Here is a 72,089-nt window from a genome sequence, read left to right as displayed (position 1 = left end):
TAACACATTTTGATGTTTTGTTCTTTTGCTAAATTTTGGAATCTTGATTATTATATGTCTTGGTATAGTCCTATTTTGGTCATGGCTGATTGGAGTTCTGTATGCTTCATTTACTTGTTATGCATTCTTCAGAAGTTTTGTGCTATTATTTCTGAGTTTTTTAAAAATAGAATTTGTGCTGTCTCCAGATTTCTCAGAAACCCCAGTCAGTCTGTTTTTCCTCTTTTCTTCATCTTGTGGCTGTTGAATTGATTTTTCATGGTCTCTTGCTATATTTAAGATATCTTTCTTTTCATGATCACTAGCTGCAATTATGTCTTCAAGCTTTGATTCATTCAATCTGTTGTATTTTCAATAAAGTTTTAATTTCTTGGATCTGCTTCATTTGATTTGTTTCCTATGTTGGCATTTTTGTTTCTATCATTTTTCTAAGCTCATTTATTCTTTAAACTGTGTCTTCTTTAGTATCGTTGATTTTAATCATTATTTATTTTTTGAACTGAAGGACCTATTTTCACTACACACTTTTCCACTCATTTTTTCACTTCTGTCGCTATTATTTCAGCAATTTACAATATTTGACTTCCAATTTCATCTATCTTATTGTGCTCTAGACTTGTCTTGTTTTGCTGGAGACCTGAAGTTGCATTTTGCTCCAGCATCTTGTCACTTTCTATTTTCATTATTTTATATTATTTTGTTTTATATGTTGATGCTTTCCAACTTCTTATGATAGATAGTTTTATCACTAGCATTAATTTTACCCTAGGAGATATCTGTTTTTCAGGGATTTTCGCTAGATATAGGTGGTTCTTTATAGCTATCCCAAGAACCTATAGTCCCAATTTTTAAAGGATCTAAAGTTACTATTTTACCCAGTACCCAGTCCTTTCGTACTGGGTTGTAGTCATGATTATGAACCCATACAAACACAGTATTATTGTACAAAAGAGAAAAACTAATAACTCATGTAAAATCCTGGTTGAAGTAGTATAGTTAGTAGTTGTAATAGTTTCAAGCACAGTTTCACTACTGAAAACTATGGTAGTCATTAACTTGATACCTCCAACCACAGAATAAAATTTTAAAGTTGTATAACAAAATCAAACATATACCATGTACTTGCATGAAGTGAGTTTCCCCCAAGTGCAGTGATTTTACCCTCCTGCAGGGGTGGGTGGAGATTAAATGGATAGAGGACAGGAGATGAATGAGGTCAAATATAGTAGACTCAAGGCTGGAAATCAAAGGATGATCACTTAAGTTTTGGGAAACTAGGGGACACAAGAGGGAAAGAATGAAATAGAAGAAGAAAGAATAATCAGAAAAGGAAGAAACAATGTTTGCTCACTTGAAAGTTTAAATTCAAGAAGTAGTTGGGAAAATAAAGACCATTAAAGTAAAACAAAAAAAGAAAGGTAAGAAATCTAAACAGTAAAGAAAGAAATAAAGAAAAAGGAGAAAAAAGATGAGAAGAAAGAAAAAAAGGAGACCAGAAAAAAGTGAGAGAGAGAGAGAGAAAGAAAGAGAGAGAGAGAGAGAGAGAAGAAAAAAAAAACACAAAATGAAAAACAAAATATAACAAAACAAAACAAGATTACATTCAACCAGATAGGAAGATGATAGCCAATCAGACAAACAAGGGAGAATAAAAGTAGCAAAATACCTCTGGTGTTTACAGTTACAGCTCTGTGATCATGTCCATGTCAGATCCCAGAAAGGTATGGTGTACTCCATCAAAGTTTGCCGTGGGAATTGTGCTGGATATGGAGCTGATCACGGCCTCTGGATGTGGGGACTTAGACTGGCCTTCTCTTGGTGGAGTTCTCCAGAGCCTAACTGCAGACTCCTTGTTGCTGCTTCAGACATTTCCATGTTTCTGGCATCACTCAATACTCCGCCCTCCAAAGGCATCTGCTTCCCCATGTGCCCGGGGCTGGCTGTCTTGAGTCTTGATGGGCCATACTCTGCCCATACAGGTATGGATGGGTTCACTGCATTATTTTTAAAAATCTTGCCATCCTGGAACTACTTTTTACTCTATCACATTTTTTTCACAGAGAAAAAGTATGTTTCAGATAAAGTAACTAGTCTGCTGAGGATAAGTGAAAATAAATGCTGAACCTCAGCCTTCTTATTCTGGAGGTGCTGTTTCTTCCACCAAGTTATGCTGATGATGCTGATGTATAGGTTTTCACTGTTAGAAAGGACATAGTAAAGTCATTCTGAAATGTGTAAACATGCATTTTAAAAAATGAATTGCACAAAAAATCTAGTCTGTTAAAATTTTGAAGTGAACTTTGTTATGCCCCCTATGTTTTATTATACTCGTGTTCCCTCTAGAAAACATTAATAGATTTTTATTATTCAGAATACTATCTTTTCAAATTTGCATAGAATGCTCTTTCCCACCCTCAGTCTCTCTATTTCTTCAGTGCAAATAAAAACAGAGCACTCTAGACTACAGGAAAACCATCAATTTGCAAAGTACTTCAAATCAAAATCATTTTCTCAATAATAGCAGAAGGTCATTTTATAAAAATGTCATTTTCAATAGAAGAATGGCAGAAAATCTATTCCTTTTTGTTAACTTCCAGCAACAAACATTAAATAGCAAAGAAATGAATATGTTTAGTTGCTTGGATGGTGCTTCCTAGTGACAGGAAGATAAAAAAGAAGACAACAATTTGATAAACTTGATTTGATAAATGCTCAGAACACCATTCTAGGAATGTTACTAGGTGAGCTTTGAAAAATAGTTACAATAATAGAGTTAAAGAGGTCTGGGTTGGGAATATGGCTCAGTGATGCACCACCTGCTTGGCAAACATAAGGCCCTGAGTTCAACCCCCAGTACTCATCTCAAAAAAAAAAAAAAAAAAAAAGAAAGAAAGAAAGAAAAGAAGAGAAAATAGGTTTATGACAGTGGTACTTGGAACAATTAGGGAGTTCTAAAATTATTCTATCATCACCCATTTTCCTTCAGGGCAACTTTTAATAGCTTCTTGCACAAAACACCATAAAGGAGCTGGTCAGTGCTATATCAGAACCATAGATAAACTTTACTGATAAAAATATAAACCATGATAAAAGATTATTGCATTTCTTTTGTTCACTTTTTATATTTTCTCATAGTTCTTAAACTTTTAATTTTGACCAATAATGTTGAATATTATATACTTTGTATATGAGAAAAATACTGGACCATCTAAATACATCATGATATATAGTCAGTGATAAAATGAAAGGTTTTGAAAATCAGGAGGAAATCACATTCCTGTTTCTTGTTATATGTATCCCAGTGTCTTACAGAAAAAAAAATGTACTTAGTCAACTCTACTTCTATTTTCCCTGGTCTTCTTGACTATTCCAGAGACATTGTACTATCTTTTTAAAATACCATTTAGAAAATATTCTACAATATTTCAATTAAAAAGAAAAGATTCATCAGGTATGCAGTTGAGAACCTAGGAACTTGGAGAGTTCTACAGAGCATACAATTTTTTTCACCAACTAAAGTGGTATGCACATTATCTGGGTAACTATAAATTTTCTGTATAAAAGACTGAATAAAAGACTAATCATTGTTGCATTTTTAGACATGAAGAAACTGAGAGATTAAATCCCACAATGAAAGCAGAGACAGAATTTAAAGTCTGGGAAGACTGCTGACATATTCATATGTGACAGTTAAACTTGATTGGTTTGATAGTCTTCTAAAAGGGTAGTAAAGCATATGCTTAGGTGTGCCTGGGTGGATCATGCAGACATAATCTTGGGTCTGACTCATGGCTTCTTTTATTTGTGGGGCTCTTCCCCTATTCTCCACTTTGGTTGCCCGGAAGATAGCTGTGCCCTTCCAGCCTGCCTAACATGGTCTGAAACTTCTGAAACCATGTAATATAATATATAGCATAAACCTCTCCCACTTTGATAACTGATACCCAGCGCAAAGCTGACCCGTACATTCAGAATGGCTTTTTTTCTTCATTTCGTCTCACAATTCTAGCTCTGATATTTCTAGTCTTATTTCAGAAAAACATGATTGGCACTCAAAAAATTTTAATTATCTCCAGGTTCTTGTTTTCACGTGTCGGAACCACAAATGGAAATGCATTCTTTTAGGAAAAAGCTGCATTGTGTAACTTAATGAGTGAACAGTGACAATGAAAGATAGCACCCATCATACTCTTTCCATCAAGAAGAACATATTTACCTGTCTCTGCTGAAACAAGCAGTGACCAAAGAGTCAGCAATCAAAAAGATAAGGATTTGACCCCCACTTTCCGTGATGGTTGGCAGATGGCATAGCGTGCAGGTGTATGATTTGTCTTATTTTAAAACAATAGTGGTCATTTAGTAAAAGGTTGGAGAGAATTTTCATTCCAATCCTAAATATTAGCTTGTATAGTATAACTTGCAGGCACCTATTTTTCAGACTTCAGATATCTTATGTCCTTATTTTCTGTATTTTTCTTGGATGACCACGTGGGAAGAAGGAATGACTTTGAAAGCCACAATACTGTGGTGGAGGCAGGGAGCAAGATTCATTGCTATTCTTAAAGTCACAGAAGCCCATGCCACATGGAGGAAACAGGATTCTTAACATGGAAACAAGGATGCTTAATTGCCTCTTCCCTGGCCCAGTTCTTATTCCTAATCATGAAATGGGGCATTTCATACCTAATAATTGGGTTGTTCTCCCATTATGTCATTTGGTGTGGAAATACTGTACACTGAGCAGAGCTTTGGCACTTACTATGCATTTCTCTTGACAAAGGTTTCTCTGTGGAAGGAGGGTAGCTATGGAGTTATAATTAATGCTGTTCTATCATTACACAGAGATGGAGCAGGGAAAAATGACACAAAATTTATAGTCAAGAGATAGGATATGATGTCATTGCATCTTTTCTAATTGTATGATCTCACAATTTCAGTTTTCTTATAGGTAAGGAAAAATAGAACTTACCATAACAATGAGATAATACATGCTTTAGTTGAGTGAGACTTTAAGCCTTACATCAATGACTTCTAATATAATTATTCCTGTAACTTAAGGGCTGCTCTTTACCCTACCAGCAAAGGAACTTTGTTAAGAACAGAATGCAACTAAGGGTTTGTTTCAGTTACTTTGTACTCTCATTGCTGAGACTAAATACCCGATGGATTCCCACCATAAAGAAAGGAAAGGTTTATTTCTTATGGTGTTGGAGGTTTCAGTCCATACTCAGGTGGCTCCAATGCAGCCTGGCATGGCAGGACAGCCAATCAGGGCAGCTACAAACAACAAGGCATGGACCAGCAAGAAAGAGAAAGACACATCTTCTTCCCGCCATTACATCCTATCCTGGCTCCACTCCTAGGTGGGTGTAACACTCACAACCAATCCAATCGCTAGAAAATGAACCAGTCACAAAGGCATAATGGCATGAGCTCGGGGGCCACTGATATAAATCATGAGAGGATTCTACAAAACTTTTCCTGAATTCTTACTTTATTAGAAATGCAAATTTATTGCAATAAGGATAAGAATGTCCTATGATGGCACAGAAGAATTTTCTTTGCAATGTCATTTTGTGTTCAGTTCTATCCATGTGTAAGCATTCAAATTTATCATAATAAAATAACTTAAATTTATAGTTGATTTGATTGAACCACTATCTCTGAAACAGTTGTGCACACCTTTAGAAATGGCTCTGCTCTCTATAGCATACCGACTGTCACACCATTTTGCAAACTGTTTGATGTGAGAAAGGTGAAATAACAATGTTACAATGAAAAGAACCATGCTGGGAAGCAATATGAATAAGGTTTTCTTGAGATACTGATGGATAGATGGTGGGGGATGTTAGGATCAGCTATGAGTATTAATCATTTGACAATATGACTGATTGTTATTACTTTGTACACTAGATGGCTAGGACTTCAGCCAGTTCAATAAAATCATTTTAACTTCCTTTCCCTGGTGGTCATTTTTCTTGTGTCTCCTCTCCTGCTTTGGTGTTCTTTAATTAAGACAGAGAAGGCCTTCCTTTCATTTCATTGCATGTGACTCATGATTGAACCTATGAATATATATATATATATATATATATATATATATAGAGAGAGAGAGAGAGAGAGAGAGAGAGAGAGAGAGAGGAGAGAGAGATAGACATAGATATAGATAGATAGATAGATAGATAGATAGATAGATAGATAGATAGTTAGATAGATATAGATAGCTGTACTATTCACTGAGTGTTTGTTTCTTCCCCTGTGTGAGAGGACTCCGCTAGCCTGGTTGTAGACCTTAAAGAGATTGGATACCTCAGTCCACCTCCTGACTCTGCACCTATATGCCAAAGCTTTACTGCTTAGGAGGGGTGGACAATTCAAAATTGTCTAGAGAAATGACATATTGAGAGAAATATACAGTAAATATATTCAAATATTGCCATGCATTTTTGATACAGAGAAACTCTGCTAGCAATGAAAAAAGAGAATTCTGAATGTGGATCAGACCATCTGGTTTGCTATTTGAGTTATCCCCATTTGAATTCTGCAGGAAATGTAACACAACTAATAAATGTGGCTTGAAGTGTGGAATGTTCTGGACTAAAGCTATATTAAAGACAATGCATGGCTTTGAAGAATCCCAGGAGTTTTAGGTTGCAAGGGTTATTATTTTGTCTTTGTTGAACTTGGTTTTGCCTTTTATAGTTATTAAAAATAATTCAGATGAAAATGGCTATTGCTTAGTCGAAGTGGAGAAACAAATGAAACCATTTCATCTATGGGTGAAATACCATGTATGGATGGCTGACTGTTTTTGGTTAGTGTTAGGCTAAGGCATATTCAAAAAGCTACACTTTAAATCTTAGAATTTTTTACATATATGCATAAATATAAAACAACTGAAAGCACTTCTACACTGTGATAGAAAAAAGGGAACGTGAATATAATGCTATAATATATTTGATCATAAATAGATGTTCTGGTAAATAAAATTAAGTTTGAATGGCCTTTTTCTCCCATTTACTGTTGTTGTAAATCTGGAATTTGAAATATTTTAAAAGGTTCTGTCAAATACTGTTGTCCATTTTCATGTGTGAGTAAAGAATAATCACCTTATAGATGCAATTTTCTGGGCACTGACAGTGAGAGATTAACTAACATAATATTTTATTTTCTAGTGTAATGGTGAGTACACGGCATTAAATATATTATTAATCCAACAAAATATTCTCATTCTAAGCCATTTGGATACATCAGTAGCCCCTTTGTAATTGATGGATTACAGTATTACCATTTAATTTAGTTTTGTTTTAAAGGCATAACACTCACTACCATTTTAGATAATTGTGTAACCAAATAAGGACAAAGATTGCTCCAGGAAAATGAATAATGTAGAAAAGAATTCTTATTGTTAAAAGAATGGTTATAAATTATTTCTTAGAGGATCAACACTCAAGACTGCTTACACCCTACTCATTTACTTTCAAAGTAACCAAGGAGAAGAATGGTACAATAAGGAAAAGTCAATGATTTGTGATTTGATGGTTGCATCTCCACTGTAAAATATTAATGGCAGCACTTGGCTTTAATTGTGGGGATATAGGTTTTTTTTTTAGAACAATTTTTATGTATAAAGCCAAGTCTGTTCTCAAGGAGACTTCCTGAAAATCAATTGCAATTTCATTTGTGATATTTAAAATTGCACCCTCTCATTTCTGTTCAATTATCCCATATTCAGATAATTTATTAAATATCTTGTATCATGGAATCAATATATTAAAGTGAATGGTACGTGTGTATTTGTGTGATTTTAGATAGCAGAAAATTCTTCCAAAAGCTCTAGCTGCCATAGTACTTAAACCTCACAATGTTTTCAAGAGGAAATTTCATAAAATTTGCTTGAATATGGAGCTCATGAAATTTATAGTTACTTGCTGAAATAAAACTATAATGTATCTTTGAAAAATATTCATTTAAAATTTATAGAATTATTGGGGCAGTAGTTCAGAATTCTTATATGCCTAAGACTAAATTTTCTCTATTACTATGTCTTATATTAGTATGATATGTTTGGAAAACTCACTAAATGAATATAAATACACAATTAAATTCTATATATTTTTCAGATTGCCTCAGTTTATCTATACAGTCCTTTTTTCTATTAATCCCAATTAGAATACTACATTGCAATTAGGAGTCATGTTTCTTTAGGTTCCTGTTGCCTATGACAGTTTTTCAGATTGATAACCTTGACAATTTCAAAGATTATTAATCAGATATTTTCTGGAATGTCCCTCAATTAGAATTTGTCTGATGTTTTGGTTATTATTTGCTTTGGGGAGGAATATCACTAGAATTATGATGACTGTTATGCTCTCAATACGTTTTCCAAAATTCACATGTTGGAAAATTGATTCCTACTATGGATTGGAAATGGGTCTTCAGGGAGATGTGCAAATCATTGAGGGCCCAACTCTTTATGAATGGATTAATGACATTATATGAGATTTGACTGAAACATATGATGAATGCTTATATTAAAATAATTATCACAATGAGAGACATATTACCATTAATCCCCCTCAAAATTAATCCCTCCCCATACACACAAACTTTGAACATACTTATCGAATTATTGTCACTTTGTGAAGCAGTTCTGGAGGTCCTCTTTCATGAGTGCTTTTCGTGACACTATCCTAGCTACCTTAATGCTGTGAATCCATTCAAAACATTTATGTTTCCTGGTCACCTTTGAAGAAGAGTCAGAAGTTGCATTGTGTCAGGTCCAGGGAACAAGATTGATGAGGACACAAGAGAGCGTTCTTACAATCTTGCCTTTGCAGTGAGTGGCTCGGAACACCAGCAGGCACTGTTTTATTTTTCACACCTTGTAAAGATGCTCATGAAAGAGAGCTCCTAGCATGTTTCAGAAAGTGGCAAGAATAATAGAATAAGTATGCTTAATGAAGTCTTAAACAGACATGAACATTTTTGTGGAGAATTAATAGAGGTGTGTCTTTCACTGTAATAAATTTTCAAAATTTAGCATATGATTTGATCACACCGTGTCCAATGAGCTGTGGAAGTGGGTTCATTCTCTTTAACCCTTCTCCCATGTGAGGGAAGTCAGTTTATGGCCTTTTTCCTTCCATGTTTTGGCATCTGTGGCGAGGGCAGGAAGCTCTTGCTAGGGGCAAGATAACAGCAACATGCCTTTGGATTTCCTAGTATCCAGAATGTGAGAAAATAAAATATTATTCATTATGTATTACTTGGCCTGTTAGCCTGTTAGATCAGAAAAAAAAAGAAAAAGAAAGACTAACACTGTTCCATTTTCATCCCATTTGCACTGCTTTAATGTTGTCACTTACTAGATACTTCAGTTCCTCCCTGTGAAGTTTCTTCTCATTTCTAGAAATGGGTCTTGTTAAAGCTCCTTGGTGCTTTCTTTCGGAGCATGATATTAGAAACTAAAACCTATGTGCTAATTAGGCACTTTTGAAATATTTTTTACCCCTTCACGGATGTCTTTGGCAAAATAACATAAAAGTTTTTGTATTTACTCTGAAGCCACTCATGCACTTCAAGTATAGATGCAGACATATTAGGACATGAATATCACTGAAATGAGTTTTTGAGAGTTGCCTGGACATAGTCTGCCAATTTTCACGATTTACCATTGGTATTTGAAAGATAAGCAATTCATGCTTTCTTGTATAAAAAGAGAAGGATTTCAAATTTATAAACAATTATATACTTTTGTCTAAGACCTTGAAATACTCTAAAAAGTGAGTCAAGGGGCTGGGGATTTAGCTCAGTGGCATAAGTGCCTGCCTTGCAAGCAGGCAGTCGTGAGTTCGATCCCTGGTACCGATAAAAAGGAAAAAGACCAAAAAAAAAAAAAAGTGAGTCAAAATACAGACATAATTTTTTTACTGAGGTTTAAATAAATTACTTCATTAAAGAATGTCTCATCTCTGCATTCAAATGTATCTTCCAGTAAACAAGTTTCCTGAAAGAAAAATTCTGACCTTATATTGGTATCATTGGTATATTAAAAAAATTTTTACTTCTGCTGGGCATGGTAGTGCAAACCTGTAATCCAAGGTATTCAATAGGCTAAAGTAAGAAAGCAATATGTTCAAGACTAGCTTGGACAACTTGGTATGTGACCTTGTGTCAAAATAAAACAAAATAGAACAGAACAAAAGGTAGTGTACAATTCAGTAATGGATTTACACAGCACGTATGAGTCCTGGGTTCAAGTCCCAGTAATTAAAAACCAAAAAGCTTACTTCACCTATTGTGATATGACAATTATGCACAAAAGTATGATCTTTCACATGTATGGTAGGTTGATGCTGATCTTGACTTTTATTATTCAGCAGATTTGTAATGAGCACTCATGGGTCAGTCCTTATGACTTTCATCAACTCTTGAAGATTTCACATTGATTTGTGATGAAGTTCATGGACAAAAAACTACTGAATGTTATCAAGGACAAGGAAATGAGGGTTGTCTTTCACACTGGCTTCTATAGGAATTGATAATAACTGAGTTACCCAGACTTGGATATTCTGTGTTTAGCAAAGCTTTTTAAAATCTGAGAGAGCAGAGATATTTGATTCTATCTCATATGGTATCTATGAATTATAACATGGAGCTGTTCCTTAAGAAAAATAAAATGAAAAATTTCCAGCATCCCATTTAGACCAATGGGGAGGATGTCTAATATACTAAGATCATATTATTATATTTATTCTAAAGCTCAATAATTGCTACTTATTTTACTACTAATAACTCACCAATATTAAATACTGACAATGTATCAGGCATTAAACTGTAATTTGAATTTAATACCTAATATAATATCATACTATCTAATTCAAAGTCAGGGAAATGGGGGTTGCAAAAGGATAGTTTCCCTTAAAAATATAATAGAACCAGAAAGGAAAACAATTGGCTTCTAATACAAGGTCTTCTGATTTATGTTCTTAATAGCCAGACTGTGTTGTTGAATTAAAAATGACTTAATTTTGGGACAGCCAAGAATGAGAATCTGACTGGATATATTATGAAAAGCTTTATCAGTCCATATTCAGATGTAGAGGATATTACTATGATATAGTTAATGTGTATTTGCATATATTTATATGGATACATACATAAATATGAAGAGATGAGAAAAGGAGCAAACTTAAATCTAAGTTTTTATTAAATAAGTAAATGAGACATACCGTTTGGTGATTTTACTAATTGCTGTTTTGGATTTTATAAGAGTAGATTTTCAGTATATTTGTTCTTGTTTTCCTTTATCACTGTTAAGAACTGAGAGAGATAAAAGGAGAAAAAAATAAAGGCAGACTAATATAGATGAGAAATCACCCTCGTTACAGAAACATTGTTCACTTGCTTCTGGCATAAACTGAGGGAGAGACCATATATTCATGTCACAACATAATGGCATAGTGTAGACCATTTCTATATGCATTCTCATTCCAGACTAATTTGTCAATTGTCAGTAAATTCAGCATCTTCCACATCCGGATAAATATAGATTTGTTTCTCAGCTGACGGTAAATACATTGCAGCTGTTCTAAGGCAGGCAGCAGATAGATGGAGGTGGTAAGGTGACTTTCTGGCTGAGTGTGACGTTATAAAAATACTCCAGAGAGGAAGTATTCAGAATGTGTTAAAAATAAAAAAGACCAGAGTCGGGTCCTCTCACCATCGTCCTGATGATTCTTTTCTTGGCCACTGTGGGTTTTTGAGTTGTGGTAAGGTAATTAGGACCAGATGAGTCAATCCAGAAGGGTCTAAGGAAGTTACATTCTAGTCTCCATGACTCTGTGGTTTAGTTAGTTTTGCTTTGATCCTCAAAACTCCCTCCTTATCTGAGATTCTGATTTCTGCTGTATCAGATTCTTGTGGTCAACCTCAGTCTGAAAATATTAAACGGAAAATTCCAGGAACAAACAATTGATAAGTTATAGATCGTGTGCTATTTTAAGTAATGTGATGAAATCTTGTGATGTTTTACTTTGTCCTTCTCAGGACATGAATCCTGGCTTTGTTCAGCATATTTACTCTTTGTATGACTTGCTACCATTTGTTACTTAGTAGCTGTTTCACTTAGCTGATTCACTGCCTGGATGTTGTAGTGCTTGTCTCCAAGTAACATTTACTTCACTTAATAAAGACTTCAAAAGTCCCATCAAGTTAGGATTTGGCACTTTTTGAGATTTTAGGCATCCACTGGGAGACTTGGAACATAACTCTTGCAGATAAGAAAGGATTATTGTATCGCTCACATATTATTTTGAAAACAAGAGGAACAACTAGATAAACTAATAAATGTGTGTAATGGTTTGTGTCTAGATTCCCCTCCCACACAAGCCTCATGTACTCATAAGTGTGGTTTTGAAAGGTGATTGGATCATGAGGGTGTGATACTCATCAGTGATTAAACCACTGAGGATTTTATAGTTAAATTTGATGTTGGCAGAGATGGTCACTAGAGGAGTGGTTTGGAAAGTCTATCTCCCTTTTTCCTCCCCTGATCTCTCTCTCTACTTCTTGCTTGCTGTACTATGAGCAGTGCTCTGCCATGGAGCCAGCTGATTATCTAAGATACTAAAGGTGCTAAAATCAACCTTTTTTCCTTTAAATTGTGGATGTCAGACACTGTGCCTCAGTGATGGGAAAGTAACTAAGACAATGCATTATGTAAATTTTGACCCACTATTCTTTGTGATTCACTGTATAGTGAACACTAAAAAAAAAAAAAATTTCAAAGAAGTTGTACAAGGAAATTATGAAAAATAGGTGAATATAGAGTACTAGATGATATAGTAAAATAAAAAAATAATACATTATAAGAAGTTTAATGTGGGCTTATATGTGTTGAAAACAAAAAGTGTTATGCCTGGTAGTCCAGTGATTTTCCAAATGTGTCACAAGGATCAATAGAATCAGCAATGTAGGATGTCTATTAAGGAAATACATTCTTTATCTCCAACACAATCTTATTAAATCTGAAACGATGATGGAGTGCAGCAAAATCTATATATCAACATGCCCTCCAAATGAGACTACGTGGGAATTACTGGTAAAGTTATATGAAATTAGAATTCACCTGAAAAGGAGAACAAAAACTTGAAATGAATAACTTACTTGGAATTTTTGTTAGACAAAAATTTTGTCAAACATATATAAGATATTAAAGAAAAATATGTTTCAACCCTTCAGAAGTTATTTCAGGACATTATTCCTGATACGTTTGATATGCCACACATTAATGAAAACTATTGAGATAATTTGGATGCATATGGTGATATTTTTAATTCAAAACTACTGACGTGAGGGGCTCAAGTATCTTGGCTATATCGGCTGTGTTTGGTGGGCAGATTTTAACAGAATTTAATTCAATCAATATAGTGAACTTTTACTGGTAATGTCAATAGTGTTGGTGATATGGCAAGATATATTTATAAACCATAACTTTTAATTTGTTTACCACTTGTATTTATTTGGGAAAACTCTTTTTTTTTTTTTTTTTTTTTTTTTTTTGGTCTTTTTCATTTTTATCGGTACCAGGGATCGAACTCACGACTGCCTGCTTGCAACGCAGGCGCTTATGCCGCTGAGCTAAATCCCCACCCCTTATTTGGGAAAACTCTTGAAAAAGATGTATTTTACACCAGGTATTTGTACACATATAAATCATCCCAGTTCTAATTTTATGCTTTTTCCAAAATCAGAACTCAATTTATTTCACATACGTAGCCTAGTAAATAAATACAGTATTGACTAATCGCCGATGAAGATAAAATTATAATTTTATCTCAGAAATTTGTCAGAATTTGAGGCACATAATCTAGTGGTAAGTGATAAATATAAAGGAAAATTAATCTCCTACCATAAAAAAGAAAGGAATGAATTCTCAAACTCAATACATTTAACTACAAAGTTTTTCAAATGACAATTAAAGTCATCAAATACAGAAGTTAAAAAGAAAAAAGTGTTTACTGTCCAGTAATACAACATTTCATTGCCTTATGTAAAAGACATGAAAGGTTATAAGATTCTAGATTGACACTCCTATAAGAAACGTAGTAACAGAAAGGAATGAGAACAAATTTAAATAAATTTTAGTGGGACATAAAAAGTGACAGAAATGAAGATCCGAAGATGAACAGTGAATTGTCTATTACCATGCATCAGTGAGGTGAAGAGCTGACAGTCATACAGAAGTATGATTGGACAAAAGTATCTTGGCGTAGAAGAGTTACAATTTCTAAGATTTGCCTTGATAAGGAGAAATTCTTATTTTTGACATGCTTGGGACAAGGGGAAGAGGAGAGAATAAAGGAAGTCTGAGGTCAAAGGGAGCTTCTGGCTTTAGGGACCCTTCCAGCCCCCCAGTCCCCATCAGATCACAATACTAAACACACCGAAACAGAATATTTTTAATAATTGCATCCTGAGCTCTTCCAGCACTTATATTAAAAACAGAAGATGAACAATCTAGAAGAGGAAATAAAGTGTCAGAATAGCTAAAGTAGTAATAAACATCTCTGTATAAAAAAGAAATAAAAGTTCAAAACTGTACACCATTAACTAGAAAAATTTGTAAGAACAACACAGCTTAGGTGAAAAAATAATCATTTTTATTTGGGATGAAATTAGAATAAAAAGGCTGTTGAGCATATATACAAACGAAAACAATTAATTCTCCTTATACAGATATGAAAAGATGATGCAGGAACAATGACAAAAAATTTCATAATGAAATCATTAAATCTGTACTAAGGATTAGACAAAATTAGAATTTTGGTAGGCTAAATTTGACATTTTCCAGAGTAAATTAGAAGTGAAAAGTTTGCCTGAAATATATGTTCATATAGTCAGAACTGACCATGGGTGTTCTATCAAATTCATGGAAAAATTCAAAATTCTAGTAAAATTCACTAGTTACCACTCTGGAGGACCAGGAAGACTAAGAAAGCATACTAGTGGAGAGCAAACAATAGGGTTGCTAGTTAACAGGGTCGACAGCAAATTTGTCAGAAAAACCAATGGCAATATGTGATTTTTATAATTTCCAAAATAATGCTATGGGGTTTTTATGTGTGGCCAAATTGGAAAAAAACAATAAAAACAAATGCAAAATTACTTTGGAAGACTTGTTCTCATCACTGTTAAAACAAAACAAAACAAAACAAAAAACTTAGTTAATTCCTGTTGAAGATGAAATCACAATCCATATTTACAGAGCACATATTGTGATTAAATGTCACTTCAAAAAAACTAATGGGAGAATTTATGAGCAAAAATTCAAATCCTGTTATAAAATACATACATTTGTTTAAAGAAATAATATATTAAGAGGTGGTGGTATTTAAACTGAAATTTAAATATAGAAATTTAAAAGGTATAAAAACATGATAAAAACTATTCATGTGAAAAACTCTAGTAAGTTTATATGATTTGTAATATGCAAGAGGCATTTCATTATGAGCATCTCATTAAATAAATGTCTAGAGAAAGGAACAAGCATCTAAATAAAAAGGTAACTTCTACTAGACACTGAATAATGTGGTGCCACAGCGATGAATATGGCAAACTTTCCAATTTCTCTTTACTCTTCCTCCATAATTCATAGAATTTTTTGTAAGAAAAAATACTACAATGTTAAAAATTGTGATTAAATTGTCAGGTAAACAAACCTCAGCTTAATTTATAATGTAACCAACTGTTATATGTTTAAAAAACATACAATTTTCTACTACTATTTTTTAGTTAAAGGCACTTTAAATTAAAAAGAATATGTAAAAACTTCATATATCTTTTTTGTTTATTGTATCTGCTTACTATGAGGAAATAGATCTTTAAAAGAACTCAGTAGTATTTCTAGAAAAAAATACAGTTAATAAAGTTAACAAATGCCATGGAGATGTTCTACAGATGATCGGACTTCAGTGAAGAGATAATTCAAGGACTCAGATACGGAGCGGAGAGAATGTTCCAGTATGCAATGAAAAGACAGTAGCTGGTCAGCATGGCAGAAAAGTTATGAGAAATAGAAAATGGAATGAGAAATGCAAAATATGACAAATATACACTTCAGAATGGAAGGAAACTACTGTATTTTATCTAATACTTTTCCTGTACCCATTGAAATGATTCGATCATATTTGTTCTTGGTGTGATTATTTTATTATGTGTCTAGTTTTTTCTTAATCTCCTGTGGCTCCCTCTGATGATCCCACTGGCTTCCTGGGTCATGGCAAGGATCAGTAGAATAGATTATAAGATGCAGACACAACTACAAACAGATTCACCCAATTTATCTTTGACAAAGGGGCCAAACATGTTCAGTGGAAGAAAGATAGGCTTTTTAATAAGTGGTCTTGAAAAAACTGGGTCTCTACATGCTGAGACTAAAACTATACCCTTGTCCATCATCATGCTCTAAAGTAAAAAATGTATCAAAGATCTAAATATTAAAAGAGAAATAATCTTCTGGAAGAGAAAGTAAGTGGAAATCTTGAAGTCAGAGGTGTATACAGAGAGTTCATGAACAAAACTCAAATTGTTGGTGGGGAGTGTAGACTGGTACACTGGAAATACTTCAAAGAGTCAACAATATTGTTTTGTACATCAAAAGAAATCACCAAAAGAGTAGAAAGACAATCTGAAAGTGGGAAAAAATTTAGCTAATTGTCCCGCAGACAAAGGTCTTCTATCTAGAACATTTAAAGAATTGAAAACAGTTCAGGCCCCCTAAATTCAAAGACTAAGTCCAAAATGGGCATCTGAGATGAATACACAATTCTCAGATAAAGAAATGCAAATGACAAGTAGATATATGAAAAAATGTTCAATATCATTGGTCGTTTGAGAGATGCAAATTAAAACAACTCTGATATTTCATCTCCCTACAGAAAGAATGGCTAGCATCAACAAATCAATAACAAATTCTGGAGAGGTTGTGGGGAAAATGGTATCCTGCACTTTTGGTGGCAGTATAAGCTGGTGTAACCACTGAGGAAATCAGTGTTGAGGTTCCTCAAAAAACTAAGATTAGAGGTCCCATCTTCTCAGAACAATTAAAAACATCATACCACAGTGATATGTGTGCACATGTGTGTATAACAGCACAATTTATAATAGCTAAATCTTGGAAACAACACAAATGCTCATCAACTGAGGAGCGAATAAGAAAGATGTGATATTTTTATACAATAGAGAACTTCTCAGTCATAAATAAGGATAAAATTGAGACTTTTATAGGTAAGTAGATGCAACTTGATGCCATAATCATAAGTGAAATAAAACAGACTCATGCATCTCATATTGTCTCCCTGATATAAGGGGCTGAAAGAGTAAATGAGGTAAAAAATATACAATAGATATTGTGAAATGGGAAGAAATCATTCAAAAGTAAAAAAGAACTAGGATGGAGGAAAAGGGAAAGAAAGAAAGGAAATACAAACAAGAATACAATATATTTATATTACCGTCTTTCTTTTAAAAGGTTTGTGCTAAATTGTTTGGAGAATTTTTTTAGCAATATCTTGTATCCAGAGTAGCTGCTTTAAAGATAACAATACTTGATTATTAAATATTGTTATTCTCCCATAATATTATAATGAAATTTTGTTTTACTTTTTCCCTAAGATAAAATTAAATTTAAAAGTTAAAGTAGTGATTCCATTTATACTAACTTCAAAAATAAAACTAAACACTAGAAGTAACATCAGTCAAGTTACTAGTGAATGAACTCTATGATGAAAATTCCAAAATACTGATGAAAGAAGTGGAAAAAATACAATTTTCAGTAAATGGAATGTTTTGGTAGAATTAATAGTGAAATGTTCATATTTATAGCAAAATACAGGTTTAATGAAACTACAATATCAATGAATGGTTTGCACAAATAGAAATATCAATCCTAAAATTGATATGACGCTACAAAATACCCTAAATAACTGTAGAAATCTTGAGTCAAAAAAAAGACATCAAAATAACGTCTCAATTTGCACCATAGAGTTACAGCAACCAAAAAAGTATGAATCTAGCATATTAAACATATGCACACACATACATACACACAATGCACACCATAATAGAAGAGCAGAAGATCTAGAAATAAGAAATAAATCCATAAATTTATAGACAACCAATTTTAGACAAAACCTTCAAAAACATATCTCAAAAGTAAGATAGTTTTTTTTTTAATGGTGCTGAGAAAACTGGATGTCTACATCAGATGATGAATCAGACACTTCTTTCTCACCAAATGTAGAAAGCAACTCAAACTAAGATCTGTAAGACATGAATCTAATATAAGAAAGTATAGGAAAAATAATTTTCAGGCAAGTTGTATAAGTAATTTTTAACAGAATCCGAAGGCACAGCTATCAACAGCAAATATACACAAATTGAATTATATAAAAGAAAGAAATTTCTACACAGTCAGAAAATTAAAAAAAAAAGAAAACAAAAAACAAAAACACACCAAAGAGACAATTTACAGAACAGGATGGAATGTATTCAGAATATTCATCTCACAAGTCATGTCCAGAATATGTAAGAAGCCAAAAAATCTGACAAAAAATGGGCAAATGATTTAGCCAGACATTTTTCAAAAGAAAGTATTTTCACAAATGATCAAAAAATATACCAAAAGCACTGAATGCTGAAAAATGATGAAGTATCTCACCTCATTCATAATGTTTATTACTAAAAGAAAAAAAAATTCACTATACTGATAAGGATGCAAAACAAGACTTTTACACTATTCTTGGGAATGTAATTTAGTTCACCCATTATAGGGAATGGTACGCAGCTCTTAAAAAAACTAGTTATTTAGATGAATAAATGAGCTATATGTGATCCAGTAACCTCATTTCATACCCAAATGGAATCTGAATATCAAATAGATAACCTGTACTCTAATGCTGACTGTGAAACATCACAATGTGTAAGATAAAGAAGCAATGAAGATGTGTATTGGCAAATCAACGAAACTACTGCGGAAAATTATTCAGTCATATAAAATAATAAAATCATTACAAGCAAGATGGGTATTACCAGAGGTCACACTGTGTTAAAAGAAATAAGCCAGACGCTGAGAATAAATGTCACATATTTTCATTCATATGTCGAAGCTAAAAAGAATTGATTTCATAGTAAAAGAGTGGAAGAGTGATTATTAGAGGATAGAAAGGGGAGCAGAGGATGGATAACAACTACCAACCTATAAGAGGAATCAGTTTTATAGTTCTATAGTTCAATTGCATGACTGTAATTTACAATTAGCCTATGATGTGTTTTATGAAAAACTAAAATGAAATTCTGAATTTCCAAACACAAATCAATGATAAAGGTGAGTAAATGTTCCCTGTCTTTATTGAGTACTCATACATTGTAAACATGTACTACATTATAACACTGTACCCAATAACTATGTGCAATTACTATGTTTCATTAAAAAATAGAATAAAGGAAATAATACTATGCTGTTATGGTTTGAGTCTAGATATCCCGCAAAAGCCTTATACAGTTTCAGATGGGTTGAATTTAGTATGTGTTTGATTGGTGGTGCAATGCTGGGTTAAGGGTGCTGAGAGTAAGGGTGGGTGATGTTGGATCAGTCCACTGATTGGACTGGCACTGCCCTACTCATGGTAGACTGGTTATGATACCGGGGAGAGAAAAAGGCTTGTCCTTCTGTCTTTTGTTGCTTTTGCTGTCTTCTGTTGCTGTGAATGGGTTGCCCCTGTCTTATGTGCCATCCTTTCTCAGAGTCAGTTGATTATGGACTGAAACCTCTACAAACTGTGAGCTAAGCAACCTTTTCCCCTTATAACTTTGGGTGTTAGCCCTTTTGTCTCAGAAAAGGACAATATGCAAATATAATAGGGCATATGCAAATACAAGCTATCTATTTTCCAAGAGGAAAAATAAAGGTATATGACACTTATGTTGCACTATACTTTATTTAAAACATACAATATGGATTTTGAAGTGTATATACTACTTTCAAAAGCAATTCCTAACCTTTCCCAGACACTGGTGAAAGTGTTGCCTGTGGACAGATGGTCTATGAATCAAGAGTTGAAAGAATTTTTTACTTCTGTATGTATTTTCTATTTTATTTATCTGTACAAATTATTTTTCACACGAACTATGTTTTTTCTACTTAAAATTCAATGAATAAAAATGAAGACAAAAGTAAAATGAAGACAAAACTGAAACAAAACCAGAAATATAATTACCTGTTACATAATTTCAAGTGATGAACAATGTGAGTCTAACCTTATTGTTAATTCTTACTAACAGGAAAATGTAAACACTGATTCACATTTTTCAAAAACAGAAGAACACTAGTAGCTATAAAGTAGATTAAGCCTTAATAAATCTTAACATGGGAGAGAATATATCCTGCATGTCCTCAAATTAGGACTCCAAAAATTTTAATTATTAAATTTACTCATAACTCTCCGTGAAATAGAATCAGAAAAAATATGCCAATGTTAGAATTCTATATATGCAGCCCTCATGTCTTTACATAGTAACTGATTGAATTCTTATTTAGCAGCTACTATAACCTGGTTATTAAAGATACATTGACCAGAACTTCTCATACATCATAGAATAGAGGACAAACGAACATAGAAATCAACAGTTGCAGTACACTATAATAACTAAAGTGACTGAGATATTCACACAATGCAAAATAGATCATAGAGAAGGATGGCTGAAGTACCATAACTTGAAAGAAACTTTTGCAAAATATATAGAACTTCACAGGATGATATTAGTAGTCAGACTAGAAGGGGATAGTAGAGTTTCAAGATCAGGAAATTCATTTTTTATCTTTAATCTCTTTTGTTTATTGGTTTATTTTTGTTATCTCTGGGTAAGTTTTAGGTACTTGGTATGAAATATTGATAAAACTGGTAACTTTCTAAAAGACAATATCATCAAATCATTTTTATATTTTAAAAGGCACAATATTCTCTCAATAGACACACTGTATAAACTGATATGCTTACAGCTTGTCTGCAAACTGTCCCTAGGTCAGCCAATTGCAGATCTTCAATTTCCACGTGAATTTTCTCATAAGTAAAACACTCTGAGAAGAATGTTTCCTACAGGCCCTGCTTGCTCCAGACTGCTTCATCACTAACTTTGCCCCTTTTGATCATCTATTCCAGATTGTAGTTTAGTATATTCTGGAGGCACAATATTTTCCCAGTTCATAAACAGAGGAAAATTTAATTCCAAGGATGATTTCCCTAAAGCTAAAAGATCCACCATAAAGAAAATTTGAAGGGGCAGTAAATTTTTTAGCAAGGTAATACATTTGCAGCACATTCACCACGGAGAATTTGTACATGCACGCAACACATCTTAAGTTTTTTTTTTTTTTTTTTTTTTTCCTTTTTGTCTCCTTGGTCTTTCTTCCCTCCAAACTTTTCTCCCCTTCACATTAGCCAAAAGCTCTTCTTTTACTTTTTCCTTCAATTAATTTTTTCTTTAAATTTTTCCTTTCTTTCCTCTATTTTTGTTCCCTTTTGTATCTGAAATGTTCTTCCTACTTCCTAATATCCATCCTTTATTTTGCTCCTTATAAGCTTGTATGTCTGATTTCTTTTACTAGATAAATGCTGACAAGGCTGTGGGAGAGAAGGGAGAAGCCCTTCTCTATCATTGGCGGGAGTATAAACTGGTACAACCAATATGGAAATATCTAAAATTAGACATTCTTTTTGATTCAGCTATTTTGCTTGTAGGGGTCTTCTTGAAAGAGTTAAAATTTTCATAGCACAGCACAAAGTTTTTTACACACACTCATGCTGATAATTGCCATTTTATTTCCTCCTTTGCATAATGAATACATTTTTTTCTTTTCTTTTCTTCTTTTCATTTCTTTTCTTTTCAGGAGTGACAGGGTGTTACTATATAATTCATGCTGACCTGAACTCACTATGTAACCCAGGTTGGGCTCAAATTGGTGGTGATCTTCCTGCCTCAGCCTTCTGAGTGTAGGCATTACAGGTGTACACCACCATGCTTGGCCATCTTTGTTTTCTTTTTTTTTTTTTTTCTTTTTATAAAACTTGTAATCTCTTGATGAAAAGTAGTACAATATAGAGGGAGACTTGTTTCTGACTGAATAAAAACTCTAGTGATTTACTCTTTTAAAATAGTCTCTACATATATTCCTAATTTTTTCTTTTTGTCTTAAGAATATTTTTTTCTATATCTTAATAGCTCAGATAACAGAAATAGTGGATATTGTGAAAAGACTTTCATTGATTGCTTCTAGGATTATATGATTTTATTTACTTCCAATCAAAAATGGAGTGAACTAAATAGTTTTTATTAGTGGCTAAATTTGCATTTATATGATATTTCCATGTTGCACTATTATTTTAGTGTATGACATTATTTGCTATCACGTGTAACATTTGGTTTCATAAGTAAAGAATCAATTATAAGTTTCTTTACATTTTTGATATATTGCAAGAGATGTCTGAAGAGGATAAATAGATGTTAATATTTGGTATTTTTGTTTAGCTCTGTAATATATAATTTGCTATGTTTATTTAGTATTCTCTTATCCATGTATACGTTCATTTGTTTATCCTTTTATTCATTTGTTAGAAATATTTGCTAGTGCAGGGCCCTCTGCTAGGAAGTTCTAATGCTGTAGCAACAAAAATCAGCCTCTGTGTTTTTTTAACTTTAGTATGTTACACATATTAAAGGTCTTAGCATCCTCAAGAAGTCTGTTATTTCTTTAGTGCAAGTTTTCATGCCAGAAACTATGTTTATTTCAATGGAAACTAACAAATCTTAGAGAATACCAAATATATGCCTAAAATGGTTCACTACAATTCTAAATAAACATATAGCAACTTCAGTGTCATCCTCTCGCTGTACTAAGTGTTTTATTGTTATTAGAGGACAGTGCCCGGTTTGAGGCTCCTTACAGAGTTTAATGAACTTTGTGTGAGTAACATGATGAAATGAAAGAGCTGGGAAGTTACATAATGAAAGAGATGTTAAGTTATACTCAAGAAGACAAATTAAAGGTATTCAAAAGATTGTTCTGCAAAAATGGGATAATAAGTCCAGTTTTAAAATAATCATTCAAGGAGCATTTGAAAATCTAATCTAGCCCTTTTAAATATCTACTGAAACCCAATACTCTGGAAGGCTGAGGCAGGAGGATCACAAGTATTGGCACAACCTTAGAAATTTACTGACTTGACAAGATACTACCTCAAAAAATGGGAGTGGAGTGGGAGGTAGGAGTACAGATGTAGGTCAGTACGAAAGCCCTGATTGAATCACTAGTACAGAAAACAGTTACTGAGAATGGGACTTTTGTTTCCTTTAGAAGGTATTTTAGAGCTATGGATTTAGTTCAGTGACACAGCCCCTGCCTGGCAAGGGCACGGTCTGAAGTTCAATCCCCGGTAGATATTTTATTTCTTCATTTTAAATTAATTTTATTAGTACACTTTTGATGTACATAATGATCACACTCCTCATAGGGAATTTGCACGTGTACATGATCAATCTTGATTCTTCATTTTTCCTCTTCCCCTTCCTTTGCTTGGACCCTTCTTCCCTTCCTTAATTATGAAAGCTTTGTTTCCATTTTTTTCCTTCTAGTACTTTTTATTTTCCCTTTTCCTCTTCCTTATTTCTTTTCATCTGAACATTTTCTTCTTACTCTAATAAATAAGTTTTCAATTCATAAAAAGATACCATTTACTGCATATAGGTTACAGAAATGATCAACTCTTGACATTGGATTATGCTCTCAAGACAAAATGTGGGAGTCAGTTGTAAATGAAATATACGTATTTTTATATATAAAAAAAGGAGAGAAAATGTAAAAGAAGCAAGAGGGGGATAATATTTATTCTGCAACACCAAGCAGAAACACCAAAATAGTAGCCAGGATTTGGAAGCAGATTTATTTATGTGGACAGGCACTGATTGGGCTCATTCCCAAAATATCAGGCCCCGATCTTTGAGGATCTAGGGCTGGTGACCTAGGGCTGATCTCTGATATCTCTGATGATCTCTGATGGTCAGCAGAAACTACAACAGAAACTACCGCAGAAACTAGAGACAGACTGACTTATCAACTGGGGATTGATTTATATAATGTGTATCATACTGACCAGCTACGCACAGTGACCAGCTGTTTCTAAGAGAGAAAAACCAGAATCGGAACAACAATGACGTTGAAGTATAAGGCTGGGGAGTGAGGAGTGCGTATTTTCTGTTACTACTATGAGGAAACACCCAATTATTTCAGTAGGGTGACACTTAATATAGACCAAATGTGGCCCAAGAGTTATCCTAGTCCAATAATAAATACAATAGTAGCAGCAATTATCTAACATCTATTGAGTATCTACAGTTCTAACCATTTCTTCTGAATTTTCTCATTTAATAATGTCAAATTTTATTAGCCAATTTTATACGTACTAGATTCGCTTGGATGCTCTGGGTTTGTGCTTGTTTTGCTACAGTAATTATTACTATTAATTATTATTAGTTTATTAGCATTTTCTACCTCTCACAAAAATACTTTTTCAAAAAAATAAATTTTTAAATTCCCCTAATAAATATCTATTTTTCAGCATAGAATCTAAATTGTATAAAAGTTAATTAATTTGCCTGGGTCACATAGATAGTAATTAGAAAGCTGAGAATTTATAATTAAAAGACTGTATGTACGTGTTTCGCATTGAGGATTGTGAAAATAAGAAAAACATAATTCTTACCTTCCTGAAATTTCTTAAATAAATCATGTTACATCTATGGCTGGATTTAGTACATAGAGTTGTAGGGATAAAAAGTGAGGAAACTGATTAACTCAGAAGAGAGATGAAGTAACCCTTATTCTCGGGTTACAGTTGGGTTTACGTTGGGGATGTCGCTCAGTGGTAGAATACATGCTTAGCTTATATACAGCTCAGAATTCAACCCCCAATACAGCGGGGGGGGGGGGGGATGATAGACCTGCACATGAATTCGTGCTCAGTGTTTTAGTATCTTAATATTTGCATGAAGGCTTCAATTATCTTAGTCCTCAGAGTTCTTTGACACACTCAGTAAATCTTAGAAGTGAGCAATTGAAGATGATTAAAATGCAAGCAGAACAAGAACCTCGTCTCACCCTTTTTTCTCTTTCTCTAAGCATCTAGTTTCTCCAGGTATCAGACTGAAAATAGGATAAAATGTAAAATGAGGTATGTTGTACCTGAATGAATGAAACATGTATTTCAACCTATCAGTGAGTTTTGTGATTCTTGTTAATTGTTGTAGTTGATAAAGTCACTGTTACTGACAAATTAACATGCAGGGCTTTTGTTTCTCAGAGAAATACAGGGTTAATGTTTGATAAGCCTGTAGTCACAGTAGTCTTCCAACTGATTAATCCACAACCTTGTTTTCTTTGTGTTTCCATTCAGAGATACCTTATTTCATGCATATTTTTATGTATGACAAATATTGAACTCATGGCCAGCAGTATTTAAAACTCATGCTTAAATAAAGCTTCTTCAACATGCATTTTTTTCGTGAAACACATCACAGACATTTTGAACTTAGAAACAGTACAGAGCACTTAAAAAACTACACTTGACAATCACTTTAAACAGAAAAATCAACATCAAAAAGTATAAAATGCAAGATAAAATAAATGCAAACAGTGTAAAATGCATTGTGTTCTTTCTCCCTCAATGATAAAGAATCTCATGAACTAGATGATGAGGAGAGGTTGACAGTGTGGGAAACTGAGACTAAAAGGCAGAAGATGATCCTGTTTGACTATCAGCAGGACACGTGGACTTCAGATGACTCAAATCTTTTGCCCTGGTGCCCATTTGTGAGCGTTTGTGAGTGTGCTGTGTGTTGATTTGGTGCTAACATCAGGTGAGTTGTTAAGTACCATACCACCCGGCGGCTGGCGAGACTGGGTGTTTCTTTGTCAGAACAGAAAGGCTGCCTCACTCAGCCTCTGCAGCTCTCGATTTGAACGGTCTTTGCAAAAAAAAAAAAAAAAAAAAAATATTGAATTTCTAAAAACGAATTTCTTCATTTTCATAATAGGAGAAAGTTTTCTCTGGCCTACTTACCTGATTACATGATTTTAAAAACACATGTAAAAATATGAAAAAAAAAAACCACTAAGGAAATGTAACATAAGTACAAATGTAAAATATTTATCTATCAGAAATATTAAGAAATGAGGAAATAAAATCAAGTTGATGTCATTTGAAATTAAATCCATTAGCTGACAAGACACTCACTACTTTTTTAAAAATGTACTTTCTGTTTGATTCCAGCACAAAATCCTTTCTGCCTTTTCACCTTTTTTCTGGTGTCTTTTAGGGTTTCCTCAGATAGCTCTTCCTTTTTCCCCCTTCTTTTATCCCTTAATATTGTATCCTATAATGTTCATTTGTGCATTTTGTGCTTATACTCTATTTCTCAACTAATCAATTGACCTTCTTGCTCCCATCCCTGGAAACAATTTCTTCTCTTCTTTCTATGACTCTGCATTCTCTAATTCTCTTCCTTCTCTGGCTTTCATTTCTACTTCATTTCTTATATTTTTTTGATGGTTTGTTTTTCTTTCTGGATCCCTTAAATGTGACTTTCACCCAAGCCTCCATCCCCAGCCCTTTGCTACTCTTTTTTATTTTCACTCTGCATGTAGTCATTTATTTTTCAAGGCTGTAAATAACACTCTGACTTGGTATGTCCTAAATCTACAATTCTAATTGTAGTCTTTCTCCCGTGTTATTATTTACTTCCACTTTTCTTTACTATTTTACTATTCCATCTTCAATGAAAAAGATCTGTGCTTTCAAGGGCATATTTTAATGATAGAAAATAAATATTAATAAATACTACATTCATAAATTTGTTATATATATTTTGTTAAGTACTATGAAGTGACAACTAGGGGATCTATCATAGTCAGGTCAGGCACTGAAGGTTTCTTTCCAAAACTAACATAGCTGAAATAATTCTAAAAGAGATAACACATGACAGTATATTTAATCATAATTTTTTATTTTAAAGAGAATAAAACCAAACCAAACCAAACAAAAAAAGAATAAAGCTAATCAGAACAGAACAGCAAGATAAAAATTGAAGCAAGATAATAGGAAATTAACAATGGCCACCATATTGTCTCCTCTTCTTTTCTTCAAAATAGCTGTCCATACCATCAGACATGACAAAATCAAATAGAATGAAACAAAATAAAAGCAATCAAAACAGAAGAATGAAAGCACATTTTAAAGAGAATAAAACCAAACACATAAAACATAATGAAGCCAGTCGAAACAAAATAGTGATATGGAATTTCAAAACAGGGTAATAGGAAATCAACCATTGCTACCATAATGCCTCTTTTTAATCTGCAAAGTTGCTGTCCATATCATAAGATATAACAAAATCAAACAAAACAGAACAGAATAAAACCAATCATAACAAAGCACTGAATAAAACAAAACATCAAATGGAGCAACACAGTGAAGGCATTATTGGATTTCGAAAACAAAACAGAAGACTATCTCCCATGGTTGCTATGTTGCATATTGTTAATCTCTAAATAGGTTATCAGACTACCAGCCTTAGGCCTGCAAAATCAACCAAACAACACAAACATTAAGTTGTTTTTGTATTACAGTTGGTGTCAACTTAGCCTGTCCCCTAGATCAGCCAGTTGCTTCCTGGGGTGGGGGCAGGGGGCAGGAGTGTGGCATTCATGTCTCCCAGGCTGCATGCTTGTTGGCTCACAGAAAGGGTAAACTGGCTTGTTCCTGCTCTCAGGTCCTGTATGTTTTGTGCCAACTCAAGGGAAGAGCAGGTTAGCGAGTTAGCTTCTTGTTCAACAACCTCACTTTCTACATCCTGAAAGTGAGGCATGGTAAGATTCAGCAATCTGTCTACACTGGTAGAGCTGTACTACAATCCAAGGAGCTTCAATTTTATTTAGGTCTTTGCCAGACTACTGGTTGCCATGTTTCCCTTCTTTGTCACTGCCAACTTTCAGCTATTGCAAAAAGTACATGGCCTACCCTTCCTGAAGTTAGGTGTCTTAATCTTATATTTAAGAAAGATTTATGATTGACAAATTTAAGTTACAAAACTACCGAGAGATTAGGAGTGTGAGTGGCTGAGCACTTGCCAGCCACCTGAGACCCTAGTTTAAATCCTCAGCCCTGGAAAAACAATCCGAAAGTTTAGAACTAAGAAACATGACTAAGACAAAACTCTTTAACATGAGATGCTATTATCAAATATAAGAGATACATTTAAATAAATTAACATATCAGTGAAAATAAAAGGTTAGGTAAGAAATGTAACTATTCCTGAGAAGCATTTAATAGGAGGGCTCATTTAAAAACTTAAGTGAATTACCTATGAGACGCATGAAGTAACTGAGAATTTAAAAGCAAACTCTGGTGAAATATTTGAAAACTTCTTTAAAAATGCCTTGGGGGCTTAGAATGTATTTCAATGGTAGAATTCATGTGTGGCATATACAAGACCTAGGTTTGATCCCTAGCACCACAAAAAGTAAACACACAAAAATTAATAAGTAAATCATGTCTTTCTTATGAATAATATCATAGCGAGGATACAGAGATATAAATGGAAATTTTGCAAATCTGAGTCTGTCGTTGCACAAAAGGAAATTCTATCATTATCATCAAGAGGAAATTGAGATATGGCATGTTAGTCATGATGGATCAACTCTTAGCATAACTGACAACTGTAGCTGGTCAAAGTATTGCAAACTGTTACACTGTCTAGTCAGCTAAATTTTCCAAATGGTCTACTAGTGTTGCTGAACAGATTGAATTGTATTAAAATCCCCTTTGTATGTCTGCCTGATTCCTTCAGCAGACTGTGAACTTCTGAAAGTGCATTTCTGTGTAACTCACCACTGTGGTCCTTACTCCATGAGGTTATTTGGCATGTTTGCTTTGCAAATCCTAAAAATATGTGAGATGCAGGAAGAAAGAACCAAAATAATTTGTCTCTAGGAAACAAACACATGACTACGTTTTTAAAAATTTTCCAAATTTATTTGTATTTTAGTTGCTATTCTTTTCATCTTTAATGCATTGGACATATTAAGTGATATGTGTGAAACAAATTTTCTTCCTACAGACTGAGATCATCTGAATGGATATTCTTATCTTTATAGCCATTACTTTTAGGGCTGGTTTAATTTAAGTGTCTATGGGACTTAACACCTGAAAGGATATGAAAATTGACCTACATACATTTGCATGTAACAGATTTAGAAGTATTTTTCTAAATAAGGCATTATGTGTTACATGGCAATTTTGTAAAACAGACATTTTATATTTTTAAGCTACTGTAAGCTGCTAATGAATCAGGAAAAAACTTGTGATCAGATAAGCTAAATATTTCTATCAAAAAACACTTTCATCTTGTATCATTGCAGAAAAAACCATTTTACAGCAATATATGACATTACATAGAAATTTAACGTAATTCAATTCATATAGTCATGAATATTTTCATTAAGGAAAATGTGCGTTTAGCATTTGATAACCTATTTTGCTTCTCACCATGAAGCTTCCAAGCTCCCTTGAGAGTTAGCCATTTCGTCACATATTTCGTACATATTACAGTAAGAGAAATCTCTGGAGTACTGTATGCTGTAGATATTCATGTTATCAAATAGAATGTCCCTAGTTATAGAAATAACGTGGCTGTACGGCCACTGCAACATACAGCTACTGAACATGTGAAGTGTGGTTTCTGAAACTGAGGAATTTAATTTTTAAGTTTATTTAATTTTGATTACTTTATATATTAGTTTAAATAGCCACACATGGCTGTTGGTTACTGTAATGAATAGCAGCATAATTCAGATCATAACTCAGATTATTGACCTTTTAACCCTGATAAAATTAAGTCCATTAAAAAAGTAATTTTATAGAAATCAGAAAAATTCAAATACAACTAAGCAGAGAAGCTCTAGCCATTCACAAATTATGTAATGAGAAAAAAAAAATCTCAGTTCCCAAAATACCCACTAGAGTAAACAAATCAACAGACTGTTTTTAAATTGCTATGAATTTTCTGTAAACAACACATTACCCCACATGTCCTCAGTGAAGTTTGCTGTACCAGCACTGTGCATTAGAGAACAGTCATGCTGACATTCAGAGGATGGGTAGTCAATTTGTTTTTGTGTACCCTATAACCTCTAGATTTTGTTCATGTGCATCATAAGATCTCCAACTCAGAAAAAAAGTACTAATGTGTGCCATGGTCCTTTAGTTTGTTTACAGTTAGTACAAACTGAGAATGCTGAATTTATTCTAAGTAAAACTTCCATATTAAATAAGTGAGAAAATTGATCTTTCTTTGACAGTAAAGTAAGGAGATATTACCTTCTGCTGCAGATTCTGCTTGGTGAGTTGTCTAATTACAGTTTCACTGAGTTGCTACCTGATCTCTTTTTCATAGCAAGGCCACGAAAAGCAGTGTTCAAAGTTATAGTCTCACCTATGTGTCAGAATTTCTCCGTGTGAGTAATCATGGTGAGTTTTTCTACCATACAGGAGTTCCACATCTGGGCTGTTAGGTGTTGGTAGCATGTAAGATGACCAGAGCATCAAAGTGAAGGCACTGAGCGATACACTCAACTTGGCTGAGCTCCCTGTGTAGTCATGGCTAAACTGCTGGCTGGTAAAAGGCAGGAGCTGGGAAGACAGATGCAGTGGCAGAAAACCTATGAAGGAAAGTATCCATCGATTCTGCAGGATAGAGCGTAAATAACAGAATTCAGATGAGGAACTTGTTCAATGTGAAACAGTAGTGATGCCAGAGGGATTGAGACTGCCTATACATGCTGGGAAATACTTAGCATCTCCAGTCTGTCATTAAGAAACAGATGACAGTGCAAGAAGGAGGCAGGTATTTGGTGCTAAAAGGTTGAAGAACTAAGTTGGTCACCTGGATAAGTTTTACGGAATAAAGTAAATACCATCTCATGGGAGCCAAGGTGCACAGTCAGGACCAGAGGTATTATGGATGTGTTGCTAAAACTTCCTGTACTGATTAAGAATTCCAACTTGTTCCTGGTCTAAAGAAAAGGTGTTGTTCAAAAGATGTGTCTTGGAGGAAGTTTCAGAGTATTATTGGGCCTCAGATATATAGAGAGAAATTGAGCAAAGACAAGAAATAGGCAGGGGCTGACGTGCTCCAGGAGAATCTGAGTGTCCTTTCCTAAAATTCCATCAAAGTCTTTTCTCACAAAATGTACACTGACTTTCTTTACCTAAAATGGGAAGCCTTTTTTCAATTTTCAATCAACTAACCAAATGCTGCAGAAAGAGTATCCAGAATTTCTGTTATTCTCCACTCATTTTCATTAGATGTTAACATTTTATGTGGTCATTAAAAGCCAAAAATTGATATTTGCAATACAATTTGCTATCCTACAGACTGGAAAATTTAGGCACTTTTTCAAGAAATGTCCGATTTCTTATTGAGCACCAAATCTAGTCCACATTTTGCATTTATCTGTCTACACCTTCCTTAACTCCCGTCTGTGACATTTCTTCAGTCATCTTTCTCTTTATGACCTTTTTTCATTTAAAAAGTACCAGAACTTTTGTACCAGAACCCACGCAAAACCAAAGCAGACATTCTGCTCCGAGAAAGCAGCTTTATTGGGTGGGAGGGTAGAGTGCTTGCGGACCAAGACAGCTGCCATTTGGCGTGGAGAAAGGGTTTTCAAGGGTTGTTCTGCAGGGTGGCAGGCTCTGCAGGTGAGCCAGGTGCTAGCAGCGGAGTGTAGCAGGTTGTCATCCTTACCTCCTGGGCAGGGTTGACTTTTGCAGTAGGAATAGTTCTGGGAAGTTTCCTTTTTTTGCAGCCCAAGTGTGAACAGAATCTGAGGGGCAGGCTGGTGCTTTAATCATATTTCTTATTTTCTGGCAATGATGTTACAGCAGTGATGGTTACTGATTTTCATTGTTTCCAAACTCAGTACTTCATGATATCAAAATACTCAATACTGGTCATACTAACCTTACTCTTTCAGAAAAAGTAGTTTTTGACAAATTTCTCTGCAGTAGTTTTCTTTACTAAAAGTAATAAGTATCTCAAAGATACTTTGAGATTATACAAAATTTCGTTTTGTTTTTAACTCACTGACTTAATATGCATTTATGATTTAAATTATACATTTTAAATCATCCCTGTATGGAGATCATCCATACTTGCAAATGGTGATTTTCTGTTTTTTGTCATTTTTTATACATTTCTTAATGAAATACTCATGCAAAATACAAAAATCCTTTCCTTCTTTCCTTCCTTCCATCTTTCTTTCCTTGTTTCCTTCCTTCTTTCTCTCCTTCCTTCCTTCCTTTCTTCCTTCCTGTATTTCTGCTTGGTTCAGAGTTTTTTTTTTTTAATTCAAAGTATTATAATATGTTCTTTTCAGCATCTATTTCCAGTGTTTGTAATGTTCAAATTGCTCCTGATTTGACTATTAAAACTCTTTCAATCTAGCTCCTATGTCTGGGTATATTTTAATTATTGTTTGAGTATTCCTTATTTTCTAGCAATATGAAAACTAAAAAAAAATGTGCTTTTTACTTTGCATTTAAAGCCACTAACATTACAAATACTATGGACATAATTGTGTCTGTAGGAATTTTTAAAATCTGGCGGAGGACAATACTTGATTGATGATATCCGCTTTTATTTCATTGTTTAGATATCCTCTACATAGATTGAATTAATGTCGCTATTTGATTTACATAACTGAAAAAGTTCTATTAAACTAGAAAATATATTTATCATATTTAATATTTAGTTTGCCATTATTTTAAAATTATTTATAAAGGAAAAGACAATATGTGATTCAGAAATAGTATTTATGAAAAGAAGATGTTCAAAATAACTATAAATTCATGTCAAAAATAGAATACAGAGAAGTTACTGCTTAACAGCTGGGCTTACTAGAGATAGATCACTTTTTCATTGACTTTTTGTATATCATTTTTTCAATGAGTTATTGATGAGCATGTAACTCAAGAGTGGTAGAGCAAAACAAAGTTAGAAAATCATGATGAAAGGTCATCAATAACTTCATGAATATATTCACAGTCTGCCAATTGAATATATTGTTTATGCAACAGTGACTTCAATACATATTATGTCATCATATGGGAACTGGTGGAGATTTATTTCTTGATTTGGAAGAATGTATTTCAAACAACTGTTTCTTACCCTGTAGATGCCTGACAATTGTAGTATTGTCATTATGTGAAAGAACCTTCACATAAAATTTGAAACTGCTTTTTTACATGATATCATTGAGTTCTCCCTTATATGTGGATTTTGATTTGCATGTTTATTGTTGTTTGTGTATATATAAGTTATAATTACTACAGAGTTTTTGGTGTTTATTTTGCAGAGTAGGGAATACTTTGCCACAATTATTCTACAAAATAAAGGACATTTTAACACTGAAATGTAGAAAGAACATAACTTCAGAATTATAGCCTCAGTTTTTAATTAAGTACACTTATGTTTGTGGTAATCTCCTCTGTTGCTATTAATTTCCTCATGGTGCCACGCATTGCTGAACAGGTGACACAAATGAAATATTCTTGATAGCAGTCATATTAACAAATGAGCATTATAGCAGGACTAGGAATGCTACTATTAAAATATTAACCCTTTATTCAGTAACTGAATGGCTCATTTTGCAGGAGGAATAGTTTCTTAAATGTTTCTACTTTTGTGGATATCTGTGGATATGCTCATATAAAAATATGGAAACATTATATATAATTTGTATTTAACATTATTACTTAACTATATACACATATATGAAAGGTTAAGTTAAGTACTTCTTTGACTCTAACTCTAATAAAAAAAGGAAACAAAATCTAGAGCTCAAGGAAGTTGTATTATCTTGCTGGCTACTCATAGAGCAGGAGAGTTGTTTCAAATCTCTGTAAAATTTTCTCTGCAGTCATAGTTAAGAGCTTTAAAGGTCTGCCTTCCAGTAGCTCTACCTAACCAACTTTCCACACGCTGGTGATTTTCCTTGTTAGCCCATAATTTCGTGTATGGCTTTGGTATTGCTACCTAGCCTTTGAAAAAATGTTTATTTTAGGTGGTCTTGTTTTTCATATTGATTTTTACCAAATTCTGTCTTGTAGTAATATATGGCACTAACTTTTAAAACCCATAGAATATTTCCTGTCTCTTCATTCATATTCAAGTCAATAATCACAACCAACCAAAAGAATTAGTTTTAAAAATGCACTTGATGTCTCAAAGTTTCTATCTGTGGCTAATTTTATTGCTTTTAGCCTCAAAGAAGGTGTATTTCTAAGGAAAATTCTTTGTGAGATGGATCCAATTTTAGGTTGCAAAATTTACAAACCTTTGGATTTTTAGAAGCTATAAGCATTAACTTTTAATTTGACATGCTTTTTTATTCTCAGGTTATTTTGAAAGGAATATTAATGATGCCTTCCTTTGGGACTACACATGATCCATGTTCATGGCCATTGTGTTGAAAAGTGATATTAATCATTACTTTCTTAATTCCTTTACTATTGGGTTCAGTTTTCTCTGACCGAATGCTCAATAAGTTTTCTCTTTTGGAAAGCTTACAATTTTCAGTCTTCTTAGCACGATTGTCTGAGACCAACACCAATAATTACTTATTTATCCATATGCCAAATGTAATAGACAAATTGACACCCATTGAGGAGTACTGTTAAAATTGAAGCACAGAAGCTGTTCCTTGGATAGATCTAGTTTGTGGCAAGCATCTCAAAGTACATGCAACTTCTTTTTTTACATATTCTGTTCACAAGGGACATGGCACATTGAATTTGACTGAGAACTTTCACTTAGAAAATCATGACCATCTCGCCATGATCACTGCTGACATGAGCTACTATTGGATAGAAGTGAACTACTGTATGCCATGTTCTCTTTGACCAAGACAATGTCAAGGCACTTTCAGTTGCCAACTGACCAACTCATTTGAGCAACTGAAATTAGATCTAAAATATAAGAGGATGTTTATAGCTCATGCACTTAGAAAGATTATATTCAATTGACATTCAGGTATAGCTGGAGTTAAGATTCAAATGTATAATCAGAGCTTGAGTCTTCTTGGTTATGAGTTGTGTCACGTCAGCTGTATTGGTTCATTGTTGGATCCGCCTGTTATTTCCCTAAAACTGTGTTCCAGTGGCCTGGATTTAATTATATAAGTAACATAAGAATTGAGGACAATGACACATGATGGCTGACTGGTCGGGCCTGATTCACGTTCTCTACCTTTGGAGCTAAAATTGAAGTCTCATCTAAAGTATGTGTTAAAATGGGAAGTATATCAGCTTTCAAAGAAAATATCAATTGTTAACTCAAAGAGCAATGGGTGGTTTCTAGTGACATAAATAGGAGAAGTCCAGAAGTAAGGGGATAACCTGATAAGTGAGTGTGACTGGACAGTAGTGAAATGGAATGTGAAGAAATGGAATTCTGTGCCAAGATTTTCCTCCCTGGGAATTATCTAATTCTCAGAAATAGAATAAATTTTTTACAAGTACTTTTTTTGACTTTTTGTTGTTTCAGAATATGCATTATTTTTAGGGAAAGTTAAGTTGAATGACATATACTTGTTTGGATGGAAGAGTACAATATTATACAGCTTTAGGTTAAGGAATACATGAAAAATAAGCCTGTCCTTCATATAGATAAAACACTTTGTCGTAACACTATTCAACATTTTCTATTCAACATAACACTATTCAACATGTTCCAAGTTTCTTTTATATCCTTTTCTAAGGATTCTATGACTTTTCCAGTTATTTATTATATGTATATAAATATATGTATATATAAAGCAGTTATTTATGAAACTCAAAGCTAGATACTATTTGATATACAATATATAAATGTGATCTTTCCTGGCAGGTGTTTACAATTTAATTAAATTCTCAGTGCTGTCAAAGGACCAACCAAGAAGCAAGTCAACCTCTGCGTGGAAGTGCTCCTTGTCATTTTGGGAAGGCTATTTCATGAACTAATATGGTGCCTATAAAGAACTGACATAAAATTAAATAACTTGAATGTTCCATGTAGATCTTTCACGCTATGCCAAGGATTTAGCTCAGCGGCACCAGTGCCTGCTTGTCAAGTGCGAGGTCCTCAGTTTGATTCCCGGTACCCCCCCAAATTCACGCATGTGAATAATCATTCATACAACTTCGGTACTACAGAAAATTACACAGACCACGAGACTATACAAAATGCTTATGCTTGAAAGAGAATAGAATTTTAGGGATGTGAATAATTTGCCTTCCAAATCACAAATGCTTTTAAATACAGGTTTGCCTTTAGGCTCCAAAATAATGAGACCAATGATTAAATTATATTCTATTTCAAACTTACTTTTCAGATCTTTATTCTATTTCAAAATTTCCATAATGAGAACATTGTGTCTATCAAAAGTTAACTTCATCACTAAAACTTTCATGTTCAGATCATTCACTTTCATCCGAAAGTCTTGAATTTCCAGTCACTCCCTGTAATTACCTCTCTCAGTCACACCTGTCATTAATCATCTCAGAAAAGTCAGTGCAGTGTCACAACACTTAAAGAGCACAGGGGAAGAAAAGCTAAGCCTCAGATGACATTGGTATTCTTAGCTTACTTGTCTTCAATTGGAAAAATATTAAGCTTCTCCCAAAAGGATCATTACTGACCCAGGTGGGAACTCAAGTATCAACAAAACCTCAGGTAGTCTTCTATTTTCTGTGCAGTGTTCTGTTTATATGTTGGTATTGGTTTTTTAAAAGAACTTGAATAAATCTTGAGAAAAGAAAAATGGTCTTATAATATTCCATTGTTAACTTTACTCTAACCAAGTAAAGTTTTAAAGAATGCAAGGTGCTACATATTATTTTCTAGGCCCTGGCCATTTTTTGAAAAATGTAATTGAACTTGAGGTATATTTATAAAACTAAAAAAACTCAACAAGTATTGCATTTAGAGTTCCCTGAGAAAATATTTTATTGTGTTTTATACCTATGACAAGAAATGAGTAAACAACATAAAGAATCCAGAAATGTCTGCTGGGGGTGTTAGACAAATGCTCATAAAGCATTTGTCTAACATTTGCAAGTCTATTTGATCTCCAGTATAAAAAAAAAAAAAAGGAAAAGGAAAAGAAACCTGCCAGAAATAAATCTGACAGTATTACTTGAGCAGTTGTGTCCAGGTTAGGTATACTTAATATTGATACTCTGCCCTTGTGAAATTATAATGCTAGAAGAAAAGTAATTTTGATGTGACAATTGATTTTTAAACATTTACCCAATCTACAAGACTACTCTACTGGATAATACTCTACTCTCAGTAAATATACAGGCTTTTAAATCCACTCTGGCACTTAAATATGGAAGTTAACTAGATGGAAAATTTGTAAGAAATGCTAGCAATCAGTTAAAATGTACTATTAATAGATTTAAGTTTTGAAAGTTAATTTACTGCTGAATTTTTTCTTTGCACATAATTTTTAATCACTCACCTGTAATATGGTCTTACCTCTTTTTGTATACCTAGAAACTCTCACATTTCACCAAGAAGCACTAAATACAGAACTGAGGAAATTTAGGATTGTTTTGGATAATAATGTGCAAAAAACAAATATGGTACAATTGTTTTAAGAAAGATTGAACCAGACAAACAAGTAGGAATGTTTAGCTACGTAAGCAGTAACAGATATATACCATTTTCCATTAGGTTTCTTATTAAATTTTGTAATATTTTATACTGACAAATTTTAATGCATATTATTCTGTCCCTTCAGAATTAAAGCAATAATTCCAAGGGGTTCTTGGACTCTCCTGAATGTGTTAAGTATTACCACATATCTTAGCTAAAGATAATAAGACACTGCATCTGCTTATTATTATTTTGGAGATAATAAGGGATTCATTAGATTCTTGTTGTACTGAATTTCTTCTCAGTAGTGATTCATGTGTTCCTATCAACTCTATAATTGGCAAATCATATGTTAGAAATATGTCTTTTTAAACTTTATAGATTGAAATCTAAATTTGTTTAGTGTTCTCTTTTGGCACATTAAATTCTCAATGCTTGGGCCTTCCAATCCTGTCAGAACCATGAGAATTTAATGCGAACTATAACTGGTGTAGTACTCAGAAAAGCGTCATGTTTCTTCTAAAACTTAGTATAAATCTTGGTACTGTGTTACTTCCCTGTCAAGGACCTCAGTTTATACCAGTATTCATTTAACATATACTTGTATGCATATCGCCTTTTAGATGGTTCATTGGTTTCATTATTGAATTGTTTATTCTCCAACCAATGATACTGCATAAAATCCAACTCTATGCATGCAGTTGTTGAATTTCAAAATGTAAGAGTGGACTTTTACTCTTTTATTCAAGTCTTCACACTTAGGACCACAACAAGTATGACTGTTCTCTTATTCAGAGTCCTCAGAGAAAATGCAATGCTTCCCCAAAGTTGCAAGTCTTCAATAGTAAAACTACTCATAATGATGTGAGTAGAAGAAAAGTAATAGTGAGCCTACTAGCCACTGGCAGAAGCCATTAATGTCCCAGAAGATAAAGGGATAAAAGGTCTCTTGATTATTTAGGGTTGGGCTATTATATCATATTATAGGCTGACTTTATTTGTCATAGTTCTGGTGGCTGAAGGTTTGAAATGAAGGTACTACCACAGTGGGTACCTTTTTTTCCTAAATTGTAGAATAATGTCTTGCAAGTAGTTAAATATGAAAAGAAATCTATACCATTTAGGATAGTAATGTGCAAACAACTATTTTCCTGCTATATATGCACAAAGCAAAAAAAGGGCAAAAAGTTCTTTGGTTGCTTTTAGAAAGGCATTCATCCCATTCATAAGAGCTCTACCCTCAAGCACAATCACCTCCGAAGAGTACCATATCATAGTGCTATCACACTGGTATTTTGGCTTTAACATAAAAATTTTAAGGGGCTCTAGCATTTAGTGTACCATAAGTGGAACAAGGAATGTTGTCAGTTATAAAGATATCTGATAATGTGAATTATGTGAGAGGAATTCTAGTCATGCAGAAGTGCAGGGACTGTCAGAGGTTCAGGCCTGCAGAGGGCCTCCTTTGTCACCTCCCAGTTTCTTCCAAAATTTCTTGCTGGCCAAGTCCAACTCTTAATCACCCGGAAAAGCAGCATGGGTGATCCTGTCTGGATAATAACCTTCCTAATTGCAGGATAGAACAAGAAAGTATCAAAACAGTTTAGGGAATGCAGGACAAAATGAAAATAAATATCTATGTTGTACCTTAAAAACATACAAGATATTAATCATTCTGATTTCATCTCACTGAAGCTTCCTACTCTAATCCACTATAACTTCCCCTCTGGCCCAAAGCCATAGCATGCTAACTATTTATTTGTTTTGTAATGATGCATGCATATCACCCCACATGAAAAAAATCCTTTGAACTAATGAAATTATATACCTTTCTACAAAATCTCTTAGGAGTTCCCCATCACACTTAGGAAAAAAACAAAAACAAAAACAAAAACAAAAAAACAGCTTCTTACCATGTGAAGGTGACCAGCAATGGGGTGAAGTAGAACAATATGAAGTTGCATGAAATGGATTTTCTTGAAGCCATGTATTTGCTGACTGAAGCAACACAAGTTTACTCTGTCAAGCTTAGCATGCATAGTCTCAGCTACAATTGCCTAATCTATGCACTCATCGTGCTGGAAGGAAATACTGCAGATTAGATCTTCCCATGGCCTAATGGGAGGATTAAAAAGACATATAACAATTTTCAGGCTTTATTCAGTGGTTCTAGTGGGATTGCATTTTCATCTTGTTTTTAATCTCTGTACCTATTGTCCTTATTTATCTGTTACTCTCATGTAGAGAAAAGACATGGAGCCAGGAGAAAACAGAGGAGGCAATGATTTTTGAAATTCATGAAATGTAAGATTTGAAATATGATTGAGGAATGTATTGGACCAGTCTCTCATGTATGGGGAAAAAATAAGGTGAGATTCAGAAATATAAATGGATTTGTTTCACATCAGTAGAGCTAAATGATTGTAGACTATGTTTTAGAATTCAGTTTTTCTAATGCCCAAATCAGTTTGTTAATCATCTCTCAGGCTTTTTTTCCTAGTTAGTACACTGTTTCTGCTGTCTAATGATGCTGAAAGCATATAATGTGGTACCTTTCAGCACAAGGTTCCTACATCTTTGCAGTATTCAAGTCCTTAGAGCTTGCCCAAGAAGCAATATACAAATAAATCTTGTTTCTTTTATTAAATAGATCCTAAATTAAAATAACTTGCCTGCTCATCAGAAAAACTGTCCCTACAACCACTAGCTACTGTTTGGAAAAGTCAGAAATGATACTTAGTACATTGCTATTATGTTTGTCAGTGCTGTGGCAGCTAATAACACACCTCTTGGTTTCAGAATCTTTGCAGCTGTGTGCACTGAAGCTTCCCATAGCAATCAACTTGTAAGACTCTATTGTTCCTACAATGAGTTTTTATCAAGGTCAGTAAAATTTTTTATTTAAGTTTATTGTTGTCTGTCATGTTGGATGCATATGTGTTGAAGAGATTTGATTTAGAAGTAGCCGAAACTGCCTGGGGTTTTGTACAGAAAATCAAATGCATAGTTGGTGTTGACCTATCTCATAGTGGCCACCTAAAAGAAAAGTTTTATAATTCATTTTTGTTTTGAGTGAAGATATCCTTGTCCTCTCTTCAGTAAAATTAGAAAAGGTATCTTTAGAATATAAGAAGATAATATCTTCTACTATCTAATTTCCTAGGGTAGAATTCTTTATTTTATCAATTTTTAAAAGTTTATTTCTTATATGTTTTAAATTCATAGAAAAGTTGAACACACAGAAGAGTGATATCCCATATATGTTTGCCTTCACATACGCATAGCTGCTCCACTAGAAAAACCTGCCTCATCTTATAGAGCAATTGTTATCATTAAGAACTGATTTCAGTTTTTCCTCTTTTTTTCAGAATAACTCAAATTTTCTGTCCTATATCTTCTGGTTACCAATGGATTCAAATTCATGAATTTCACGAGTGGTTTTTTTTTGCAGCTATTAATAAACCTTATGTTAAGAAATAGAAATGCAAAGATAAGTAAGTCACAGTTAATGTGCTCAAAAGACTGAGAACAGAATTAAGATATAAGGCTTGATTGAAAATTATAGTGAAAGCTTAAATTTAAAGTAATTATACACCAGGAATTTAGCTCAGCAGCACAAACACCTGCCTGGCAAACATGAGGTTATGAGTTCAATTCCCAGTACAAATAAATAAATAAATATTACAACAAAATTATTATGCTGATGTTAATCTAACTCAAAACTCTCCATATTGCTTCCAATATATTTATGCCATTACACTTGCAAGACACCACACTGTTTTTTATGAGACTGCCTTTCTGTCGCATGAATTGGACAACAGCGTTCTTCAGTCTTGATCATACTGCATAAAGATACAAAAGATAACTCCCAGAACTCTTCAGAAATTGGCAGGTTTAATGGTATAAGGGTGTGAAAAAGTGAAGAAGAGTATTTTGAGGGAGATTGACAGCAATATATATTTACTGTAATATTGTTTTAGTTTAAATGTTCACTGTATATCTTGATAAGTCCCTATACATGAGCATCAAAAGTTTATGAAATTTCTCCTTCTTAAAGATGGCTATTGTTGATAGTTCAGTGAACATCTTTGCACAGTTTTTCATACACATACATGCTAATAACTGTTATATCTCCTCCTTTGTAGTGTGTGTACATTCTTACAGAGATAATAATTCATACACAATATTATGGATACACAGACTTGGAGAATCAGTCAGAGTAGGGTTTTGGGTGAGCTGTTACTTATGTGATAGAACTCAAAGAATAAATGTATTGACGCAAAAAAAAAAAAAAAAACCCAATATAGGGTACCTAAGGATCTACTAGGAGTTGTGGAAAGCATAGTACAATCTTCAGCAGAGGAGCTGGGCATGGGGCACACACCTTCAATCTTAGCACTTGGGAGGCTGAGGCAGGAGGATCAATGTGAGTTCAAGGCCAGTCTGGGCTACACAATGAACTGAAGGCCAGCCTGGACTATACAGTAAAATCCACTCAAAATCAATAGATAAATAAATACAAAAATTCAGCGCAGAAGTACAGAAATATAACTTTGCAAAGTAAAGCAGAGCCAGATTTTCAAAGCTGTTGAATGCCAAAAGATAAATAGACATTTATCTTTTGGTCAAAAATAAATAACATGATTTTGAGCAGATGAACATGATAACTATGCTTCCATTTTGACATACCATCTGTCAATAAATTAGAGATTGAAATTACTTGGTACAAGAAGGAAAGTGGAGAGCTGAATTATATGTCGGATGCATGATGCCTTTTCTCTGATGATTTTGGACTGAATGAAGAAATTGCTTGAAGTGATAAATAAAAGGTTAAAAAATCAAAAGTCAAATGATTAGCAAAGTTCATGGCATATTGTAGGCATTTAAATATACATGTATTTACAGTACATGTATAATTTGAATATTTGTATAGTTATACATATGGAAGAACCTATGGAGCATGGGCAAGAAGAGGAGTGAGGGGAAGGAAGAAGAGGAAAAATAGAAACAGGAGGAAGGGAAGGATAATGGGTAAAGTAAGCAGTATGACTAGGTGTGTGTTACTTTTCTCTCATTGCTGAGATGAAATACCTGATGCCCAAAATTAAGGAAGACAAAGATTATTTAGCTCACAGTTTGTAGGAGTTTCTAGTTGGCTGGCTCCAAGACAGAGTGGTACATGGCTGAAGGGCAGCAGTTCATGGGAGCAGAAGACAGCAAAAGCAGGCAGAACAAAAGGAGCAAGCAAGACTTTTTTCCACCCTTATATGTCCGCCCTAGAACACCGTAGAATGTAGGACTGCTGAGTCACTCAGGTAAACTTCTAAACTCAAATTGACACAATGTATCAATCATGACAACATCCTAGGGCATAAGCAGCCACCCTAGGTCATGTCCTCTACACCCTGTGATGTAGAACTGCTGAGTCACTTAGTTAAACTTCTAAACTTCATAAATTGATACAGTGTATCAACCATTAAAATCCACTCCTGTTGACTTGCCAAACATACAGGTTTCTTTAAACCATTTCCAGATACAAAGATATGCTTATTTTTATCATTTCACAATATGAGCATTATAACATTGAATTAGTATTATGTCTGTTAACATCATATTACATTAGAACCACAACATTCTATCCCTGTTTCCCCAAACGCTCATGCTCATTCCTTTATGTAAAAGGTATTGAATCCATCTTTAAGAGTTGCCACAGTGTTAATGGTTTCAGCATTGCTGAAAAGTTCAAGTCCCAAGTTTACCCTGATACTTACATCAAACTCTAACCCAAAAGACCCTATACAAGTTAAAAGTTAATCATTTCCAACATTCATTGGCATGAGATAATCATTTTTATCCTAAATGCTGCATATATTGAAACACAAAGGACTGAGTCCAAAGCAAGTCCAAAATCCAGGAGGGCAAACATTAAGTCCTCTAATTCTATATGCAGTTTCAAAGATAATCTCTGGCAATTTGTAAATTCCAAAGGGTTTAGGTGACTCTGCCTCTATAGCCTTCCAGTGATTGTATCCCTCACGATTTCTTTCTTAGGCCCACTTCGTTACCTCCTTGCAGCTAACCTTAGATGTTCCTGGCTTTTCCAAATTTCTGGGTTCTCCACTGTACTTTTGAAACCACCTTCACATTTTCCCACACTGCCTTCTCAGTGAGGCTAAGAAAGGGCAGCTTTCTTAGCTCGCAACCTTTAAATTATACATGTGCCTAAAATCAGCCACATTGAGGATGCCACGGTCTGCTGCCAGCTATAGTAGTAGTCAGGCTTTCCCTTTTGTGGGGATTGAGTGCCTGGATTGCTGGGCACTAGGAACCCAATTCTGAGGAACAAATTTTCTACTCTGCTACCATTCTGGAACATGTACGGCCACTGCTATTCTGGAACATGGTGTGACCTCCATCATTCAGGAACCTGATGCTCTGTGGCTTTCTCTTCAAAGTATTTTATTTTTGCAGTTCTGAGGCTACAAAGGGTGGAGATTTTGCTGTTTATTTTGATGTGCTCAGGCCATCTTTTATATTTTCCTGTTCATTCTCAGCAATTGAAATCTCAGCTCTCTGTATTACACAACTTTACTAGAACTTACTTCTTTGCCAAACTCACAATATTTTAAAACATCCCGCTGGGCTCTTTGCTCTTGATTCTCAACATAGATGAGAATCCCAACAGCAGCCATGCCAGAGACTCAACATTCCACTGTCTTGAAGTTTCTTCTACCAGATTCATCAATTTGCTGCCCTTAATCTCAGTTTCACTTAAAGTCTCTGAATGTGAGCAAAATTCAGACAAACTTTCTGCCAAGCCATAATACACATTGTTTTGAGTTCAGCAGCCAATGAAGACCTTTATACAAGCAGAAACCTACCAAACCTGATCTTTACTGGTAAGATTTGTATCAGCCTTCTGGTCTTCTGAGCTCTGCCCAGAATCTCCCATATGAAACAGCCTGAGGTGTTGCAGCTCTACTCCTTCGGGCAATAGCTTAGAGTCTTCCCAATCTCTTCTCACAAACCATTCCCAAAGAGAGAACCACGTAATCAAGTACAGTCACAGCAATGATCCTACTTCGCTTGCACCAAATTCTGCCCTGGTTACTTTTCTGTCACTGCTGAGATAAAATCTTGACACTGGAAGTTAAAGATGAAGAGGTATATTTTGGCTGAAAGAGTTTGTAGAGGTTTCAGTCCATAATCATCTGGTGCCAGCTTAAGGTGGCATGGCAGAGGGCCAACAGTTCATGGTAGGAGAAGACAGCAAAAGCAAAGGAAGGGTGGGAGGTCAAGCCTATTTTCCTCCCTTACATTGTAAGCAGGCTACCCACCTACACCCACCTATAGGGGGGTCCTAGACACCTTAGGGTGGAGAACTGTTGAGTTACTTAGTTAAGTTTCTAAACTTATCAAATTGATGCAATGTGTCATCAGCCATTATAAGGCCATTAGGTAAGTGTAAATATATTTGAAAAGTGAAGGTTTTTGCATTTTTGTAGGAGGAGTTTTGGAGAGCTGCAAGAATTTTTAAACATCTCCCTACTGAAAGATACATTACAGAGGACATACAAACTACTTTGAAAGTACTGATAAAAGCTATAAAATATAAGAAAAAAAGGTAGAGTTAGTTAACATGTAGTGTTTGACCTATTTATTCACTGTTTCGTGGGTGTAGTGGAAGCATTTAGAGACAACAGTAAGAACTCTAAAGAAGAAAAAAAGAAATTAATGATAGAGCACAGTATTGTGAGATAATAGATGAGGAAGCTAGTACAAATGATAAGAGAAAAAGGAAATGCCTTTGTGGTATTGTATTAAGGAGGAATAGTAGAACTTACAGGGATGACAATTGTGTCATCCCTGTAAGTTTTGTCACAACACTTACAAGAGCAGAAGAAAAAAGAGACTACAGAGAGAAGTGACACGAGTGTCATGAATGGGGAATATGCCTTTGATAGTGCAAGGGGATGTGTGCAAGGGGGATGCTGTGCACAACTGTAGATGCCTGCGTACTGCCAGTTGGTATGGGATGATGTCAAAGTGCTCTGAGGTAAAAATACGATGAGGGCTTGAGCCATCAAGACCATTTAGGCAGGAAGAAGATATGGGAAAGTATTCAAATTTGGATTAAGAAAGAAATGTGGCAGCAGATTAGGGTGTGAAAGGAATAGAATATTGCAAAGTGTGAGGAAGGATGGTCAGGAGTTAGTTCTGGGCAAGGCAAGCAATCCTTGAATAAATTACTACCTGTGTGATTGATAAAATTCTCACAGAAGTTCAAGATGACTACCATATTTTTAATTTAGGAACGTGAGTTAATGATTTTATTAATAAAATTTAATTTGATTGGTCTCTGTTACATTAAAAAAGTATGGAGTAAGAAAAAAGCTGAGGCTAAAAAAAGATGCATTTGAGGAATGTATATGTTGAAATAATCTGAATAATATATAATAGTAAAAATGATAGATAAAAAATTGCAAGATGAAAGTATGAAATTAAATTAAAACAGGACCACGGACAGTACTTCAAGTAGTATGGACATTTCAGACATGTCTGAGGAAAATCAGATGAAAGAAGGAGGGGAGGACTAGCCAGGAAGATAAATGAAAAATGAAAGAGCATTTACACAAAAATGTCTGGAGACAGAGGCAAGAACTTTGAAGAGTCTGACATTTTCACCTTTCTTGCCAGGCAACAAGGTAACCTTCTGCTATATTCTGGAGACTGACACAACACACAGACTTCCAGGTCAGACATGAAAGATTTTATTACTCACATCAGAAGCAGAAGCCAGATAAGCAGTGCAGGCATGTCAGTTCTCTGATATTCAGTCCCACAGGGTGACAGAGGAGGGACTGAATAGATGTCTTCACTCACAGTGCATGCATTGCACAGCCAGAGACACAGAAGGTAGGAAACTTGCCATTTTGAAGGACCTATAAATAAATTTGAATTCTGTCCCAGAGGAAGACGTTACCTCATCTTTGTGAGAAGAAATGTAAGGAATGGCTCTAATAACAAACAGTTAAGACTTTGTATTCTTGGCAAACCCAAAAAGATAATTCAGAGGCCCATGGAAGACTATCTCCCAATATAAAGTTTTGAGACACATACATTCAGAATTTTGCACAATATCAGAAACTAGAATGATTCTGAAAAGAAGGTAGAAGACATGACCATTGGAGGTTCTTGGTAACCCTTCAGAATGAATGTGTTTCTCATCTGATGTCTTCATTAGTCATTTTCTTATCACTGCAGCAAATTACTCAACATGCTGAACTTAAATGAGGAGAGATTTCTTTTGTTTCACAGTTCCTATGAGTTGAGTCCATGGTTTGCAGGCCCAGAGACAGAAACAGCATGGTGGAAGGGCTGAGCACAGGACAGCTACTCACAGTACAGCAGCCAAGAATATAAAGGAGCTGGGGAGGAGAACACAGTCTTGAAAGTCACAACCCCAGTAACCTGTTCTGCCTGGCCAGGCCCCACATTCAACATGAGACTTCTTGGGAACATTTTACATCTAAACCATAACAGTTTCAATATTGGAGTTCACTAACTTAGGTATTTTTAACATATTCTATAGCTGAGAGGTCTTCATGAAATATTAATTTTGTAGTTGTATTTGATAAATTCCATTAAATATAATGCAAGTCTCTCAATTGTTTGTATTGCCATATTATGTAGTCAAGTTATTTAATCTGTTTTTTCACACATGATCATGCAGAATATCTCACTGATCATATTGTTAGTTGTCCTATATTATAAAGCTTAAAGCAAGGCAAGTTTAGATATGGATAATATTTTGTACCTAAAGTTTAAGTTAAGTGATACAATAGCATAATGTGAGAAAAAATATGTGAGAATAATTTCAGTACAAAAAGTAGTACATTAGGGGCTGGGGATTTAGCTCAGTGGCATAAGCGCCTGCCTTGCAAGCAGGCAGTCGTGAATTCGATCCCCGGTACCGATAAAAAGGAAAAAGACAAAAAAAGAAAAAAAAAAAAAAAAGTAGTACACCTATGCCATTAACACTGGTTATAGAAAATATCAAACTTGATAAAAACATGCCATGTCTCTAGTATCATGCTTATGCTGCCATTGTTAATGTAGTTTGAACAGAATGAAATATGATTTTAATAGTTTGGAGATGCTTTAAAAACTTAACACAGTACCTTGATAAAAAAAGAATATTTTAGAAAAATCTCTTTACTATCCTTGTCTTTCATTGGTACAACATTGCTTTGTTTGTACCCTACACAAACACACAGCTCTGTAATCACTGTTACATTCATGGATAACTTTTAGAGTCCTTCTCATGCAAAAACAAATACAATATTCTTTTAGTAAGCAAAATTTTAAAAATGCTCCATCTATATTCCTGTTCTCTGGCGATTTACCCAGCCCCTAGTCTCAGCACTACTGTGGGGAGTTTGTGGATGTTATTAGGGTCACTCATAAGCTAACCTTAAGACAGGGAGATTGTCTTTGATTGTGCTGGATGCCAGAGCACAAAGCCCTTTAACGCAGAAGAGGACCACAGAAAAGTCAATTAGAAAGAAGAGGAAGCAAACCAAGTAGAAGATTGAATTAGAGGAATTTGAAGAGTGAAAGCAACTCAGCTTGTTACTGGTAGTTTGAATATAAAGGCGCCCATATGCCAAGCGATGTGGGATTTCTAGAACAATCCTGAGCCCAAACGCTGCAAGGAAACAGGACTGCAATTCTTTAGTCACAGTGGAAAAGAAATCTGCCATCAACCGGAAAGAGGATGAAATGTATTTTATTTCAGAATCTCAGATAAGAAGACAGGCCAGCCAACACTTTGATTTCATCCTTGAGGGACTCCGACAAAAGTAGCTAGCCATAACAACATAAATTTCTGATCTATAGAAACCACAGGATAGTAAATTTAGCTGTTTTAGACTGCTGAGCTTGTGGTAATTTGTATGGAAGAAATAAAAACCAGAATGAATGCTCTTATTTTTTTTCTCCAGTTAACACAAATGGGATTATATTATCATACTGCTAAGCTTATACATTTATTTTTCAATATCATGTCCTAGAGCTATTTACATGGTGCTTGGAACATGTAGAACTTTTTATTCCTTGATGAGAGATACAAAAGATACAAAAAACTTAATAATTACAGTGAAAAGATAAGAATCTGCTTAAAGGGGAAAATAATATCTCAGGGAAAATGAGGAAAATGAAAAAGGAAAGGAAAAGAAGAGCTGTCTAAAATTATATAAACACAGGATAGCTAAGATGATTGTGTTACAAACACTATAAGTTATCGAACAAAATAGTTAACATTCACAGGATTGGAACAATTGCGCATATTATTGTATAGTGATGTGAGGAACTCTTGAAGATCATTGTGTAAAATAACAACCTTAGTTATGCTCACACCACCTTGTTTTGAAGCCCTACATTATCAGTGTTCTGAACTCTTTGCTATTGTTGTTTATATGTCTTTTTTGTTTTGTGCTTTTCTAGCAATTTGTTTTGTTTTGTCTTGTTTTGTTTTCCGTCTAATACAAAAAGGACAGGTATACATGTAGAGACTCAGGCATGCGTAAAACTTCTAAAAAGTTTATGATAATCAATTATATAATGTACGATGAAATGAACAACTACTTTGAAGAAAAAGAGACACTAAGGTACCCAGTGCTGATTCTGTAGCATCATGATGTGAAATCCAGCAATACTATTATTCTTTGTTCAGAGTGATTTTAGTCTGTTTTGTTTTGTTTAATTTCAACATACGTGAAAGAATGGGCAGCTATTTTGAAGAGAACGAGAGACATATTGGCAGCCACTGTTGACTTCGCTATTGTCTGGTCTTGAAAACCTAAAACACCTTTATCATCTTGTTCTGATCTGTTTTATACTACTTTGTTTGTATGAATTCATTGTGTGTGAAGATATGAACAACTATTTGGAAGAAAACAAGAGACAATATGATAGACAGTGAAGATCTCTGGTTGTCTTGCTTTGAAATCTGTGTTGCTTACATTGTTTTCTTATGATCTGTCTCGTTCTATTGTGTTATGTTTAATTTTACCCTCTTTAAAAATAAAATTTTAAAAAAATAATAAAAATGTAAAAAGAGAAAAAAGAAATTTTATTCTTATTTATGGCTGCAAGAATTTTATTGTACAACATATTTCAATTATCTGACCAACTTTTATTGAAAAATACTTGTGTACCCTTTTATCTTTTGGTAATATGCCACAACAAACAACCCTGTTCAAATTACATTCACATTCACAAATGTGTCAGTGTATCTGAAAGATAGGTATTGCTGCATTAAAAGACACACACACAATATGTAACGCTAACACACATTGATTACTGGTTGCTTGCCTCATCCTCCACCCACATGTAGGTAGTATTATTCTTCTAAACTCCTGATGATCATCCACAAGGCCTCTGTCTCTCTGACATCTCATTTGCTCATTTTCTCCTGATATGTTTCTACCCTATGTGCTCTACTTTTCTTTTCAAAATTACTCTTTCCTGTCTCCAGATCTGTTTCACTAGATTATCTCTCTTCAAAAGATCATGTAGTTGACCCTTCTTCCTGCAAAAAACAAAACAAAACAAAACAAAACAAAAAAGCCCTCCACATATCACCTATTTAGAAAACAATTATGATGCATAGTGTTTGCTCCACACCTTATTGTTGGAGGAATAAGTGATTAATTCAAGATATCACAGAGAAACATGGTCATCAACTCTCTTGGGCTGGGGCTGAGACAGAAAGAGCTCATCCAGAAGACAACCCTGATTGCCACAGTGTGTAACATGAAGTTCATCATGCGGCCAAGAGGAAACACTGCCAGGTGGGAGTGTGGAAATGTTGTGACAACTGATGGTGTCCACCTGCAAAGGGAGGTGGGAAATAATAGGCTGCATCACAGCACAGGGCATCATGGATGTCAAGCTTGTAATTACTTAGTAAAAACATATTTTATAGATTAAGATTTTTGTTATCCTGAAGTCTTTTACATCAGATTTCTGGCACTTTATCAATTTCTAATGTTCTGTGTATTAATAAATTGAAGGTACTATCATTATTATAATTTTCTTAAGATATGATTTGCTTATCATTGGAGTCTAAAACTTTTTAAAGCTGAAATTTATTTGGAATATCTCATTTTATGATAATGTCATTTCTACTTTCTGATAAATGCATTGAAAATAAAGACTTCTTAGAGGAATTTATGAAACACAAAAAAGTTCATATTTGTGTTCTGAAGGGAACAAAGGAAGTTGTTTTATTTCAATATATGATTTAAAATATGGATAGTACTAGTCGAGAAAGCTAATGTGACCATAAAATTCATAAAGAAAGATATAGTGTGACCGCCTATTAGTGGGCATTTGAAAGGAAATGGTAAGTCTTTCTAAAAATTATGTGGTTATTGTCATTTCTAGTGTTTGTTTACTGGGACAGTTTGCTGTTTTTAGAAAAATCAATGGACATGAGAGGGTCATTGATGCTATGACACATAACTACTTTCAACCTCTGAAGAAATGACAGCAGCTGAGCTGAACTTCTAATGTCACAAGTTCAGGATAGGTTTGACAAAAGAGCTGTTCCAGAGAAATACAACTATTGACATTTTAGTGAGAAGAAAATTCTTGAGATACACATGGAAAAGAAAAAAAGTAAGTGTTTGGTGATGTTGGAAGTAACACTATGTCTTTACAAAAAAAGTTTAGAGTTTAAATATAATATTTAGGCTTCCCATGATGGCTAAATCTTCTTTAAAATGTGGATTTTGCATATAAAAATACTTTAATAGTCATAGACAAAGGTCTTAGAATGTGTCTGACCCTATCCAATAAATGTGATCTTTACAGTGAATTTGCCCAGCAAAAAAAAATTTTTTTTCTCATTTCCAAATGCTATGTAACAATGCCACCTTAGGTGAAGAACCCTTATACTAAATGGTTCAGGTTTAATCTGCAATTTCAATCTTAAAACAGAGTAACATGCTAAGAATACTTAGGAGGAAAAATGAGTTTTATTTGTGCACAAATAAATATCTGTATGTCAAATGGTACATCAGACTTAAAGAATTAAAACTAAATTGATAAACGAAAGTATTTCATGATTTCATGAAACATTGTTAAACCTTAACGAATTTCATTTTTAAAAAGCTGAGATAATATATGGCTTACCTGATAAAAAGATTAAAGGATTAATTACACTTTATAGTGTCACATGTGATTAACTCAACAACTCAGCACAGACATACTTTAGATGAATACATGGGTGGTCCAATTGAAGAAACAAGGATTCAAAACACATTGGCAGCCTAAAGAAATGCTGAAATGATAAGACTAGTCTAATCTGAAAAATGATGTAAACTCAGGTTTACCAGTCCCTAGAATCTGTTAGAATAAAAAAATTCTAGTATTATAATATTTGCCTATCCAGGAAATAAGTGGGAAATGTAGGTATTCATGTAATTTAGACCAAATATATGCCTACCTGTATCACCTGTTCTTTAGCAGATACACTTTTGACCTGCATAATTCCTACTGATTGCAGCAATTCTCTATGTCCCTTTGCTTATATAGACAGCTCTGGCATCATAGATACGCTTTGATTGCTGTCTTGACATTCTGTCACAGAGCTGTGCTCTAAATACTCCAATATTTCAAAATTCCTGTGTAGGAAAGTATAAGCAAGTTGCTTCTCAATTGCACTCAGAAGGGAGCAGAAGGATCAAGATAGGGTATGACAAATTGCTTAGCTTGTCCTTTTGATTACTGATGAGAAGGCAGAATAATCCAGAATAGGACTGTTTACCTCCTGTGGCAATGTATTTTCTGATTAACTCCAGGAAGCTGATATGAGAGTGTACAATTGTAACAGAAAACTCTGCAACGGGATTATTTCATTAGCAGATTGAGGACACATAAAAAAAATTAAAATGTACAATAACTAGAGGTACATGACAAGTCTTTCAATAGTGTAGCCTTCACAAAAAAATTAAAATAAAATCTATGTACATCCAAGACCAAATACGTAATACTGCTAAAACAGGTACTTTGTGAAATGATGGGGAAACATAAAACAGAAATGTAAGGTGGAGAAAGCTAAAAACTGGCAGCTTGTATTTTGTGGCTAGAAATTTTTTGACATAGATTTGGAAACAAATTAAGAACTATAACAAACAGGGGTAGATTCTTGGGTATCTCTGTAGCATAGGTCACTAGGGCCTTCACAAAAGGAGATGAGGAAATGTTTTTACATATTGGCAAAAGCTGTAGCAAAGCACGTTCTTTGATCCTGGCAGGATTTTAATTGCTTTGCTGTTGATTGGCATGCAACTATGTTCAAATGAAGAGAGAGAACATATTTCGAGAGCTATTTCAAGGATTGCTTTCTGATACACTTCACTGAACAGCTAAGGTGGTTAGAGGCTATTTTGGACGATAGCCTAGAAAAGGCTCTAAGTAAGATAAATAAGTCTGAAATAGAACAAAGTTGCTATCTCAGACTGTAATCACAGTAACCTTCATTTAAAAATACTCTTGAGATGTAGAGAAAGAAATAAGTACTGTACATTGGAAGAAATATACCAAGTTTTAATTGGAAGAAAATCTGAAATGCTTGGATAACTTTTGATTGTATTCGGTATAAATAAATAGCAACAGTAGAAGTATATTTCTCATTGTAGTTTGAAGTGTGAGTGTGTGTGTGGGGGGGGTCATGTGCATGTACAGGCTCACCTAAAAGTCTGAGCTAATCAAATGAATAAAGGGGTTCTGTGGGGTTTTCTGTTTCTGGACTCCACCTTTAAAAAATAAGCTAGCACGTGATATGACAAGACATGACAGGAGCAATAACCAGACCATTGAGAGCTCTTGACAAGTTGCCTGGTATACTGTTATTTTTCCCCAGGGATTCCTGATCCTACACTGTGGGTCTGGAACAAAGGAGTGTTGAGGACCTATGATGCTTCTAAAAATTCTGTTTTCCTTCTCTGTCTCACAGACTGAGGAAACAATGACAAATCAACTGAAGCCTATGCTCAGTACCCTCAAGGATTAAAAACAAAACTAAACTGTCCACTGAGTTATGTGTACTGTGCTTCAATATTTGCTCCCACTTATCATTCGAATCTAACCATGCTGTTTCTTAACGTTTTAAAGGGCAGGATGGTAGCTGAATGTTTTAAAATGTTTCCTACGGCTATCCCGGAGACACCTCTAAGGACTCCAAGAATAGGAGAATGGTTTCCTCCCATCACTCCATCAAGGACAAAATGGGTCTAATGAAAGATTATGACAATTCTAACATCTAGATGGATCCACACAAATATTTTGCTAGTAAAATTTTTAAGAGCAAGAGTGAACTATTTCTTAAAACAATTTATTCACACATATTGGATCTGTCTGCATGGCAATTCACATCAGGAACATTGAATAAGTCATGTATTCACCTATGTCCTACTTGTAACACCAGATACCCAGTTCGAGGTAAATGGAGGCTCAATAATTTTTCAATTACATTGTAAGCTTTTCTTTGGAATTCTTAGATTTTTGATAGATTTTTTTGCTTTTATACAGAAGACAAATGCAAAAACAACTTCGAGCCACCTCTTCTGACTAAGACATTTATCTGCATACACCAAATTTTCTGGCTTTCAAAGTTGGTCCTTTCTCTGGTTTTGTTATGCTGCTTTTCACTAGGTTTCTCCATAACCCTATATTGTTTTCATATTGTAGTCTCATGTTTTATTTGCCTGGCTTGCCCTCAAGACCAAATCTGGGCTGCTATTTGTACACTGTGCTGCAGTCTTTTGACCAATAAGAACGATAGGAGCAGGAGTTTGAAGCCCTGGTTTCTTTGGGAAGAGGTAGTGAGTGTTTAACTCATTGAGCTATTATTTCTTTTTTACAAGAGCTGTGTTTACATTCTAGAAAGACCAGTCCCTACAGCAGAATGAACAAGGGTCAAGTTCTTAGCCTCACTTTGCTTTTCTCCTTTTGACAGCTAAATTCCTAATAGAACTTTCGGTGCAATGACAAACATCTTACCTGGGGATGTTCAGTCCTCTCATCTGTTTGTCTCTTGTCTGTTTACAGACTTCATCTTTAGTCCTTTCTCTTACAATTGATATACTGAGAATAAGATATACCTAGAATAAGTCTTTTGATGTATGGAAAATTATTTCTACTCTGCCTAAAATGTTCTATGTCACTGGTTGCCATGGAATACAAAACACACGCACACACGCACACACACACACACAAGAGAGTCATACTAATTCCTATTTACTTTTAAATAATATCTCTACAAATCCATTCCTGATTTAGGCTTTGCCTACTGCATAGCTATTTGTTTGTCATGAAGATTTTCTACAGTGGGTGAACTACTTGTTTACATCACATATTAGATGTTGCATTTCTTGAAAGCAGTCTGTGCCTTTATACCCTCATATCCTCATCACTGGGTACAGTGTTGCATAGCATTTTTCAGCATAAAACTTGGCTGGTGGGGTTTTTCCCTGCCACTTCTCTCTCCTGGCCTGAAGAGTTTAACTCCATTTGGGATTATGGGCACACAGGTAGCCAGGATAAACAGAAAAGAGCCTTTGCAATTACAGTAATGAAATCGGAGGCCTCGTGTGATGTGGCTTTAATGATCAAAATTACAACTCTTTTCCATGTCTTCTTGATTTAGTGTTTCTGTTTGAACTTCTACCATATGATGGTCAAATGTAAATGTAAAGTCGTGATATCTGATCTTTGTCTTTTCTATATTTAAGAGTATCATTAGATAGTTGAAAAATGATAGAAGTCATCAGTGGATCAAGATGACAGAAGTCATTAAAGTTCTGAGAATGTATTTCACATGTAGCTTTATGTTTTGGTAAATCTGATTACAGGTTAAGACTTCATATTGGTATAGAAAAAATTGCTGTAAAAAATGAAATGACAGATTTGTTTTACCATTTAAAGGTACAGATACCAAAAACAAATATTTGACTTTCTATACTTTTAGATTGAGGAATCATTTGTAGAAAATGTATGATAAGCATCTTTAAATTACAAGTTGGCTATATTTTAAATTATATATTAAAATTTTTTTTTAGTTTCAAGACAAAATTTCTCTCTATACAAAGTGATGAATACACTATTGATCTGAGAAATTGCAGTCAATACATTTTTTCTCTACATTTTTAGACATTTTTCATGTTATTATTTTTTTTTTAATTTCTTTTGTTGTTGTTGTTTTTGCCTTTTTTGAGACAGGGTCTTGCTATGCAGTTCAGGCTGGCCTTGAGCTCACTTTGTAGCCCAGGCTGGTCTTGAACTCGCAACCTTCCTCGTATCTCAGCCTCCCAAGTGCTGGAAATACAGGCATGAGGCACCATGCCGGCTCCCTTTTCATGTTATATTTGTTATACTGTTTTCAGATTAATAATTGAATCCATTGCTATAAAGTTTAAGTAACTCAGCTCAAAATATGTTGAATGTTATTTGAAAATATAATTTATGCCTGTTAGGAATATTTTTGTTTTAGTTTTGATTAACTTTTATTAATTGTACATATTAGTGTGGCTCTATATGACATTCCATTCATGCATATGTCATAAACTGGTCAAATCCAATTTCTCTTTATTTGCTTATACACCCCCCCCAACACACACACAACCTTGCCAAACTCTACTAATCACTTTCTAACATTCACTTTGAATTTTTCTGCTTTCACATATGAGAGAGAATGCAATATGTGGTATTTATTTTTTTGTGCGTCCCTTGTTTCATTTAACATAAATGTTCTTCAGTTACATCATTTTCCTAAAAATGATAGAATTTCATGTTGGTCAAGTACATTATTTATATATATCATATTTTCTTTGTCCATTCATCAGCTAATGGGCATCTAGGCCAATTGCATGTTTTGTCTGTTGTGACCAGCTTGTGGGGACACAACTCTCTCTTTGGTGTGCTGATTATATATATCATAGTATTTTGTTCCTTATTTATTTATTTATTTAGAGGACTCTCAGTGTTGTCTTCTATGGTGACTAAATTACTTCTTTTTGTTTTAATGCCTTATATAATCTAGATATTAACCTTTTGTCATATCAATAACTGACGTATTTTCTCCCACTCTGTAGGCTTCACACTGTTGATTGTTTTTCTTGTTATGCAAAAGCTGTTTAGTGTGATATAATTTTATTGGTCAGTTTTTGCTTCATTTTCTGAGCATTTGAGGTCCTACCAGAAAACCACTGCACTAATCAATGTCTTGAAGTATTTCTCAAACTGCCAAAAGCACACATTGCACGAAAGATTGTCTCTTAGAGAAATGGTGATTGGAAATTGGATATTTATGTGCAGAAGACTGAATTGAGCCCTGTTTCACACCTTGTAAAACAACAGTTCAATGAGGATTCAAGAATTAAATGTAAGCTCTATAACTATGAAACTATATGTGATTTCCAAATAATTTAACCTGTGTTTCCTAAGTCTGTGTACACCTTGAGTTATAGAGATATTATTTGTTTATATTGTTGAGGATATGAGAAGGCACACTCTATACATTAAGTGACAAAGATCAAAATATAAACATATAATTTTAGAAAGTTATAATCTAAAACTTATGAATATATTCAGGATAAAATGCTGTGTTACAGTAGTAACCTCTAACAGTAGTAATTTCTTTAATTTTAAAGGAAAAGGGCATATCTTTATAATTTGGAATTATTTTTTTAAATCTGTTATTTTCCGGTAGTTTTTATAGAAATATTCTTTATAGAGTAAATCCATGGGAGAGTTTAACAAGTTTAATAGAGAGAGAGTGATTTAGATGTTTGGATGCTGGTGATTTCCAGCACTCCCCTGTTTAGCAGTCTGAATTAGTATTTGCTAATCCTGCTTTTGAATGGTTGGTTTGATCATAGTCAAGAGCATCTATTTCACATTGACAATTCCAAAACCTGTTTGAGAATGTTTACTGACAATTACAGGCTTAGCCAAGGAGTAGCAACAGGGAGTAAAGCAATCTTTGAATAAAGTCAGTCTCAAAATGAACAACAGTAGGGGACTGATTGGCTCAGTTTTATTTAACATTTTTAAGCCTGATCTCTGACATTTTCATTAGTGAATAGAAACAGCACATTGATGCATTGTGAGGTGACTCGAAGGAGAAAATACTGAAGATACCAGAAACAAAAAATACAGAAGATCATAGTATGTATAAAAATGGAGATATATGTGGATAAATTTTAGGATGGAGCAACACAGAAAGAAAGAGAATATTTTATTTTTTATCCATTCATTAAAAGACAACAATGTATTTGTGGAAATAAACCAATTTTGTTGCTAAAAGTTTGGAGGTTTATTGTATTTGTGGCTGCATTATATAGACAAGGTGAAAATTTAATGACATATTGAGGCAGTTTTGTTCGTGTTTTCCTCACTTTGTCTGCAAGATTTACCAAATAAATCATGCTCAAGCAGTTACATAATGCTAAGTTATTACATGATTAGAAAAGAAAGTCTTTGCAGAGATTTTATCACTGTATCTTTGTTGTTTTGGTGCCCATTACCTGTCTCTTTGATTTGCAAATAAAAAGTCCATTGTCAAGGTTAGTTGAACTGTGGATGTAGCTCTGTTTTAAAGAACTCACTCAGCATGCAGAAGGCACTGCAGATGATCCCCAGCCATGCCAAAAATAAATAAATAAGGGCAGAGAACTGTCTCTCATGTCATTGGAAAAAATGTTTAAGGGACAAGTCAAGAACCACCTCCCAGTGGCATCAAATCCATAATCCTATTCCACAGATAAAGCCTCTACAAGTAATGGATTTGAAGTTCAAATACTAGACTTATTACTGAACCTTGAGAATTCAATCTCTCCCTAAAATGGGAATTTTCTGTATGGATCTTACTTTTTCTCTTCAAGTACTCATTGATTCAGCAATTTTATTGAGCCGAACTACTTGCAATTCATGGTAGAAACTAAGGTTGTTGACCTCTTGTTATCCTTGGAAACTGGAGGTCTTCAACAAATTCTTATTTATATTTTTTTCTTTAATCTTTGAATTGGGCATAGAGTATATATGTTAAATAATCAAGATACGGAGCATCGGACTTCCTAGATTCCAACCCTGATCTGAAAACATGTTCTCCCAGGTAACGTTGGCAATTACTCAACATCTCTGAGATTTAGCTTCCGATTTTTTAAATTAAAAGATTACAGTTAGGCTTTTAGCGCAGTACTTTGTTATAATGAAGACACCAAATTGTTAGTTACTATTTTTAAGGCATTTGCTTTCTTTCCTTTTTTCTTTAATAGTATGAAGAAAAAATTTCTGCCATGAAAGTAGTGTGAATAATTGCCTATAAGTTTTATAAATCTCATATTGTGTGTGTCTGTGCATACATGTGAAGGAAAAGAATTAAATGTGTCTATGGAAAAATGAGACAGTCGTGTTATCGTGACAGAAAAGTGGATTTAAAGGTGACAGGACAGACATCTCTGAAACCATCAGTTCTCCATATTGCCAGATTGATAAGATAAACAGGCTAGAAGGTTCATCAACTGAGAAATTGAAGTACAATATAAATCTGGTCTCTAAATTCCAGAAACACTTCACTTAGAAAGCTTTATTCAATATCAGAGAAATTATGCATCATTGCTCACTATTACAGATTGAGAATGTATTCTCAATGTACCTAAACAGACAAAAAGAGATGATATTGTGGAGTAATCGTTTCAAACAATCAAATATTTTCTTATACTAATGTTTATAAATTAAGATAATGCCATAGCTTGACTGAGTTATTTTTTTCAATTTATTGGAAAACTCAATAATGTGTACTCAGCACTTCAGCCCAAAACGATAATTGGATTTAGGGGCAATCCTATCAACTTTTAATTAATTCCTTGAAAGTCCTGCAACAGAAGACAGAGCACAAAGTAATGCTATAAGTGAGTTATACGACCCTCCCTTCATTCAAAGTCATGCTTCAAAAGGAAATCCATACTTGTAAGACTTCCAAACTTCAATTGAAATAGTTTCAATCATCAAACATTTTCAAAATTGAAGTAGAAAAAGTTATGTGTCTGTTCCTTGCCATTGAACTGCTTTGAGAAGAAAAAGTCAGAAATTGCAATGAATTTATCAAGTTTCCATTCCCAAAGGAACTCCTGAAGAGAAGGAATATGAGGATCTCCAATTCTTCTAAGAATAAATACTAAGTGAAGATTTGACTGACATTTATAACTGCATCTAATGCATTCATTTGCACTAGAGGCTTCTCTTCACATTAGCATTCACAAGTTACTACCACACTTTAGATTACAGAAAACAGGGCAGTCAATCTGTTACCTCCACATGACTACTCAGTTTTGGAGATGATATTGCCTTGAATTATCTAAACCTAAAGGGCATATTGCATATTCAATATTTGCTTCTGTAGAAGAAAGTTGCAAGTATACATAAACCACTCAGAATAATTTTTCATTTAGTTTGGAATCTTAAAACATAAGGAAGGTTGATTTTAATTTGAATACTGAACAATTTTATTGGATTCCTTTAGTATTAAATACTTTCTTGCACACACTGGTTTCTTAAATCGCTACCAAGTTAAACTTTGCAAATTATGGCACCTGTTCCAACTGTATTGCCTAGTATACTCATCATCTTCAGGCCTCTTGGCCTCACTGACAAAGGGCGGGAATCTAAAGGAAGAAGAATCTTGTATACCAGTGGGGCTGGATCAAGGCAATCTCAGTTCAGATTATGGATGGAGTTTAAGCACTTCACTATGAGAGCTGGATTACCAGAGGATGGAGGAGAAAAGGGTCAGGTGCCCGGTCAGCATTGCTTTACTTAGTAGAGTTAGCGAATTGCACTCTGTCTTACTTCAAGAAATAATTTATTTGCTTTTAGTCTTCATTAGAATTGCATGCCACACTTGGGAATATTAGAAGTTGTTGCTTTTGTAAAATGAGGAAAAAATGAAAGAAAATGAAGTGATTTATTGTACAATGGATGTTAGGTTTTTTTTGCTTTTTTTTTTTCTTGCACAAAATAAACAACTATAGGTGCACAGACATTGGCTCTGCCAGTTTCCTATTAATGAGCAGTTACCTTTTAAGTATTGTGTACTTATCAATAAGATTGTAATAACATTGGATATATATATATATGGCCAAAAAATACATACATCAGGCAAAGAAAAACTTGCATAAATATTTTAATACTAAATGTCTTGAGACAACATAAAATTGAGATAAGCTATCTTTGCATTCTAAAATTATAAGAGGTACTCAAATTGGCTGCTGTTAGCTTCCACACACTTATTAGTATGGAAAAAGTGTGTATATTTCTCTCTTTTCCTCTCTCTCTCTGTCCCTACAAAGGCACATCACCAGTGGCACACCTCCCCTACCTGTGCCTTATCTTACTGCACATTCAGCTATTGACTGATCACCACGGTGTGATAGTGCCGCTATGATCCAATCAGTCTCATATCATGAGTCTTTTGTAGGACAATTTTAGATCCAAACCACAAGATTTAAACTTTCTAAAATTTGAATAAAGTTGAGCATCTGTTGTCACACTTACTGATATTTCCATTTGATCATATATCACGCTAATGTTTTATCATAGTATTGTAAGGCATGTTTCCCAACTTTTGTTTGCTATTATTATGGTATATTGTACAAATTTTTTATATTTTTCATTCAAGGTTTCTGATTTGCCGATATTATCTAAGCATATTTCTTCTACTACTCAATTGTGAAATTAGGTTCTCAATTTCTCTTACTATCTCCAAATCTTAAATTTTTAAATACAAGCAATGGAGATGATCAGAAATGGAGGTAATCGTATTTTAAAAATACGAACAATGTCTTATGAAGAAAGTAAAACAAACAATGATGATCTTTGAAAATTACATAGAGTATAAATGAAGAAAGAGGTTATAATTTTTTAACTTGGATACATGCTTGAGAAATACAATGGCTTTATAATATGTCGCCTTGGAGAGACTGACACTCTAATGCTATGTAGTGAGTGATCTGAACATTCAAATCACTCATTAAGCCAGAGAATTACAAGCATATATAAACAAATAAGGTATTGACTATTTCATAACACATAGTAGTAATTATAATGATAGAGTACCAACATTACTCTATGAATTCAGCTTGACATGACTGCAGCCATTTGCTATGACTGCTTCTGAGCAACTCTGGTTGGGTTTCCTACAGGGTTTCCTAGCAACTTTAAATAGATGGAACTTTACAAGTGAACTATGGTGCCAGCAAGGTGACTGACTCTTTGTTACTAGCTTGGGTACAACCAGGGTGCATTCTGTTTTGGATGAAGTGGCTTTTATCCCGATCACCTCATGAAATCCTGTCCTCTGCCCGAATCATGAGTATCTACTGGTTTTGCTCCCAGTGAAGAACGTGATTTGATCAGTTAAGGCTTCAGTAATCTGTACTGTGTGCAAACCTGGATTTCCTTAGTCTCATGTTAACATGAGACCAGCTGTCATACCTAAAGATGGGGTTATTCAGAATAACCAAGTGCTGGGTATCTTAGGGTAGAGTTATAATCAAAAGACAAAATCATTCTATTCAACTGATTATGCTGGAGTGTTTTAAAGGCAGTTTATTGACTGTGCTTTCTAGTGATGTTTGAAACTCTCTGAGTGTGTCATTGTAATATCTTCTGGATAGGTTAGGTTACAATGCTGCAGGTTATGGAGACATTTTTGCAGCTAATACAAAATAAATCTGAAGCTCTTTTTATATATAATTAGGAATTAAATCTTGGCTTTTAAAACAAGTTTATCTTTTCTGCAAATTATTTCTCTTAGTAAAGCTAATATAAATATGATTCTAAAATTATTTTTCATTTGTCTTTTTATTTCCAGGTTGACTAGCTTCTGTAATGAATAACTCAAAGTATTCATCATATTAAAAGTGATTTCATGTCATCATCTTCGCATAAGAAGAAAAATATATTATTTGTCTCATAAATGTGTATTCATAGGCACATAAAAGATTGAATTGCTTTTACAATACATTAATTTTTTTCGGTCTTTCCATGTAAAGTACTATATTTCATTATAGCACCTTACATTTGCATAACACTGTATATTTCAAAGAATTTTGTGTATTTTGCTTTACTATATTAAACTCATCATTTAATAATGGGGCCACTATGAGTGATTTCAAATGTGTTTCTATTTTACTTGCTTTGTGTTTTTTAAAATGCTGGTGTGGGGTAAAAATATGGCTTCTAATATTATTATGATATGTGATGTATGAGGTACATGCACACACATATATATTCCCAATTCTGTAAGATCAAACCATACAACTCTAATTTTATATCTACAGCTTTATAGTTCCTAGTAAAGAATGCAAATGGTACAGCCTCTCTGAGATATCTCTGTTTGCAAGAACCTAAATCTCACTGAATTTTATTTTCTGCCTTATTGCATGCAATTTGCTTCTTCTCCTATATATTTTTTCACATCATTACTCCTTTTCAAGTTTAATCCATTAAATGTTTTGTAGAATTTTCTTCCAATGTAATAGCCTTGCACATTTGGAATACAAATTGTTCACCACACCCACTTTGCTTACCACCTACTGGGCTTTTAAAAGTTGTTTATATGTGACACTAATGCTTTTTTAGTTGAATCAGGTATATAACTAGATTGGCTACCTATATGGTTTCACAGTGCCCTAAGTATAAGTTCCATTTTTTTCTAAAATGGAGGGAACCGTGACAATTCTTACATAGAAGGCAGATCTCAAGTTTTGGCTACTCTGATTTCAGATAATTACAAGATTACACATAGTTAGAAAATATGGTTCTTATTGTTAAGGGCAACATTCAGGGGACTTTATACCTCTTGTTTTCCAGTTTTAAAAGAAAGAATTTATAACAGACTTTATAGAATTCTATGTAATTATTAATTTTTTTTGAGTACTTTATTGGCAGTCTATTGTTCCACCTGAGATACTGTGAGTTATTTTAAATGAATTTCTACTTTACTTGCTTTGATTTTTAAAACGTTAGTAGGGGTTTAAAATATGGCTTTCAATAGTATTATACTAAGTGATATATGAGATACATACACGCATATGTTTTCTAAATTTAATAAGCTCAAATTATACAACTCTTACTTTAATTCACAGCTTTACAGTTCTTTTCTTTAGTGTTTTAGGAGAATTTTAATCCTAATTCTTAACATTTCTTCTTTGTTCTTTTTTTCTTTTAATATTCCAATGGTTTATTTTCTAAAATTTTATACTAATTTAGTGTTACTGTATGGAGTAAATTCAATGTACAGTACGTTTCACACTTTGCTAACCTGGAAAAGATTAGTACAAATTAAATTTCCCATTAAGCAGCCGAAAGCCATGCAAAGGAAAGTATGCTCCAGGGTATTTGGTTAATTGTGCTAAAAATATATTCATGTCATTTGTGCAGGGCATAAATGTAGCAAAAGTACTTTTTAAAATAAAATACGAGGAGTTTGAGGCAGTTTAATCTCTTCTGTTTTCCCATTCATTTACAGACATGAACAATAATGACTATTTTGATCTTTCGTAAACCTAATACTTGATTGTTCACTGAGCTATAATCGTTTTTATTGTTTTGTAAATTTTTGAGAAAGATTTATCTACTAAAATTAACTTTATTTATGTTTTTACTTAAGGTCTTTGTTGCTATTGTTTCTTTTAACTTTTAATGATTCAGTGTAAGCATAATCTCATGCAAATAATCATAATTAAGTCAATAATATATGAATTACATGATGACTATTCCTTAATGACTTGAAGCATAAGTCATTTACTTTTATTTGTTCCACTTTGTAAATTTAATGATTAAAAACAGTCCTAGAATAGATGTGCATTTTTCTAAGGAGAATGCTCAACAATTTCATTAGATTTTACAAAGTATCTATATCTTATATTGCCATATTTCATGTTATATATTTTCACGTACTCTAGCAGACTTTAAGAATACTGTAAAATGGTTCTTATGCTCAAGTTTAGCTTTGAATAATTAATATCTGTTTCTTAATGTCATATATATTTCCCTGAAATCCCCTAAGATATCCATCCACTAATTATGCCGAAGCTGTATTGTTTCTCTTGCTTGAGATTTATGAGTAATTATATTGAAAACAATATAAAGCATGATTAAACATACTGAATATCTTAAATCTAAAATCAACACATTCCGTTATTCAATATTGCTTTGGCATAAGTAGTGTTTTCCCTTTTTCTTGCTACTTACATTTGTTGATAGACCATTAGCCATAATAGTTTGCTTTCTTCATTGTTTTATTCCCTTCTGATGTTTTTAACCCAGTCTGTGACCAGGATGATGCTTCCCTTTTGTACCCTCTATCTTCACTGTTTAATTTAGGATTTGAATTGTTAATATGTCTTGATTATTACAAGCTCTAACTCATTGGATTCCATTTCCAAGGCTGGAAATAGACAACTCACCCAGTGAATGGGAAATCACTGGTCCATTTGAATGCTAATTACTACACAAGTCCTGTATAGTGTATCAAAACTTAGCATAAACATGGTCATCAGGGGAGGCGGAAAAAAACCATTAAAATGCTCCCCAGGAGACTGAGCTCATTAGAACCTACACTGATATCCAACAAAGAAGGAAAAGAGTTGCATAGCTGGACAGATCCTTCTAGGAGGTACAGTTCCTATACTTTCAAAGTGTGAATCGGTATGTGTTCTCTGTCCTAACAAGGAAGGAGAAAAAGAAATTGCAAAGCTCCTCAAAATGCAAATACTAAACTGAGAATAAAGGATAGTTGGTTGAATAGAGAAAATACTGTACAGAATGAAGTCCAGTGCAGTTTGCATGAAAACCTTTTTTCTGTCATAGAAAAAGAAAACTATCATTCTAAATTTTACATCAAAAGATTTTTCTAAATAGTCAAAGGTGGTTGTTATTAACAAACCACTTCTTTGAACTGCCTGGTATCTATTATGTACTTAACCATAAATAATGATTTCTAGTTCATCTGTATTGCATCCTGCAGTTCTAAACAAGCAAGTTGTTGGCATTTTGCTTAGCACTATCTCTAGAAAATGATTTTAAAATGTATAGTCATAAAAAGTTTTAGCCAGCATATAAAATAAAATTTTCATTCAAGGGAGAGAAGCAGATAGATATAACAACAGGCAGAAATAGATAGAAATGCACAGTGTCACCAGGCAGAATTCTTCTTGATTCTGGCCTATGTTTTGTAATTTAGTTTGATGTTAAGTTAAATGTAAGATAGTGTTTCAAACATAATTATATCTGTCCCATTATACCTGTCATTTAATCTGTGCTGTTATCAATTACTTTTAAACTCTGCTTGCAACAGATTACTTTTAATGCTGATAAGATCCTGAATCCTGGGACTATGTGGGCTCTGCATATTTAAGGAGCACTCCAGGTAACCATAATGAGGATACGACTGCATTAATTCAAATATGTAGCATAAATTAAAGTGTTGTATCTATTGTTCTCAGACAATTCCATTCATTGGGAGATCTGGATAATAGGTTGTTGGGGGTATATACTTAATATAAAAGCAGAATAAGAGATATTTCTGTCTGAAACAACTGCATCTTCTCACCTTAATCAGACTTTACCAGATGTTAGGGCTTTTGGTACATAATGTTTAATTTTGCTATCGTGTACCTCTTATTTTCTCACACATCTATTAAAGGAACATAATGATGATACAAACACCACAACACTCATTCCCATTAAACAGGTAAAAACATGATGTACTAATCTGTGCTGTTATAAAAATGTACCAGAGGCTGTCTAAGTTATAAATAATAGCAATTTCTTTCTCACAGTTCTGGAGTTTAAGATGATCACGATCACAGCTGGGGCGTGTTCAGTGATACTGAGTCTTTCTCTCTGTTTCCAAGATGGTGCTCTGAATCTTGGGTTGTCAAGGAGTGTAAAGGACTGAAGGACACAGGGGCAATGACTCTGTCACCTCTCCTTTAAAAGGCCATGCAACTCATTTGAAAGGGCTCTGTCCTCTTGATTTAATCACCTCCTGAAGGGCTCACCTCTTATTGCTATCACAATGGCAGTTAAGTTGAACACAGGAGTTTGCGGAGGCAGTGAGACCACAGCCCATAGTGCCCTATCCAGGAGACACCAGGTTGTAAGAAACCCATTTCAGCAGAACTATGCTTCCTTCACAAATATGGATTGAGGACCTAAAATAAAATATTCCATACAATAGGCACTCAAAGAGTGTGTCCAGGACAGGACTGAATACCTTGTCTTTTACTTTTCACTTTAAAAAGATTAGCTGCAACACAATGTAAGAAACTACTTTCTTAGAAATTAATAATATTTTCTATTTTTTTCAACTCATGCACAGTTGTAATTTATATACTCCTATTTCCTTGAGGATGATTATTTGGACCTGAGCACAAATAAAATTTAGTCTATTAAGAAAACAATCAATCTTTTGAAAAAGAAAACTTAGCATAAAGGTAACAGCAATGCATTCACTTACATTTTGAACAACTATCAACTGACTAACAATTATGTGGCAGTGGTCAGAACACGAGTCTAAGCTGTGTTTCCTGTCAGATTCACACGTGTTCAGGCATAATTTGGGGACCTAGTGAACATCAGCCAGGGTTGTGTTTACATGAAGGATCACAAAACCTCCTAGAAAAATAAAACTTCATCCGATGGGAAAAGAAGGTCAAGACGGGCAAGTGTGGTTGAAGGATTGTTGGCAAATATTAAATACAGAAGGAAGGGATGATTTTAACCATGGCTTGTGTCTTTGAGGTTGTCACATAGTGTATCTCAAATTGTTGGATTAAAGGGCTGATACATTTACTAAAAAGTGCCAGTTCGAGGAGCTGTTGCTCTTTAATTGTTAGGGGGCATCCAGAGCATGAAGCATTGACAGCCCTAGTGTCATTGGTGCAAGCTGCACCATTCTGGCAAGATTGGCAGAGATCACTATGTAAATGTTACCAATACGGTTGGCAGCAGCACTGGTGACACTGGCCCTGGGAAGCCTGTAGACTTTGGCATTACTAGTAGCATGGCAGGGTCTTTTTATGGTACTTCCTATTGGAGAATGAAACCATAAGAGGGTAAAGGAAAGGTCAAGGACAATTTCTGAGTTTCTTTCTTAAATAAATGTTTATGCAATTTTCCAGAGCAGTTAATCTTTAATATTAAACAATTCAAAGGAGGATAAAATTTCATTTTTATATATCTTCAATTTGAACTGCTTGATATGCAAGTTTCAATTGGATGTTTATGTATGAGATACAGAAAAAGGGATCATACATCTGCTTTGGACGTCATTAGTAACTGAAAGTGTGGAAAGTGGCTGAAATAATTCAGGGAGAAAGTCTATAAAAGTGTATAAGTACCAAAAATTGAAACATAGGATTGTACAATATTATTTAATGCCTGTCTTTTTGGATTAAGTACATCTAGGCTGAGTTAGTGGGCTGAAAGTATTTCATAGGTAGCCTGAAGGTATGTAGAAAAGCACAATCCAGGAAAAAGGTGCAGAATATAAGAAAAACAGAGAATAGTAAATTGCCAACATGCATTTAAAGAGCAAAAGGACGTTCAGCATTGTGCAAAGGTAAAGGTAAGTAGTAGAGATGAGGTTGAAGATTTTAGCAGAGCCCTAATCACAAAATCCTTTTCATACCATATCTGGAAACACGTGAAATGTAGACCACAATAAAGTTTAAAACAGATAAAATATAGTTATGGGACAACTGAAGAGCTTTGGGCTCAAGATTTTGTAGAAAGAACACTACGGAAACTGTTTAGTGGCCAAGCGAATATTGACAGTGGGATAAAAATATTAAATAATGGTAAAAATGGATGGGAGATAATAAAGCTCAAAAAGAACAGCATGGCTCCACATAACATCCTTATGAATGTGTTTTTATTTAGATATTTGGTGCTTTATGCATCATTAATTTTGGTATTACTTTTAGTTTTTAGAATTGCATTGAATATTTACTCCAAGAAAAAGAAAAGAAATGAAACGAAAACTAAACATTGAGGATGCTCTTGTTGCTAACTTGGGGGCATGAGTGAACTGGATTATCTTAAAATAGAAATACAAGAGGGAGATCTTTGAAGAAGTAGGAGGAATGTGATGGGAAACTGCTCAAATAGAAGCCAGTTTGAAATTCTATTTCTCTAGGTTGTTTAAAGTGAGAGAATGGAGTAAAACATAAATCAAGTTCAAATTAGATTATATAATTTTTTTTGTTTTGTTTTGGATAAGAGGTTTTTGTAAGAGATTTAGATACAGAAACTAATTCTGAATCACAGAGATAATTAGAGACAGTAACACAAAATCATCAGAGTTTCTCACATAGAAGAAATGATACAATGTTTTAACTTGGGTGTGTGTGGTTTATTTTACTTAAGATGTATCCACTTACATAAAAATGTCTCAGGTTTTTCCTTCTTTGTGGCAGAGTAATAATATTCCATTGTGTATAAATGCCACATTTTCTTTATTCCTTATCTGTTGATGGACTGTTTCCAAAATTTAGATAATGCGAACTGTGCTGGAAGAGATTGAGAAGGAAAGAAGGACAAAGAGATTAAAGAAATAAAAGAATTCATGGAAGAAATGAAACTAGAGCTTCTGCAAATGAGAGGGAAAAAGGCTTGGAGAGAGAGAAGGGGTAGGGGACCAAAGAATAAAAATTAACTAATACCTCACAATCACCAAGGTTATCAAAAGCATAAAAATACATGTAGTACGGATACCAAAGTGACTCGTGATTTATAATATTGTTAATTTTTTGAATCCTCGCAATAATCTTATGAGGTAAATGTAATCATCTCCATTTTGTAGATGGATGTTGGGGACCTCGAATTATAAATTGATTCCAAGGAAACATCTACATTGTTCCTTTCCTACCCTCAAGCCATATTGAAATGTGGAAACTCTTTGCACTCTTTTGGTCACAGTAGGAAGCCCTGGCAAATGCCTGATACTGTGCTCACAGGGCAAGACAAGACCTGCTGAAGGTGACAGGCAACTGGGAAAACTAGTTTCTCATCCCCCACATCTTGTCCTTCTCCTTACCCTTGCAAGAATGTGTTGTTGTTATTTAGTCTATCACAGTCGACATTACTATATCTGGAAAAACTCACAGCCCTTCAGTCATTGCCCTTGACTCCAATGCAATGAATAAATACATATCAAGGTTCTGGGCAGCTCCCAACCTCCTGTTTCCTGAGAATAATTGGTAATGCAAGATCCCTGCCTGCACCCCTAATTTGTCTCTTTCATTCCTTTCCAGCAGTATACCCTAATACTTGGCAAAAGACTGGAGACTCACTGTAATGGTCCCTCATGACTGGCACCATGAAAAGTGTTCGTTATAGATGGAGAATCTTCAGTCCAGTCCGTAGAGCTTATGGACTCAGTGTAAGATTGTACTGCTTGCAAACACTAGGTCTATTTAGGAGTCACGCCCATTCTGCTCTTGCTTTGCTTTTCTTCTTCATGCTCTATTCTCTATGCTAAGAAAGAAGGAAAACATGATGAATCATTAACTCCTTTGATACACATATATTTGTATACAATATACTCATATTGTAGAATATCAGCGTAAGTTTAGCATTATTAAAATTTCAATATGTATGATAAATAACTTAAAATGTCAATTCATTCATCTCAAAATTAAGGGAGAGCATCATCGTCCACAGATTCATGCTGCACAATTATAGAAAATAGCTAAGTGACATAGCCACATGGATTCAAGAAATGTGGTGTTCTATAAATATCAGCCTGCATATCGATTCCATATGAATATTCTGGATTTTATATACCACTCAGATTTCTGTTGGCCTTCTTTCACAATCTTATTTTTTCTTTATATATCACTCCCCACACGTGTAAACATCTGTTGAAACTAATAGCAAATACTTGTTATCTATCCCATTACAGATAACAATATACCATTATGAGATGATACTGATCTACACTATCCTTGCTTAACTGAATTGTATGTTTACAGATGCTCATAGGTCTTTAATATCTAATTACATATCTTTAAATGTGTAATTCTACATGATATATGATTTAGGAGACTAAAAGCCATTTCCCACAAGGAGAGATCTATCTAATTAGGTGAAAATTTGAAATAGGAAGTGTACAGTGGAGTACCATCAGTGTTTACTGACAGCACAATCTTCCTGAAGTGAACAAATCAAGCAGAAACTAAATTTTGTAACAACCGTGTGTAACCTGGAAGAAATGTTGAAATCAGACCACAAGAGAAAACTGTGAACTAGACAGCCTTAAAAGCCATTTTGATTGTAACAATGTAGAATATAACAAATCTAAACACTGTGGAGACCTTTCACAGGCTGGCATTCCATTTTGGATTTTGGGTTTTCAAACAAACCTGCACTGTTTCGACCTTGCAAATCTCTTTGAGCCTCACTGAGTTTTAAAGCCTTAAATCAAGATTTTGCCAGGATGAGCTGATTCTTATAAGAAGGATAACCTGAAGATAAGAAAAAATGAAATTTAGATGTCTCTTGAAATGACTTAGACTAACTCTAGGAATAGAAATGTCAATCAGTGAGTCTTGAGTTAAGGCTAAATCCAAACTTCTGTTTGACATCTAAGACCAGATACCTTGCTTACTATTGCTTCAGTTATATTTATATATTTTTGAGTCCAGATGTAAAAAAAAAATAGTGTTCATGAACAAACATCAGTGTCCAAATACATTCATAATAAAATTTAATTCTAAATAAAGAGAATCTCTACTCCTTAAATCAAGTAAGGCATTAAGGATGCTATTGACTTGTCTGTGCTTTGTTTTGGATACTGATTTCTTGGGAAGCTGATGACTGAGATGAGTTAGTTAAGGATGGCTTTGTAGAGTTACTGTGGAGAAACAACAAACACATTATTCATGTGATCACATTTTAATATGGAAATACCTCTAATCATTAGACTGTCACACAGTTTAACCTAATAAGAGTACCAAAACTGCTTCTCACATATTATAGTTAAATGATAAATGTAAGTGGAGCTTTTCTGTCTGTAAGGAATAGGGAATTTTCCATATTGTCTTACTATAATGGTGTCAATTGTACTTATATTTGCCATGGCCTAGGTAAGAAATTTTACATTATAAATATGGCTTTCTAATTAAAATCTACACCATCCA

The sequence above is a fragment of the Cavia porcellus genome, unplaced genomic scaffold, assembly GCF_034190915.1.
Source record: "Cavia porcellus strain 051 isolate PalLab524CR breed Dunkin Hartley unplaced genomic scaffold, mCavPor4.1 scaffold_15, whole genome shotgun sequence".
NCBI classification, from domain to species: Eukaryota; Metazoa; Chordata; class Mammalia; order Rodentia; family Caviidae; genus Cavia; species Cavia porcellus.
The sequence above is the reverse complement of the archived record's forward strand: the minus strand, read 5'-3'. Positions refer to the sequence as shown.